The 72089-nt window shown below is 34.5% G+C and overlaps 2 protein-coding genes across 6 annotated transcripts in view; both read left to right on the top strand.

Moving 5' to 3' along the window:
• The window catches only part of LOC121370321 (intersectin-1-like), a 108537-nt gene extending 97842 nt beyond the window's left edge, over positions 1–10695 (top strand). For 4 of the 5 annotated variants that reach the window (XM_041495467.1, XM_041495469.1, XM_041495468.1 and 1 more), the window contains 2 exons: positions 6877–7050; positions 10334–10695. In XM_041495467.1, the coding sequence (XP_041351401.1) occupies positions 6877–7050; positions 10334–10488 (329 nt within the window). In that variant the 3' untranslated portion in view covers positions 10489–10695. Of the gene's footprint in view, positions 1–1601; positions 1680–6876; positions 7051–10333 lie in introns of all 5 variants that reach the window. The other variant, XM_041495466.1, reaches the window with a different exon arrangement.
• Positions 10696–25024: 14329 nt separating this feature from the next.
• Positions 25025–64591, top strand: LOC121370320 (ribosomal protein S6 kinase 2 alpha-like). Its single transcript, XM_041495464.1, has 21 exons — positions 25025–25171; positions 41548–41583; positions 42107–42220; positions 42814–42895; positions 43294–43374; positions 43734–43813; positions 44496–44602; positions 45160–45340; positions 46386–46456; positions 47225–47313; positions 48171–48338; positions 50529–50659; positions 53868–53918; positions 54203–54277; positions 55097–55186; positions 55722–55880; positions 57933–58094; positions 58855–58931; positions 59591–59708; positions 60747–60884; positions 62216–64591. Exons 1-21 carry the CDS (start codon positions 25112–25114, stop codon positions 62339–62341), a joined length of 2196 nt encoding a protein of 731 aa, XP_041351398.1. The 5' UTR covers positions 25025–25111; the 3' UTR covers positions 62342–64591.
• The last annotated feature ends 7498 nt before the right edge of the window (positions 64592–72089 follow it).

The following is a 72089-nucleotide window of genomic DNA, read 5'->3' as shown; positions in this document are numbered from 1 at the left end:
AAATTAAATATTTCTAAAATTCTAATAAAGAAAAGAAACGAAAGAAAAATAAATAAATAGGAAGAGAAATTAATGGGTCAAACATTCATGTAATCATGACTATCTTAAATGTGTTTTAAATGTAGTTAGCACCCAGCAAATTTTGTTTGGAAAATGTATAGCCATCTTCAGGTTGCTTTAGTCAAACAAAAAGATACACAATAATTATAAAGGCTCATTAAACAAGCTATTGCTCTATCTAGTACCAGGTAGTAGACTTGTTATATTGTTGTGAAATATATTTAACAAACTGAATTTCAATTTTCAATGACTGCTTAACTTTGCTGTCTCCTTTTTGTTGATCATTTCTCTTAATCTTTATAAAATTGGATCTTTGCAATGAATGACTGCTCACAACATGGACAAAATAGTTTTGGTTTTGTCTTCCATTTTGTGAATGTTAATTTTTGCTGTCACTTCCTTTTGTCAGATGAGGGCTGTGTAGCTGCATGCTATTCTGTTAACAGTTACTGTAGCGCAGGTTCTTAGTTTGCAGATTAACATGTTTATTAGGAATGCAATATGTCACTGACATTAAGGGGCGTTCTCATTATGGGATTAGTTATACCGACTTGTCACATGCCATGGAATCGTACTGTGAGAACACATAAATTGGAACGACTTTAGTCTTATATGACTAGTTGTGTGAGAAACATAACGATTAGAACAGGTCCTTTTTCTCATGACAGATCGTAAGCTTTTTTCCAATTAAATCACATTAAAGTTCAACCATTCAGTTTTGTTACCTTTGTGGTTTTTTGGTTACTTGTCAAAATGTCTGGATTTTGTGGGTCCATTAAACCTATTATTGTCGAGATGTGGTCAGTAATTGTTTTGGTACACGATACCATCAGTAAATTGTCTACATTCATGTGTTTTTTTTATTTCAGTGGAACTTTATATGCACTTACATTATCGGCAAAATATTTTTAAACTAGCAAGGTTTGTTTAACATCAGGAAATATTGTGACGTAATGTCTTCCCACACATGATTCGACTCACTACAAAAAATCGCATAATGAGAACGCCGCTTTAGGAATGTGTTTGCCTCAGTCTGCTTAATGTTAACTATCATGCACAAACAAACAATTTGGGGTGGGTTTTTCATTTTCTTTTAAGAAAGACAGAAAGATTGTCAAGATTTTTTTTAATAATAAAACCGCATTTTGTAACAGTTGTAAATTTTATTATTAAATTTAGTCCCTTCGCTTTTGTCTTTATGTTTTGGCAGGACTACACATTTTTTTCCTGTTTCGAGGTTGGCAAACTAAAATACCTAAACAAAATGAATATTAAACCCTCAAAACATAGATGCATTTTGTTCTGATTTGGTCTATCTGTAACATATATTTATGACTGAATTATATTTGAATTTATTACATTTATGATTAGTTTACAAGATTTTTTTTTTTTTTTAAATATTCTAGAGTATTTTGTTTTTTTGTGCATGATATTGTGAACTTCTTACCTCTGTTGTAATATGGGAGGTTCACAGCCTACATAAATGCATATACTTATATGTTCTTGCTTGTTGCATGCTGTGTTTCTTTTTCAAACCTCAGTGAGGCGCACCCCAGGAGTTGGTCGTCTTCTGGTTGTTATCCAGGAAGGTTATGACCTCAAAGCGAGTGATTCCAATGGTACTTTGACTTATTTATTTTCATTCTTAAAACTGACATTGTCGCTCATTTCTTTGGGACAAGAAAACAAGTGTTTTAACCAACTGGATTGATTGAAAGATATTTTATTGCTTTTCAAAGAACAAATGGATTAGGCACAAGTTATACATCTTATTAGGCCTTCTCTGGACGTATTGAGTGAATATTAAAAATACTGTTCTGAGTTTGCAGTTATTGTGACATGGTTCTGATAGAGGCCTTTAAAAAAACTAAAATTACATTATCATATTTCATAGCCCAAAACAGAAGTTTCTTCCCAATACTTTTGTATGCACAAAAAAATAAATATATTGAGAAATAAAATGAAGTTTGCGCTATTAGAAACATTAGGACGAATCGAAAAATAATTTGAATATACAGACATTGATATCAAGCATTCAGTTTGAGATTTATTATTATTTTTTTTTTTTTTGTAGAATTATGCCAGAATTGTGAGATGATATTTTGATAATCTAATCTTTTGCTTCTGACCCAAAATCTGAGATTTGCTGAAGTTAGGAATCCTGCTAAATTTACAGCCTGGATATTTCTATCAAGAAAATGTATTTAATGTTAAATTTTAGTTTTTGAAAAGCTGTGTTAATTGGAAGAATTTTTACTGTGACATTTTTGTTAATTTCTCGACAATTAGAAAACGAAGCTTTAACCAACTGGATATATGTTAAACGCGCTCTCTCACAGATGGTTGACCTAATTATTGACACAACAAGGTATTATATGACAATATATACATTTGATTTGCACCTAAAAGTACTTTATTGAATCATCTACATAACCACCATATCACACTTATTATTGATATTTTATAAAAATAATTGAATTATGGGTACGGTGCATAATTCTGAGAAAAATAACGGCTATTTGGAGAGCAGAGGTGTGACATATTATTTTGAGTCATGTGACGGGCATTCCCCGAATAACCGCAGTGCCAAAACGATTTGCAAAGCTCATGTAATGAGAACGCTTGACCGTCCTCTGTGACGTAGGGTAAATAGAAAGAAAAATAAAACCCAAATGAAAATAATTCATTAAAAAATAATTAAAAAATAATTAAAAACATGTACTGAATGATAATAAGCTTATACATTAATTTATTTTAGTAACAGAAGCATGTTACACGTCGACAATCCTGACTAGTTAGGCCTTTGCATCTATAGGTACATTTTTCGTTAGTCGTACGTGAAAAACTCTAAACATCTGGATCACAAACACTGTCATTTTCCACCTTGTCAATTTCATTATTATACAAAATATGCCATAACAGCTAACTTGGGATAGGAATTGTTACATTTTTAAAGAATACTCTGAACTAGACTGTGTTTATATACGATGTGATTATATATACGAAGGCCTTGCCTATAGCCTCCACTAACGAGGGCTGGCTATATTTACAGCAAAAATGTATATAGGCGATAAATAAGTACATGTATTTGATTGATCCATATTACCGAACCATCTGGAACAGGAGGAATACATACTAAGTACTGTACGAACAGTGCATTTTCTGAACAGGGGACGGGGTGGGGTAGTATATGAATTTAGCGGACCCTTTTGTGTACGTTTTCCATAGATATATGAATAGCGTCATATTGTCCCTACAGTACTAACAAAAAATTTATTATAATAAATAAATGATGATGATGATGATGAAATAAATAACAATTACAAATTATCAGCGGCTGAGTTAGATTAACTGAAAGAGAAACTAACTACGGACAGTACACAAACTAACAACAGGGCTTGAACTTAATAATTTTTCTCCAATTGCAATTTTGAGGCTGCTTACATAAATTTTGTAAAAAAATAATAATTTTACCTTAAATAAATATGACTAAAAGGTTATTTTGCTGTATTTAGTCACATTTCAAATGCTCAAAATTGCAAGGGGCAATAAAACTCAAAATACATTTTTTATAGGCTATTAGTACAGCTGAGACCACTCCTGGGTCCCCCTCTAAATTTATGAAATGTTTTTGTAACAACCGCCCCCACCCACCCAACTCCACCACGACGTGATTTTACCAACATTATAATACATGTAATAATAATAATAATAATAATACACAATTATTATTCCTATTACTATTATTACTACTACTACTACTACTGTTACTACTATTACTATTACTATTATTATTATTATTAGCCTACGACTACCTTTTTGGGGTGGAGGGGCGGTGTTTTATCTGGAGGAGTTTTGGTTATAAAAATGCAAGATTAACGTGATATATTCAATTAAAATATTTTGGTACATACATACAAGGTTTGGTATTCCAAATGAATGTAAGTTTCATTTATAATGCATATTTAGAGAAACAAGGCCCACTAAATCTGTGATTAAGCTTCTTTAAGTGAATATTAACAACCATTTAGAAAATTCTCTTTAAGCAGACCCATAAAAGAATATATTAAAAGATAGTCTTTTGAGAGTAATAAGACAGGTGGTTACTTAATAATAGAGATCACTTTTTGTGCCTTATATTTTAGAAGAATGGTGATGTGGCCACTAAGAGGTGACTTGTTAAACAAGTTTGACTATTCTTACTTATTGACAGTGTAACTAGTAAAGAGATATATAACTTTAGTTAGTAGAGTTGACAGTCTAGCTTCTGCTTTAGTGCACTAGTCAACGATAGAGTTGACCAGACAATATTGGCCAACTAAATGGTCTTCAGGTTGTGTTGTTCAATGTGTGTAGTGTAACTAGTGTCAAATGTAACAGTAGTTAGATGAACCAATAACTGACAACGGTAAATTGTAAACCTTCTTTCAAATTTTATGTCAAAGATATCTATTTTTTTTATCACATTAATTTATTAAATAGAGTGATCCTCTTTCTTTCTTTTTTTTTCTATTTATTTTTGGATTGTCCTTCCAAAATACTCTAGATTATATAAATTTTAGGCTGAGCTGTGAATTTGTTTTTATTTTGGCCTGTTAACATTTTATTCAGACCTCTTTTCCACCTCTATGTGTAATTCCAATTGTCCATAACCCACCAATAATGCTCCTCCCCCTGCCTTTCTCGTTTTGGGTACATACCCTGGGTGTGTCAAAGTTTGTAATCACAACGAGCATGTTTGATCCTTAATTGGATGTATGCATGTTAAACCAGTTCCTCCTACCTTCCTACCTAGGTTCTAAGAGTTGCTGGGTAAATATTACAGTTCTGGGCTTAATTCACTGATCTCTTGCAGCTCTGCAATCTCATAGTGCAATACAAAAATACATGTAAAGATGATGCAAGAGAGCTTTGTGAATTAAGGTTGACGATAGTCACTCTTTGCACCCTTGTTTTGGCTTCGTACACAATAAATATAACATATCCAACAGTAATTTTTTGATATGATATATTTGACAAAAGGTACTTTTTATTTCTATTATCTTTTAAATCTTAAACTTAATATTTTGTTCAGAATTATAAAAAAATAAAAACATACCAACCTGTAACCAGCGTTGTCAGGGGTCAAGGTTAGTAGATCAGTTTTTATTTTAATGTGTCAAAGCATTGTAATAATACAACTAATTTTGAATTTGAATGATGTCAGTATTCCAGTGACATCACTTTGCACCTTACAATAACAATAAATTGGATACATGACATTTCCATTTTAATGAATCCAGTGCAAAATTGCTATTGTGATTATTTTTTGGAACATTACTAATGCACTTGAATGTATTTTTAAAAAATCTTGTAAATATATATTTTTTTTTCCATTTCCAAAATATGGATTTCAAGTGAAATTACGGTGAGATATGCTATAGTTATTGTGTATGAAGCCAAAACAATGGTGTGAAAGGTGACTCATCAACCTTAAGCTGACAGAAACCAATAACTGGTTGCTGATTCACTTTATTGTTGCATCATGTACTGTATGATAATTTTTTCAATGCAAGAATATTCTCCATTGAAGTTACTTTTTAAAAGGTGTAGCCATCAAAGATAACCAGTGTAATAGTGTCTTTTTCCCATGATAATAATCAGAAAATAATTTGATTTAAAAAATTAAAGTTGTCTATAAAAGTGTCTTAGCAATTGTTTTCAATGCTTTTGCATGCCTGCTTTGACAGTTGAAAACATTATAGCTGTTATTTTTTCATCAACAAGAGTTCTACAGTATAAACTCTAAAATTGTTATCAGTGTTGGTCACTTTGTTTTGTTATGTGTTTTTGGGTTTTTTATTATAATATAAAGCATCAGTAAATAAATAATAAAAGCTGGAGATTTGATAGATAGCTTGGCCTGGTAACATATAGCACTCGTAACACTTAACGTCAGACGTACACCATACATAAAGTGTTGCATATGTCTTACATAAGTGTTACGAGTGCTTTGTGGTACCAGGCCGAGATTAATATTCACTTTCCATTAGAGTATCTTAAATATCACACATCACTTCACAGACATATATTTCATTAAATCATTCATTTACCATAGTTTGACACCCAATAGCCAATATATTTTTCGTGTTGGGGTGTCGTTGAATATTCATTCATTAATTCATTCACAGACACATAATAAAAACGTAGAGACTTAAAATACTATGGTATAATTGAGAGGCACCCTCACATCACTGAAGACCTTTTAAATTAGTATTTATATTTTATTTGAATTATTTCTTATTGTTTTCATTTGGGATACATTAAAAATATTCTGGCAATTAGTCATAAACAAAATGTACTTCTTCAACCATGTATATGTTGGGCATGAATAATAACAGTAATTTTGATACGTAATAATATTCTTTTTTCTGTTGTCAAATAGCAACCTATGTCCTGTTCAGTTATTTAAAGCCTAAGTTTAATTCCTATTCAGTGTTTTCCTTTTTATACTCATGAATTCAAACCCAAACCCAAACCCCAAAAATTTTCATATATAATCCTTCATCTAAAAGGCACAAAGTTTAATTCAATTTAAAACAAATCTTGTATTTTTTGAAAGTGTGACATTCTCAAATAAGCAGCTCCATTTTTTAAAGATACAGTTTACTTTAAATTTAATAATCTAAAGTATTATACTATTATTCTCTTTTTTCTTCTTGTTGTTACTAAGCAGATTTTAAGTTTAATAATCAGTTTAATAACTTTAAATGATTATTATGAGGTAATTTTGTATATTGTTGTCAGATAGATACTTGTTTTGTTCCCTGTTATCAGGTAAAAGTGACCCGTACTGTGAGGTGAGCATGGGCACCCAGGAACACAAGACAAAGGTGATCCCTGGCACACTGAACCCCAAATGGAATGTGTCGATGCAGTTCACCATCAAGGACATCGACCAAGATGTGCTGTGCATCACGGTGTACGATAGAGATCTCTTCTCCCCAAATGGTTTGTCCCTCACCATCATTATACACTCACTGTTTTTGTTGATATATTAGAGATCTCTTCTCCCCAAATGGTTTGTCCCTCACCATCATTATACACTCACTGTTTTTGTTGATATATTAGAGATATCTTCTCCCCCAATGGTTTGTCCTTCACCATCATTATACACTCACTGTTTTTGTTGATATATTAGAGATCTCTTCTCCCTCTACCCCAATGGTTTGTCCTTCACCATCATTATACACTCACTGTTTTTGTTGATGTATTAGAGATCTCATCTCCCCTAATGGTTTGTCCTTCACCATCATTATACACTCACTGTTTTTGTTGATATATTAGAGATCTCTTCTCCCCCAATGGTTTATCCTTCACTATCATTATACACTCACTGTTTTTGTTGATATTTACACTTTACCTTCACAGACCTTGTCTTTTAAGGTGCATGAATGCAATCATGCTCATACAGTGCACATAATTTCAATCTGGCGAGTGTGAAAAATAATGCATGTTACGTTTAACAAACAGCGCACATAAAATAATTGTGTATACCTACTGATTGCCACTATATACTTTATGAAAGACCCATTTGATAATACCAGAAAAAAATATGACATGAATGGTAGCGTCCATGCAAGCTTTTAATATATGACTGGTACTTATCTTTGCTATACAAATCGGAAAACAATGGTTTAATAGACATCTTTGAAGACGTACCAATCCGATCAAAACACCTTTGCCTATTTAATTTATTATTAATTCAAAACAATCTACTTTTGTAAAGTTATGGACCACAACGTCTGGTAAGGCTAACTCATTTATACTGTTGATATAGTTATGAGAAAAGGGAATTGAATTAAATAGTTGCTTCTGTAGCCTACATAAATGAACTTGTTGCCGAAATCAGCGAAGTCGTTAAAATTGTCTCGATTAGTTCATAACTGTTAGCCTATAAAGGTTACGTGAGGTCCCGAAAATGGCAAGTGTGTAACATTCTAGTTTCTTTAAAAAAGAAATGAAATATAGACGGAAAGTAGACGGAATAATAAAAAGAAGGAAAATAAATGATAATAGGTATGTAGGAATAGGCCTAGGTCTTGGGTTTTTTTTTATGTCTATTATTTTTCTTTTTTATCTTTAAAAAAAAATCAAATAAAACTTCATTTAAATATTTGTATTTCAACCAAAGTTTAATGAATGTAGATATGTTATTTATATATGTATATATGTACACACTATAGTAACTAATCAATGATCATAGCCGACTATTTAATTTTTGTTTGTTTCATAAAGTTTGTTAGAAAGTCACAGACCATGTGACTGGAACATGATTTGATGCGCAGTACTCTGTGGCATATTGACAATCAGAGCTATCGGGGTCAGGTTATTTTTACTCTTGGAACTTATTACGCATTTCTCATGGTGTCTAAAATTATGATTGTTTTTAGATTATCTTTATTATGGCATCCCATGTTTAGAATAAATCCTTTGTAATGACAGATTTTGTCGGAGTTGGTGTGTTTTTAATCAATAACATTGGGACCGTTCTAAATCAATAATGTAACGGTTACGACATATATATCGTAGCCGTTCATTACTGGTAGTGGTAGGTCAAATGACGTGTTACAAAATGATGAGGGAGAGAGACTGGTTGCATAATTGTTAAATTAACCAACACTACCAATTGAACTAATTGTAGGCCTATGTTTAACGAGTTATTTAAAAAAAAAAATTAATAGTATGAGGGATCTAATTCAGTCGGTAGTGCACACCTGAGATGCTTGGGTCGTATAGTTCTAATTGAACCACCTCCTCAGAGCCAGTTAGTTTTTTCCATCCTAGCTGTCCTAATCATGTTCGATGTATATAATAATGAAATTCAAAATAAGTCGATTCCTACACGTGTTTAGCTGCACATTCATTAAACCATCTGACACTCAAAAGGTATCTATAATTGTGTGTATCAAATTATATGTCTGCATCAGTGTATGTCATAATTATATTTCTATGGCACTGCTCGTGACATTTTTTAATAACTCCATTCCTGAAAGGGAAAAGAAGAAAAGACTACACTAATGAACCAAACCACATAAAATTAGTTGGTTAATTTTTGCTACATATGTCTCTACATTTACATGTACCAATTACTCCATAAATTAATAATGCTTGGTTTTCACTCACCTTAGCATTTTGACGAGTGTAATTTTTCACTTGCCTAAGCCTTTTGAGGTGTGCGATTTTTCACTCGCCATGGTTTTTCAAAAGCCAAGGACTGTTTAAGTTGATATTTAGCTGTGTTTTAAGCAGAACTATTGGTGTTAGCAATATATTAGGCTATTTCGTGGGTGTTTTTTTTTCAAATACGATTTTATGTCAATGAGTGATGTGTGAAAACCATATTTTCTTGAATTGTGAAGCAATGAGTGAAAATATGGCTTTCACACATTAAGAGTTGACATAGAAATTGTATTAGAAAAAACACCATGAAATGGTGTATTTATTATAATTTAAAATTTTAAGTTAAACTTTAATTTATACTCAACGACAGGACATTATGTCATCATTATTTAGCTGACCAGCGCCGTGGTTAGGCCATCGGTCTACAGGCTGGTAGGTACTGGGTTCGGATCCCAGTCGAGGCATGGGATTTTTTAATCCAGATACCGACTCCAAACCCTGAGTGAGTGCTCCGTAAGGCTCATTGGGTAGGTGTAAACCACTTGCACCGACCAGTGATCCATAACTGGTTCAACAAAGGCCATGATTTGTGCTATCCTGCCTGTGGGAAGTGCAAAAAGATTCCTTGCTGCTAATCAGAAAGAGTAGGTCATGTAGTGGTGACAGCAGGTTTGCTCTCAAAATCTGTGTGGTCCTTAACCATGTGTCTTAACCATAAATAAAATGTGTTGAGTCTGTTGTTAAATAAAACATTTCTTTCTTTCATTATTTAGCTTTGTACTCAATCAGTTTTAGACATTTTATCATAATTGCACGTCATATCCATTTTAAATAAGTACAATTGTTTAAATTACTTTTTTTAATTTTCAAATACAATCAGATGCATTGGTACTCATCAAACTTAAAAACATAATAATTTACAGGGGAGACAATTCAATCATGAATTTGTCCACGTGCTGATGTAGGAGTCATCTTACTGGTCCAAATATTTCCACTTTTACTTAACCTTAAGCTAAAAACAGAACCCAGACTAGTGAGTGCAAAAGATGTGGAAGAGCTTATGTTATGTGTAACCTTGATTAGTGCATTACATTTGTTTTGTGCTTTTCAGATTTCCTTGGAAGAACTGAGGTGCGAGTAAAAGACATTCTTAATGAGAGTTTAAAAAATAAGAAAGGTCCACTCATCAAGAAACTGACATTGCTTGAGGTCGACTCTGGAGAGGTTCAGGTCAAACTTGACCTTCAGATATACAATTCAACATGATACACAACATTTCCACGATCTGCTTTCAACAGAAAACATTGTACGAGCTCACGAACTGGAACAAGAATAGGAACCCGTTTCCACGGTTTCTCCAACTGTTGGATGAAAACTTATTCATAACAGCTGTTTGAAAATCATGTGCATCACTTTTTTTTTTAGATTAATCACACTGGAAGTAAATTTTCTATATTAAAACTGTAATTATTATGTATGCTTTTTAAAAATTGGTATGCAGTAGAACCTGCCTAACCCGAACATTGAATAAACTCGGAATCCTATAAAACATGGAGGAGGGGTGGGGTGGGGAGGGGAATGGGAATCTGACTTTTATCCTACATTGTAGGCCCTATCTACTGCAGGTTTAAAATTTTGAGTAAACCAGAACCTGTGAATTGTGATATCCAGAATGATTTCTGCTCAGAAAAGGACATATTTTATTACTCTGAATATTTTATTCTTCTGAAAATTGTTGTTATTTATTTTAATGTCAGTTTCATTAGCATCTGTAAAGCTAGGATTTTATTAACAAACCTAGCTTAGTGCAATACCGGTTCTTGTTTTGGGATATTTCTGAATGTTTGGTAAATTTACAGATGGCCTCAGACCACAGTTAATTTCGCTATATGTTTCTATATAGCCTTAGTGGCTATAACATTTTTATTAATATCAGCAGGCCCATGGATTTTTGTATGTACCTTTGCCTGCCTGGGGGACACATATCCTGAAAAGGACAACCCCTGTTGTCCAGTTCTTTCTACCAGGATATTGGTTTAAACAAGAGTACACCCATTTTACACAAAAAGCACTATTTTTGCATGAGCCAGAATTACCACAAACAAGTCTTCAATGTCAACAAGTTACTCATGTTTACAAACTATATGCTCTCCCCTGTCAACTTCAGTCAAATAGTTGCCACTTCATAGCTGTCTGCCATGAAATAATCACAGTCAAACAGCAGACTACTTGCTTGGACAAATTTCCGGATTTTGGACAACCAAATGGGAAGATAACTGTAATCTGAGGCCAGATTTCCATGTTTTTCAGACAAGGGAGATAACTATACATATATAATGGTGACCAAAATGCAAACCTTGTCACAAATGAGTCCTTTAAAATGTGGTATCTTTCTGACCCCAAAAAACTTTGACAGTTAAATATTCCAGGGCTATCTCTGGCACTCGCCAGATTCACCAATTGCAAACTTTAAGAACAGTTGGTGAATTTTATTTTTAATTTCAAGAAAACAGTGTAACAAATGATATTTTGTTGGAAAATAGCTATGGGTTTTGCATTTTTGAGAGAATTTGGCAAAATGTTCTGATCCCTTAGAACTAGTCCTGAATACAATTTTAGAGTAATTTTGTCTCAAATATTTCCTGGATACATGTGAACAGACCACACAAAACGTTTCTAAAAAAAATTCAAAATAATTGGCCAAGTATTGGGACAAAAATTAGGACATTAGAAATGACCATTAATTTGTTCTAAAATTATTTAAAATTATATGAACCAAATTTCCCTAAACGCTAATGTAAATAAAGAATAGATCTTAAAATCTGGGCCGGTTTTGCCTGAATCTGCAAGTCATGTCTGGGGCTAATTTTACAAAACGTAATTTTACGTCTGCGACTAGTCATCGTGCCAGGCATACGATTAAAAAAAAATTTGCATCTATTTCACAAAGAAAATTACATTAGATTATGCATTTCTGTAGAACCAAAGTGTGTCATCCTGGTGTTTCTAATACCACAAAATGTATTATTCATATTTTTCAAAATGCATGTGCGTTTCAGAAATAACAGTTATGGGAGTCGAGTTTTAGTCTATGTTTAACGATATTTCACTGTTTCAACGTCACAGACTTGTGTTTCACTTTCTTGTAAAATTATACAAATGTGTTACAGGTTTGTAACTTAACCATTTTTACAGGTTGAAACTAGGGTCTGCACCTTTAAGTACCATGGTGATGTAGATTAGGCAGGTCCCACTGTAATAATGAAGTAATAATTCTCATTATTATTACATCATTGTGAAACTTTTTAAAGACAATTCTCTGTGATATAATAGTTGTATTTTTATTGATGGATAAAACCAAGAAACAGATTATTTCTTTTCCGTATATGGAAAAGGACACAAGTTTTGCAATTAGATATTTTTATTATTATTACATTTACTAGCTCAACCCAATTTCACACGCACATGATGGAGGGATTTATCTCAGTCTGTAAAGTGCTTTGGGGTGCTTAGGTCATAGGATCGAACCATATCAACAGACCTATTGGGATTGTTTTTTTCTGTCTCCCATGGCTGGTATTTCAAAGGCCATGGTAGTATATGCCGTCCTGTCTGTGTGTATAACAGATCCCTTGCTGCTAATTGAAAATGTGTAGCTGGTTTCCTCGAGGACCTTCATATCATAATTACTAAATGTTTGACATATAATAGCCATTAATTAATGTGCCCTGGTGGTGTTTTAAAACAAAACAAATTCACTTTTTATACCCACATGAAGCATGGGAAAATCGTTAGTTGCTGCACACATCGGAAAGTTTCTCAGGGTTTAGGTCTCCGTCTCAGAGGCTATCAGTCTGACTGAAGTTGCATCAACTACCTGGAGTTTCCATTAGTACATCTGACATAAACCTGTGTCATCTTATGTCCAGGTGACATTGTGTAGATAATTGTAGTCATCATTAAAATATCAACCATCAATACATGTATTATGCCGGTACATATAAAAATGAGTGCTTGAACTTTCAGTGGATGTTAGCACGAATTAAATGATTGATTGATTGATTGATTGATATAAAAATTAAAGAAAAAACATACTGGGGAATTTCAGAAGTAAAATTTGCATATTGTATTATTAATTTCTTAATTTTTAGGTATATATCACTCATAATTAAGAGCTTTAGTATTTACTGCAGAGGATGAATTATGACTACGACTGCATGAACTGAGTGGACAAAATATCCAGCTTATACTGGATTATGTCAGATCTGTTGATAGCAATTCCAGACAGTGTTAATTGAGTTCAGTTAGACGGAAATCATGTATTATACAGGGTCATCATGAATAAAGCAATATAAATTAATAGTCACATGTGCATACGTATATGTCAATGTCACAGTCATGTGATGTATACATGAAAGGTAAGACATTGATCTTATGTCTGATGCATAACAGAATCTCTAGATTTGATACCCCAATATCTTGACCCACTTCAGTTTTATAAACAATCTGCTGGTTTTTATGTTTGTGGTGTTTATTTTAAAATGATTGCTACAATGAACTAGTAGCAACACAGCTCTTCCACACTGACTGCCAAAATTTGCCTGGTGCCATTTTAAAGGAATGTGCTGTAGAGTAAATTGTTGTTGTCACATCATTTGTCAGTACTGCCAAACATATATTACTCAGCATTTGAATGGGCATAATATTAACTCTAATGTCAAAGTTTATGTTGGCACACAAGGGTACTTTTTACATCTGTCGATCTAATGTAGTTGAGCTTTTACTCACGGTCAGTTTACTTCAGCATTATTATGTGAAGCAGATACTAAGAAAGAATTTGTTGGACACAATGATTAGAAGCGTCTTTAAATTATGCCGGCACTGTTCCTAGCATACCAACATAAAAACTCTAGCATCATTTCATGTTTATAAATTAAACGTTGGGACTTTTTTTTTACAAACCTGAACTTGGAACAATTTTATTAATTTGTTCTCACTGTTTTATAGAGAATAACTAGTTAATGACATAGAATATCGGCTTTATCCTGTAAAAGTAAGAATGGGAAATTCTGCAAGGTTTGCCGAGCGTAATTTTCCATTCAGCCTGAATAGTATAAAGCCGATATTCTATGTCATTAACTAGTTATTACTTTTATCCTACAATCTATCAAACATTAGGTGGAAAAAGGCAGATTTTCTAATGCATTGATTGAAGTGGTGCATTCTGTGGTATTATGAAATAAAGTAAGTTTCCCAAATCAGAGGGGTGGGGTGCATGTGCCTCACTCCCAAATCAGTGGCATTATCCAATATATTATCTTGATAGCTTGAGACCCAATAGCTGATGTTTATTTTTGTGCTGGAATGTCATTCATTCATTCATTCATTGCTTGAAGTATAAAATCACACCTTAAGCTTGGAAAATTATTTGTTATAAACACTGAATGTTCCTTGATGATGCAAATTACATCTATCTCTTAATGTACGTGACTTGGTTAGGTATGTTGATATCCAAGTGGATATCAAACAATACAATGAAACCGGTCTAAATTGGATCACACCAGGTACATAATATTTATCTCATTTAGACGGGATCCAGTGTTTAGAGGGTCACGTTATTGAATTTAGAAAATTCGAGACGAGTCCGGTTTCACTGCATTTGTTTTGGTATTATCATCATCATTATTTATTTACTTTTTCATTATTATACTGATGGAATGAAATAAGAAATCACACAAATAGTAGCAGCAAATAGTGAGTGCAACGAAAACCCTCAGTCTGCAGTGTCAGAAGTTGACAGTGTTAGCCTACAGGTAGTTTGTTTGACAGTACTGACATTCAGTTCCATAGAACAGCTTTGTATGAAATACAGACATTACTCTCATGGGCATACAGGCTCCCATTTTTGTAGGGGGGCAGGCTGAATCTGGATAACAACATTTATTCGTATTAGCATTGCTACCAAACAGTTATAGAAGGCTGCAAACAAATCACTACACATTTTTACCTAGATTACAACTAATTTTGAGGATAGAATGATTGAAATACATGGTAAAAAGGTCTCGGGTTAGCACATTTTGCCAGAATATCTGCATCATTTTTGCCAGAATTTCAAGGTTTTGCTCAAGGACTAGGAGGGCAGTTGCCCCCCAAGTCTCAGTGGTGTTGTGGTTAAGCCACTGAACATAAGGCTGGTAGGTACAGGGTTCGCAGCCCGGTACCAGCTCTCACCCACAGCAAGTTTTAATGACTCGATGGGTAGGTGTAAGGCCACTAGTCTACACCCTTCTCTCTCACTAACCACTAACAATCAACAACTAACCCACTGTCCTGGACAGACAACCCAGATGGCTGAGGTGCATGTCCAGGACTGCATGCTTGAACCTTAATTGGATATAAGCACGAAAATAAGTTGAAATGAAATATTGTACTAGTAGTAAACTAAATTTGGTCTACAGTTCCATGTTTCCTCATTTCATTCGATCAGTATATTATGTTATTAGAATTTTTTGTGTTTTTAATTGAAGCAGGCGGTGATGAGAAATATTTTTTGTTACTGGTGTAAGGTTTCTAATGACCGACTTTCTCAGAAAAGTTAAATTGTTGCTTACTGGTGGTACTCGGTTCTTTTTTGGTGCATGGGTTGAGACAAAAGAATGTTTATATTCAATTCTTTGTTATATTTTATTCACCAATCCCTCTGTTAATATTCATCCATTGGTCATAATATTCTACAGGCTTTGAGGAATTGATGTGAACACATTCTGATTATCATTTGAAAGCGCATTTAGTAGGCCTACTTATATTTTGGTGACCTTTACATACTTTTTGACAGAACATTTTAGATTTTTTATTAACAGTTTACTATTTCATTTTACAGTTGTCTGAATAACTTTACTTGTTGAACACTGATATGTAGTTAATATTTTAAGCTAGACTAAGTGTACTTGGTATAGTCACAAAGTAATAAAAAATAATAGTGTTGCATTCCGTCATAAAATGATTTGATTATAATATTAATGTTGAGTAATCTTGATATGTTAAAATTAATATTGCACCAGATTTAAACTAATATAGTCTAATATAGTATTTACTTAATTTTATTAGTTTTGTATATCCGTTTAAATTACTAAACATGTTTAAATTAACTAAGATTATAGAGTATCATGTACCCCTGCAAATTTGAAAAGCAAATTGCCCAAGTTTAAATTGCATTTATTATTATTATTAATATTATCCTGATGGCAAACAAAGATATCAATACATTATATATTCAACTAACAAAGAAAAGCAGTCTGTCATTTATTTGCCAATGGATGGTTATAATGGTTCATCAGTTCACTGATACGATGTCATTATAAATTGCTTTCATTCTGAATAGGCCTAATATTTCAGTGCTAAAAAAGTGGTAATAAAATGCCATTTTTACTCATTTATATGTACTTATTAATATACTTTTGTATTTGGGTTTTTTGTTTCATGATATTTTTTTTTTACTAATTGACATGTACTTAATTCCCCTTTGTTTCATTGAAAAAAACTTTTGTCTGCCAGTTATCAAGCTTACATGTATGTACCTCTTGAAATAATTTTCAATTACATTTAGTAAACTTGCTTAACGTATTTGTAAAATGTTCTTTTAACTTTCTTCATAAATCTTCTGGAGTTTTTGGCAGAATTTATCCCAAGTTACCACACTATCACTGTCACTTTATTATCCTCTTGTACATATCTTTTTGAAAGGTTTTTATAATATATTTTCTACACCATTCAATCATCACTTATAATTTCATTTCTGAATAACATGCACACGTATACAGCAAATGAATGAGACAAAAGAAATGTTTTGTTTTATGGCTCCTCAGCATGTTTTTATCAATAGCATCAGTTGAAAAATTAATATAAGATTATGGTAAGATTAGCCGGTCTGTTGGCAGCAGGTATCCTTCCTCCCTCCCTCCCCCTCTCTCTCTCTCTCTCTCTCTCTCTCTCTCTCTCTCTCTCTTTTTGGCTGGTGTGATGTAGCCCAGTGGTAAAGTGCTTACTATTTCTCGTTTCAACCACTGCACCACAACTGGTATACCAATGGCCATGGTATGTGCTATCCTGTCTGTGGGAGTTGCATATAAAAGATCCTTGCTACTAATGGAAAAAGGTAGTGGATTTCCTCTCTAAGACTATATATCAAAATTACCAAATGTTTGACATCCAATAGAGCTGATTAATACATCAATGTTCTCTGGTGGGGTCATTAAATAAAACTTAAATATCTCTGTCTCTGTCTCTCTGGGGGATTTTTCTGTCTGTCTGTCTGTCTGTATTTCTTTCCCTCTGAACCAAATGTTAAAATAATAATTTAAAAATAGCTATAGTTTAAAATGTGCTGAGGTGTCATTAAATATTCCTTTGAGAAGTAATTGTGACAAATATTCACTGTCACTACATTTGTTAAACGCTTATCACACAAAGCAAATATTATATGCATATTATTATTTTTCAGATCCACAGCAATTGTCACCATTGTTCTTTCATATCAGCACTTGTTAAACTGTGTGTTCTTTGTTTTTATCAATCGTTTTTCACTTGAACATCTTCACCAGCCCAGTACCGATTCACATCCAGAGCGAGTTTTAACAACTCAATGGGTAGGTGTAAGACCACTACACCGACTTCTCTGTCACTAACCATTAACAACTAACCACTAACCCACTGTCGGGAACAGATAGCCAAGGTATGCCCATGACAGCGTGCTTGAACCTGAATTTGATATAAGCACGAAAATAAGTTGAAATTAATGAATGTAGATCTCCATTTTAATTTTATGTACCCCATGACTGTTGTGAGAAATCTCTAATTTTCATAATTATTATACTAACAATATGTGATCTAGTCAAGTCAGAAATGTGCTTGTATATATTATGTTTTTGGAGATTATTTATTATTGCAACATGTCACCACTAGCAAATTTGTTTATTCTTTGATAGTGTGGTCAGGTTAAGTATACCGGGTACTAAAAAAATAAAAGACATGTGAATGTTTCAATGTTCAGTGTTCGGTAAATAGCCTGTCAGAATGGGCCTGAAATGTCCACATGACACTGATAATTTCAACAGACACAAAATTTAGCGGGATTCAAACCAAAAAATAATTTAAAGAAAATTAAATTAATATTTTCCATTTCTATTGTTGTTCAATATTTTTCTGTCACATGATTTTCTTTTGGGTTTTTGTTCACTCAAGACTTGATGTATGTGTATCATTCATTTGAGTTTCCATGTGTGGCAGTTGTCTTTCTTAAATTGTTTTGTGATCTTAAAGTAACATTCTCAAAGTTGTGTTGTATACTACTCAAAAGAATTTAAGGGTCAAAAATTTATAACCAAATAAGTTTCAGAGTGTATTAGATTGATGATGTAAACTACACCAAAAAATTTATTTATTGTTCCATATTTACAAAAAACACACAAATAAACGTCACTGTATACAAGAAAGTCACATGACATGCTGTCAAAGTTGAGGGTTGTCAAACATGGATTTTACACATTAGAACATTCGTTTAATAGTGTGTGAATCCACCCCTGGCACGAATACACTCGACACATCGTTGCCTCATGCTGTTGATCAGACGTCTGAAGAACTCTTGGGGAATGGCCTGCCACTCTGCCATAAGAAGTTGACCCAGATCATGAAGGTTGGCCGGAGGGGCATGGTTATCCCGAACTCTCCTGCCTAATTCGTCCCAGGCGTGCTCTATTGGGGCCAAGTCAGGCGAATATGCTGGCCAATCCATCCTGGCGATACCTTGTTGTCTGAGAAAGTCCGTTACCACCCTGGCGCGGTGGGGTCTGGCATTGTCATCCTGCAGAACTGCCCCGCCGCCAATCTGCTGAAGGTCTGGGAGAACCAACGGCTGGATAATCTCATTCAGATAGCGGATTCCATTCAGATTGTCATCCACCACATAGAGGGGGGTCCTGTGGTGGATAGAGATGCTGCCCCACACCATGACGCTGCCACCACCGAACCGGTGACGTTGTCTAACGTTAACGTCAGCGAAGCGCTCCCCAGGACGTCTGTAGACACGAACCCGACCGTCGTTGAACTGGAGACTAAACCTGGACTCATCAGTGAACATCACTCGACCCCACTGAACACGTTGCCACCGCAGATGAAGTGTGCACCAGTGACGTCTGGCCGTTCTGTGACGTGGTAGGAGTGGTGGTCGAACAGCCTGGCGACGGCAGCGTAGATTATTGGCTCTCAGACGATTGCGTATGGTTTGATCAGACACTCGAGTTCCAGTCGCAGTCCGCAGATTGTCACGTAATCGGCGTGCAGTGGTTGTGCGTTGACGTAGAGCCATATTGGTGATGTAGCGGTCCTCTCTATTTGTAGTGCTTCGGGGTCTTCCCGAACGTGGACGATTTTGAACAGAATTCGTTGCTTGGTACCGTTGCCACAGTCGGCCAACAACACTCTGACTGACACCAAGTCTCAGAGCAACATTTCTTTGCGTATTGCCATCCTGAAGCCAAGCAATAGCCCTTCCTCGATCTTCGATAGTCAGTTGACGTCGTACCATTGTCGAATTGGGAACATGGAATACACGTGCAAAGCGTGCAAATGAAGCGCTTTGTGAAAAAGCAAGTTATAGGCACTCTGCAGACCTTTCGCTTTCGCCCTAATTTACGTGCAAATGTAAGCATGTTTTCGCCATTAGAACTAGTCGACAGTGTCAATGACAGTGGATTTTAATTCATTTATGGGTTGCTTAGACCCACTTTCGTCAAAATGGAACAATACCATGCGTGACATTATGGTCTAGCTAATATAATTGACATTCAGAAAATAATATCGAAAATATCGTCTGACCCTTAAATTCTTTTGAGTAGTATATTATTATATATATAGTTCTGCAACTTTTTTCCTTAATATTTGTTAGTGTTTTTTTAAAAATCACCTATTATCCAAACAATAAACAAAAAGTAAAAAATAATCTTTTGATAAATGATTGATTAAACCATTTTTATCCAGAAAAACACAAGCCACTGGCAGATTATAATTCTAATAAAATGTTTGATTATAAATTATGAAATTGAAATATATATATTAATTTATCTCAACCTTGAGACTGTTACCTTGTTTTATATTTATGTAAATATTACCACAACAGTACCATTCAAAGTCGGTTCATCATAGTTGATGTAAAAAAAACCCACACAAGTTAATTGTTTTAACTGGTACTTTTTTCTCTTTTTTGGTTAGTGGTAGATGCTATATAGTGCATAGAACACTTTACAAGCTGTTGTAATGCTAAATGCTAGGATACAAGTATTCATTATTATTAAAATGGTCGCAGCTGGGATTTTAAAAAAAGTAAAACTCTCTTTTTCTTTTACATTATATATGTTTCTGAAATAGTGTTCAGTAAAAAAAAAAAAATTCTGTAAATTGTAGATGCTTCATATACAGTTTTTAGAATTTGATGTACTATGCAAGGTTGTACAATTACAGGGACTACTAACTTTCAGTATTATGGCATTAAAATGCCTAGAGTTTGAATGTTTACAAAACAAAAATCCTTTGTTTGTTTTTCTTCTATTTTTATCGGTGGTAGATGTTAAGAATGTAGTGCATAAATTTTAACAGGCTGTTTATAAGTTATCAGATATGCCAGTGTTCAGTATTAATAAAATAACCACAGCTGGTATGTTTGTTAAAAAGACAATTACATGATTCGGATTCACTAAATATAAAAATTGATCTTAGAGTATATTACTCATTCCTGTCGTGTAAACTCAAAAATAGTTTCTGCTATAACTGCTATAAGGTAAAGATTGATTAAATCGGTTTCATTAGTAAAAACATAAACATCTTCAAGAGAAGACAAAACTCACTTGTATGCATGTAAGTTAGTAAGATAAAGCTACACATATCGTTGTAGGTGAAAATTATATTTAGGACAAGCAGGAATAGAAATAAGGTGAAAACCATTTGTAATGTTTCTGAATGTTGTATGACAAAAGCCTTTAACATTCTTGGCGTGAACTTTTATTTTTTATTATTTTAATATAACTGAAAAAAGGTAGACCATCATTTTCATAAACACTGGATAAATTGACATTATTATTATTACTGTTTCGATTGTGTAATTATCCTCACATACCTGAGTAACTGTGTAGAACCTCTTACCAATATCAAGCCACTGTGCCAGTTAAATGTCTGGATTATGTAAAAGGAAATTTAAAAGTATAATCTGTATGGATTTTTGGCATTTTCCGGCCCAAGTGACCTTCAACCTCTGATACGTTTACATTGTCTAATAATATAATAACCGGCCTCAGTGGTGTCGTGGTTAAGTCATCGGATATAAGGTTGGTAGGTAATGGGTTTGCAACCCAGTACCGGCTTCAGCCCAGAATGAGTTTTCAGGACTCAGTGGGTAGGTGTAAGACCACAAGACTGACTTCTCTGTCACTAACAATTACTAACCCACTGTCCTGGACAGACAGTCCAGATAGCTAAGATCTGTGCCCAGGACAGCTTAATTGGATATAAGCACGAAAATAAGTTGAATGAATGAAAAAGTATAACTTAAAAACTCTTGCCATAAAAACACCTAATAGCTGATGTATTTTTTGTGCTGGGGTGTCATTAAACATCTATTCTATTCTATTCTTTTCTCGCCAAAAAATTTATATCATTTTGAAAACATCATTTTTATATATTTCAACATAATTGGTATGTTTGATGTTGTAAAATATATTTCCAATTCAACAGCCAACATGACAATGTAATAATCAACTAATTATTTTGGTATTTGTGTCTCACTTTGACACGGTCAAAAGGTGAGATAAAGGTACCCCGGTATTACTTTTCCAATGGCAACAACGTTTACGTTTATCTCCAAAACTAAGTTTCGATATTTAGCTCCATTTCCCACTGACTATGTCTTAAATCAGTAAAACTTGGTTTATAGTTGCATCTCTGTATGTTCATTTCAGTACATGTTAATGTTTGTTTTCCTTTTCAGACAACTAGATTAATCATTAATGGTAAATCACAATTTATTTTTACATTAACTGTATCAGTTTATGATGGTCGATACATAATTATACAGAATTCTTGTTTAATATTATTATTAATAACTGAACATATTAAGTGTGGTTAAAACTTCATTAAAAAAAAGAGAATCTTTTTCCCCTTTCAATACAAAATCTACTGTAAAGTGACAGATATTTCACTAAAGATTAAAAACAATTGTTTTTAAAATTCTAACATACATTTTTTAATTACAGTGGGTTTTGGTGTCATAGTTGAAAAGCAGTTATTTATTGTTTTAAGACACATCATACCTCAACTTCCCAACATGACATTGTTGATTCAAGTAATTGTGATAAAATAAACAACCTTTCATTATGGGGCCTAGTTGTATTGTTGATTCAAGTAATTGTGATAAAATAAACAACCTTTCATTATGGGGCCTAGTTGTATTGTTGTCATACTTGTTTGTATATTCATGTACATTTGTATTATATGCATACATAAAGATATATATATATATATATATCAATATTTCCTAAACTGTGGAAATAAAAACTTTTAACAACTCTGTTTTGTATTGTATTACACTTTATTTTTATAGGTGAGTGGTGGAAAATGCCAGCAAGTGAAAGGGGTTAACGGTTACTAATTAGTTTTGTAAATGGAGGGTGGGGTGGGGTGGGGTGATATATTCTGGTCAGTTAACTACTGTTTGTCAGGTAACTTGTTATCCAAGATCATATATAACCTAAAAGAAGTTGGCATGCAATAAATATTGAGTCATTTTAGATGGACAAAAAGTAACGTACTTCTAAATGAAAATGGTACTTGGTTGGGTTGGGAGTCTGTAGGCCCCTGTACACCACCTCGCTAGAGGTTCTATCTCAGCCAGTGCTCCTCTCAACTGGTATATTGAAAGACATGGTATTGACTGTTCTGCCTCAGAATAATCCTCATGCCTAAATCGTGGCAGAAGGTTTCCTTTCTTACTCCGTCTGTATTGACCAAGTGTTAAAATAACCATATTTTAGACCCCAAATAGCCATAGTTTAAAATGTACTGAGGTGCTATATATTCCTTTCCTTTTTAAATTGTTTAAAATAAAAAAAAATACTATTTATGCCAAATGGTGGGGGGGGGGGGGGTGTGTGTGTTATTTTATTAGTTTTTCTTGGGGATTTTTTTTTTTGGGTGGGGGTGGTCCACCAGATTGTTCCGTTTGATTTTTAGGGCCATTTGTGTTTGTTCAGAACTGATTACATTTGAGACTGCACACTTTGGTTCTTGGGAACAGAATTAAGTTGGTGTGGATGAATCTATTCACCCCAGTAACACTGCAAAGACCCTAGGTGTGAAAATACAGTGTTCTAAATAAGCCCATGTCCGTTTGTCCTGACAAGTGAAAATCTGCTTGGACAAGCAAAATGTACCTCACTGGTTGTCCAGGGGACAAGTGAAAATGTTCAATGCTGTTTCATTTTGAGCAATCAAAACTAATGTCATTGCACTTGAATAAAATTAAAAATTTATTTGGACAGTGAAAGTATTAGCGGACAAGTAGATTTGTCTGGTGGTTCAGTGAAAATTTCTGCTTATACACTGAAGTGTATTGCAGAAAATTCGGCCTCATTTTCTGTCTTTCACCAAACTGATAAAATAGGTGAGCCTTTCTAGCTTGTTTATAAAATTCTAAAATATATGCTGAGGGGGTGGGGTCAAAACACCCCTAGAACATTTAAATTTTTCAATGTATTTTCCTGTGGAGCATGACCTGACCCATCTAAAGAGAGAGGGGGGGGGGGGGAGAGAGAGACAGACAGACAGACAGTGGAGAGAGGAATTTTAACATCTTTATCGACTAAAAGATATTCACAACCCTTTGCACCTGTAGCTGGCTTACGTTTCACAGACGCATGATTGCCAGGTTAACTATACATCACAGTGTAATAGATTTCCACCGTGCTGTTGTTTTTTATTGGACGTATGGCATTGGTGACCTAGTCATCACCTAGGAGTAGCCAGTCGTATGTTTTGAAATTATTAATACACGTACACGTAAAATTACGCATGGTGTTCTCACCAATGGGTGTGTAAGAAATATTGCTCACACCCTGCGCACTTATTGTCTGCACGCGCTAAGTCCGTCCCACAGGAACACCTTTTTTTCATGCTATGGAATTTACTACAAATTATTTATTTCTGAGCCGATTGTTTTGTAACTTACACACAAAAATAGTGGGTTATTTTATTTATTTATTTATTTATTATTAATTTTTTATTTTATTTATTTATTTTTATTTTTTATTATTATTATTCTTTTTTTTTTTTTTTTTTTTTTTTGGGGGGGAGGGTGTGTGTGTATGTGTGTCAAAAACACTTACTTTTACTTTTCTTCTTACATCAAACCAAACTGAAATTATTAACAAAAAACGCTTAAAGGATAGGATGGACTAGTCTATTCTCTGTCAATCATTTCAATGACAGCTAGTAATTTGGTACTATATAATATAATTATTTTGGTAGGCCTATAATAAAATTATATAACATTTTGTTTAATTTAAAAAAAAAAACTAAGAATAAAAAATGTATTACATGGATCTTTGCACACTACGCCCACGGCTACGGTAAAGGTTTAGAAATAACGTAACCTGCCGATGTCTTCCGACAATGTCGCGGTGGTTCCCGGAAAAATATTTGTGTGGGCTTTTCTTACATCACAGGAAGTGGATTCCCCAGCCTCTTCCTGAAACAGCCGCCATCTTGGTCGGCTTTAGGGTCGAAACATTACTTAGAACATTGACAATTTCTGTTAAATTCGTTCAAGATTCCTCTCTTCAATCCGACAATGCCGCTGGCTCAGTTAGCGGATCCCTGGAGGCGGATGGAAGTTGCCCAAGATGCGGAGGTATGGAATTAAATATTGCACGTCAATTGTTGATTACAAATTGAAATTGCTACTTGATACTCCACATTCTTGGAATATTTCCCTTATACCAAAAAAGCCAATGTCTGGTATTAATATGCATGGTTTGATTTGCCATAATACCCCCACTACAGTGCTATTTAATATTAAAATAGTATCAACTTTCCAGGTAGTTTAAATAAATATTTAGCCTGAAGTTGTTTTTCATGGTTTTGTCTTTAGGCCAAACAAAATAAATGATTTGGGCAAGAGTACCGTATTTTCCCCAGTTCAATTTACAACAATCAAACTGTTGATGTTTCTTTTTTAAACTGTCGGAACACAAACTATACTTTACCTCAATATAGCAATAAAAAAGGAATACTATCATGTACTGATGTATATAATAAATTTGAGGAATGTACAATAACCGGCGAATACCGTTAGTCCTTACCAGCGGCCATTTTGGAATACTACACTATTATCTAAAACACTAACCTTAACAAGGGTACAGACGACCTATGTCGGCGAGAAAGGTCTCAAACAGGTTTTCTTCTTTCCTCCTCAAACACCGATACATGTACTCAGTCAGGTGTAAGTCGAACGAAGTCCATCTTGTGTGGGTTTTGGGTAGTTGCCATTTGATACACCACCAGGTGTTCTCTATTAAGTTGGTGCACGCCCCGGTCTGAGGATCTACAAACAATGATAAATAATTTCATTATTGTTTTTTATTTTTTTATAAATTTTAGGGTTAGGGTCAGGGTTAGGGATATGATTACGGGCCGGGGGTACTGGTATTTCCATAATACATACCTACAAAATTCTGTAAAGTGTAAGTATTAAATTATTTGCCATGTGCGTTCAGAGTCCTAGCAGCGAAAACAAATGAAATTTGTTGACATCATTGTGCAGTCGGAACATTTCACTATTTACGAAGTTGTCCGATTGATCACTGTGAATTTCGTATTAATTGTCGGTACAATTCGGAACTCATCGTTGATTTTAGTAATTTGGCGAAAACAATCCAGATACTTATAACACATTCATAAATGATACAAAATGAGCAGTGTCGCACTGTGGCGAGTAACATTTTAAGCTTGGCTAGTAAATTGTGTTTGTCCACTAGCCAAAGAAGAGTAAGTTATAAAACCGTGTGTAGAACACTGTTAATAACACGTGCTCTTATTAGGTACCACAGTAATTGGTGACACACGAGATCGTATGACAATACGGTAACGTGTGTGGCGATTAAACGGCTTTTAATAGTTTTATTACAAACTGCTAAATACTGTAGGCCTATAGAGGAAAATATATCGTATTATCGTAACTCCAGTCATCTCATACAATGTAGGTTTATTTTCCAAAAACAACGTGCGATCTCAACAAAACAACAAAGGATTTCTCGATACCACATGCACAGACTACAAGTCATCACGTTTTTTCCACATGCAAAAGTGAAGGTCATTTGAAGAAGACTTGGTACAATTTTCGTTGTTGGCTACTGCTTAGGCCTAGTACCCAGAATTTGTTAATATACACGGGTGTAGCTTGTAGGAAGATATCAGAAAGTGGGGTGGGTGGGTACACACACGTATAAAATTAATATATAAACCATCGATGGCGCTTCCTACGCCAGTGATGTAGATAGGCCGGCCTATCAACTGCTGAGCATGGGTAATAATTAAATAAACGGAATATTCAAGAATAACCGCTAACATTAAAACAGTTCACATTTATTTCAGTGTTTCAGTTAATTGGGAATAAATTAATTTTAGTGATTTTAGCATGGGTCCGTTCAATAGGCTAATAAACATTAAAGTACTCGGGTTAGGAACGCCTTTTTTATTACTATGAAATTTACTACACAAGTTATTCATTTCTAAGCCGATTGATTTGTAAATTGCACACAAACTTAGTATTGTTTTGTTATTTCCAATACAACTTGGACAAATCTGTGAATTTTTTGTGCAGTCATCTACTGACTTATTAAATCAGAACTTTTTGTGCAAACATCTATTGACCAACTTGGACAAATTTGTGCAGTCATCCTCTGACAAAACTGGACAAAGCTGTGAAGTTTTTGTGCAGTCATCTACTGACTTTTATTGGTGAAAGGAATAGTTTGAACTTTTTTTGTTTTCCTGTCTTTTGAAAATGGCATGTGAAACTTAAAACTGACATTGACAGTGAGATTGTTTTTATTTCTCTCTGGCTGCAAAGAGTAAACTAAGATTTTTCAGACAGCTTGCCTTCATGTCTTTCATCTTGAGACTGAGTTTTTCTCTGGCAAACACATTTAAGGTAGGGTAACCTTTCTTTGAACTAAAAAAAAGAAGAAAGAAATCCTACCTACCTACCCTACTTTTTTTGGCCATGTTACCTGAAACAAACTTCTTCTTTTTTTTTGGCCTTAACATAGAGAGATAGACTGTTATTATCATATTATGTAAAGCATTTATTCATTTTTTTTATAAAAAAATTTTTAATGTCATGTTTTGATGTAAAGTAAGACATGTGGACATAAATAAAATAATGCAAACTGGTAATATGAAATAGCTTGGTTAAAGCCGCACACCCTAGTTCCATCCAGCGAAAATAAATTATAATTTGGTTAATCTACAAACTTGTAGCACACTTAGATCACGTTTTTATCAAATGGAGTGAAAAAACCATGTTTTATATTGATAAATACCATGGGAATCTCCATGTCCCAATTGCTTGAAATAATTTTGAAAGTTAGTATTCTGATGTCACCGGTAGATGTCGCTTGAAGCACAACAATGCCTACGTCACGACAAATTTCACAGACTTGGGGTGCGTTCCTTTCACCTCTCCTGGACATGTTCCAACTGTTCTGTCCTGGTTGTATCCCCTCTCTAGATATCGTAAGACTTAGCAAAATTATTGGTTTTAAGGGTTTGCAACATTTTGTATTGAGACACTTACTTGTCTGAACTTTATTGTTACTGAAAATGTTCACGAACTGTGAAGAAAAATCTCACAAATGAACAACAACAAATCGGATGTTGATTGCGCGAACCGTGCACGAGAAAACAAACCGAACCAAAATGATAACGGTCACGTGGTATACCAACGTCTGTGACATTGAAATGGAAATATCCCCTCTAAAAATAGATTATAACAAAACGTAATTTCATCCAACTTAATTTTGACCTGTATCATTCTTTATTTTTAAAGCATAGGTGGGACACTTATGATGCCAGGGGCTGGCATGCATAAATCTCAGCTGCAGATTCACAAACAACTGTGGTCATCGGCCATGCCAGCTGTTAGCGGAATGCGCCGGAACTGGAACGCGGTTAGGGGATGTAACTCTGCCTAATTTTTCTTGCAAATTTCTAATAAACTCTATTTGCAAGTGAAAATAAAAAGGTTGAGTGGAATTTGTAATGTAAAAAAATATATATAAAAAGAGGAAAGAATGTAGATAAAGTTTGGGCCAGTTCCACTTATCCTAAAGGAACTGTACTTTATCTACTCTAGTATACATAGCTTAACAAAAAGTCATATTTACCTTTAAGAAATTGATACCCCAGTCTTCAGTGTTTGGTGAAAAGATGAAGTGTTGAAGTGTAATTGATTAATTTATATAAAGTGCTTGCATGAACTGTTGCATCGATTTACAGCGAGCACTCAATCGAACGCATCCTAGGAATTTACCCAACCGAATAAAACCGAACTGAGCTGAGCGAAAAAAACAAAATGGCGGACAACAATGTTCGGAAACGTGTGTTTACATTTTGTCGTAGAGTAATATACTTTGTTGTGTCTTAATGGTTCAAATGATCAAGTAAGCAAAAAAACAATGTATGTATATTAATAAATAAATAAATGCATGGCTGTTAACTGTCCGTCATGAGACGGATTTCCGTCGTCAGAGAAATTGTGGAAATTATTTTTTCAGTCTTTTTTTTTTTTTTTTTTTTTGGGTTTTTTTTTTTTTTTTAAATGAGAATCACTTCGGCCGTTTTCGGTTTCCGTAATGTCAACCCGATCACTTCGGCCGTTTTCTTTGCCCCACTGACCCCCCCTTTAGGTACCTATCGGATGGGTATAATCTACCATACATTTTGGGGCCGTTCATCGGCCCCATTCCCCTAACGTAAATTCCAAATCCAATATCAAACCTTTTCCCAATTACGACCCAACAGTTTCCCAATAAAGATTCCCAAAGTTGCCCTTATCGCGGATACTTGAACTCATAATTTTTTTTCTAAATTTAGCTAATTGTATATTTTTCTATTACGAACACGTGATGAACAAGTCTGACCTGGATATGCAAATTAGTTTTATCCTGTTTTAATACAGTCTGTTGTGTCGTAGTTTTTAGTAATAATGCCTACATTGTCTGATATAATACAGTTTTGGTGGAAGAATACAACTTTTTGTTTTAATTTATCCATTTGCGTTAACACATATTTGGGATCTATCGCAACACGTCCAATCCGCTATTTACATAGTCCGAACGGACGTAGAAAGTAAAGTATTGACTTATTGTGCACCCTGCACTATCATTTGCTGTGCTATTTTAAGCAGACGATCTTATTTTGTAAAAAGGTGTGTACATGTTTCGTACTTTTTTTCTCCAAATATTTTATTATTATTATTATTTAAAATAATTTTTGGTATGGTTTTTGTAATTAAAAAACAAACAAAAAACGTTACTACAGTAGTTGTAAATTAAATGAAAAAAAAAACACCTTTAATTTAAATGTGCTACTCACTCACTTTGAAGTAATGGCCGTACCCGATGTCACACCATGTGACGAACAGCACGTGCGAGTTTGAACACTGTTACAATGTAATAGTTCTGCTGGGAGATATTAGATTGCGTATTATAGATATTGAAACTTAATTAAAGTTGATCCGGTCAAATATAACATTTACCGACCAGCGGTATGTTACTTCTTTATTATTTACGATTGAATAATGTGGTCATTCGAGAACTACGCAACGTGCACCAAGGAGAGTGGGAATTATGGGATGTGACAAAACATAATTTGGGGGTGGGGTTGTGGTGGTGGTTATTGTGCAATGTAATGTTAATTCATAAAGTAAAATGCAACCAGTCGTTGCCATTTTGTTTTAACATATATGTATTACTAAAGACCCCAAAGTAAAATATGACACGGTCACAAAACGTTACAAGGGGAGAGGGGTATTGAAACTGCAAGATTTTGCGTTACGTATTGTTATTTGACACAAAGATCAACAAAGGACTATTCAACATTAGCGTAATGCAGTATCAGACATTGGCTTTTACCTCAATTTTTAACGACTCCCTCCCTCTCCCCCTCCCATAATGAATTTGCAATAACACAAGGGCCACCTGATGTAAATGTATTTGAATATTTGATTTGCCGTCCATCAGCTAGCGGTCAAGCCTAAATAAATAATATCAGGTAATAATGCAAACTTTAAAAAAATGCCCGTAGCTTATGAAAGAACACCCTAGCAAATGTCAGCCTAATAGGACTATTTCCCAGTGGCATAGCCCGGGGGGTGTGGGGGGCAGGGGGCCATGCCCCCCCCAAATCACGGGAAATTTTTACCTTTTCGCTTATTAATAACTTAAAAAAGGTTTCTGTGTCATATCCCACTACACAAGTGCCCCCCACCCCAAATACGCCACTGCAATTTCCATTACCGGGTAATATAGGTTCACTGCAGGACCCATCAAATTAATGTTTTTGTCCAATAAAAAAAATAACAGGGTGTGGAATGGGAGAAATACATATTTAAAGTGGACTACAATTGTCATATAAAACATTACCATTTTGAATGCCCTGTACCTTGAAATTTCAGTCACAACATTTTTCTTTTGTTAACAGCCATGTAAATGTATTATCTGACCACAAAAGTTGGCATTTTATTTGACAACTCGGAAAATTGTAAATGCCGTTTAAGATTTGCGATTCCGTGATCGCGGAAAATCTGTACCCCTAATAGAGGCTATATGTAAGCATTTGATAAATTAAGAATTGTAATAAGTGTTGGGTGCCGAATTAGCGTAGGGGGTTACATTTTTTTTAGATGTAATTAAACGTAGGGTGCTGAATAAGCGTAGACACCAACATTTTTTCACAAATTTAATAAACGTAAGTGTACGTTTATTTGGCACTCGAGAGTAGCAAATTCGGAAATAAAAACAAAGTATCAAGCCCAATTATTGATGGTAATCACATTCATCTTCATCCAAGAGATAAAGCAAATGCGCCAAATGATTATTTTGCCTCCATATCAAGAATCGAAAACGAACCAAATCTACCCAATATCAATCTAGTGTCCTCATATAAATTATCTAATATTGTAATCTCAGAACAAGATGTTCTCGATCAGATTAAAACCCTTAATGTCGACAAACCGCAGGGACCAGACAATATGTCACCTAAGTTAATAAAATCCATTTGTCGGTCCCTTGTAACACCACTAACCAATTTTTTTTAACAAATCTCTCTCACTAGGTTGTATGCCACGGGACTGGAAGTGTGCCAATGTTACAGCCATATATAAAGGTAAAGGTGATATTAAGAGTCCCTCAAATTATAGACCAATTTCTGTAACAAATGGCTTTGGCAAAATCTTAGAAAAAATATATATTTAAAAACCTTATTAATTATATCATTGATCATAATATTCTTACTAATAATTAATCAGGCTTCAGATAAAAAGATTCTACAACTAATCGGCTACTAATTATTTATGATACTATAATGAAAAACCTAGATAATGGCAAGGACATAAGATTTGTATTCTGTGATATTACTAAAGCCATTGATAGGGTATGGCATAAAGGTTTGATTTTTAAACTAATGAAATATGGTATCTTTGATAATCTTCTTAATTGGTTCAGCAGTTATTTGTCCGAAGGAAACAAAGAGTAAAACTTGATGGTTACTTCTCAAATTGGAGGAATATCAATGCTGGAGTACCACAGGGATCTATATTTGGGCCATATCTTTTCTTAATATTCATAAATGATCTAGTAGACAATGTATCTAATAAAATAAAATTATTTGCTGATGACACCTCTCTGTATTGCATTGTCAGTGACCACACTTCTACAGAGGAAACGCTAAATGAAGACTTAGAATCTATACATGAGTGGTTTCAACTAGCTGGGGAGTTGAATTTAGTATAACTAAAACCAAATCAATGTTATTCACAAGAAAACTACATATTGATATTCCTAAGCTATTTCTTAATGGAATTCCTCTTGATAATGTAACCTCCCACAAACATCTAGGGCTTACTTTAAACTTCAATGGTAGATGGACAGATCATATTAATGACATATATACTAAAGCTTGTAAATGACTTAACATTCTACGTATGTTAAAATATAAATTAAATAGATATTCCCTAACTAAATTGTATGTTGCATTTATAAGACCAATCTTGGAATATGGTAATATAATTTGGGATAATTGTACAGCTGAAGAATCCAATACAATTGAGTCAGTGCAACTTGAAGGTGCCCGTATCATTACAGGACTTAGGAAAGGAACATCTCCAGACAAACTATATTATGAACTTGGTTGGGAACCGTTATATAAACGTTGCAAAAATAGTAAATTAATTCTAATGCATAAAATACTTTAAAGGCGAAACACCTCAATATCTACTGGATGAAATCTTGCCATATGTTAATCCCACTAATCGTTTTACACTCAGAAATCAACGTCCATTCACTCTACCAACATGCCATACTAATTCATATAAAAACAGCTTTATTCCTAATACTGCAACAATAGGATCATTACTATCATATTTTTCTCGACTATCCCATTTCTATTCTATCTACTCTGTACCTTTTATTACTCTATATTAAAAAATATTAATTATGTTAAATATTTTATGCCATTAGAGTCTAGACATTGTTATTATGCTTTAGATATACAGGGGTTCTAGAATATTTTTAAAATTCACTTGCTATAGGGCCAGTGGATTTGAAAATTCACTGGCCATGGTGAAAAATTCACTTGCCCATTTTTCATACTGAGATCATGTTTAGTCAATTTGTAAATTTATACAACAGATAGGCATGCTTTATGGTTTGTTTAGAAAAATATGCAAATAATTTTCATCAGTTTAGAAACTGATTGTTTCCACTAAAACCACCTAAGTTATAAAAAATAATCCATGTTACCGAGATATTACAACAGTTAACAGCATTATTTATTTACTTATGAATAGGAACTCATCCCCCACCCACCCACCCCCTCAAAAAACAAAAAGAGAAAAGAAACAATTAAGAACCTTTATTAAAATAAAGTGTACATGTATTGCAGTTTAAGGCTCTCTTTCTCCCCCCCCCCCCCCCCCCCATCAAATTTTTCAATTTGGGTACTTTGTTAAATTTATCTATTTCATGATACTGTGTTCCTAAGCTTTTAAAAAAACCTTTTTTGCAATTTATGTCATATTTTATAAATTAAATTAATAATTTACACATTTAAAGTATTTGTAAATAGTGACATGCAACTTTTAAAACTAATAAAAGACTGGTTACCGTTTTGCATATTATTAGTATTAGAGTAACAAATCTTTGGATTCCGGTGTCAAAAACAAAATGGCGGCAAAACAATGAACTTTAGTTTTTCCAGTGTTTATACTTTATAACTTTAATAAAGTTACATCAGTAGGTGTATTGATGTCATGGATGGGTCAGAGATTACTGGTGGCCAACTATTTGTTAGTGAAATATTGCATGTGATAGCAAATCGAAAGAAGTGACTTGTAGATGTTTCTTTTGTTTTCTGTATGATCGTAGGACATAACGTTGGTAGATTTTTTAAATTCTTTTTTTATCACTTGCCATCGGGATTGCACAAAGTAACTTTCACTGGCCCGAATCCAAAAAACACTGGCTTCGGGCATCGGGCCACCGTATTCTAGAAGGCCTGGATATATATGATTGTGAATATTGTCTGATGTCCATCTTGTTTAGGAGAGCACTTATATAGGCTCTGCCTGTTGTGCAATCCTTTTGATTCTTTTTTGATCAATAAAATATCTCAAAACAAAACAAACATATGGTAATTTTGACACTTATTTTTTGGAGGAAACCCGCTGTCGCCACATAGGCTACTCTTTTATGACAGGCAGCAAGGGTTCTTTTATGTGCACTTCCTACAGGCAGGAGAGCACAAACCATGGCCTTTGTTGAACCAGTTATGGATCACTGGTCGGTGCAAGTGGTTTTACACCTACCCATTGAGCCATGCAGAGCACTCGCTCAGGGTTTGGAGTCAGTATCTAGATTAAAAATCCCATGCCTCGACTGGGATCTGAACCCAGTACCTACCAGCCTGTAGACCGATGGCCTAACCACGACGCCACTGAGGCCGGTACATTAAACCGAATGACCATTTCGGGAACCAGTCAAAATATGTTTGCAAACGTTTAGCAAAAAATGGCTGGCTGAGCGTTGCAATGTTACTTTATTTCCGCTGTGTCATGTGCATACTACAATTTGCAGACAACGTTAGACTGTCAAAGAGATGATAAAATAAATGTTTACATTTTGTGAACCCTAAGCCCCGTTGAATAAAGCAGTGCACTTAATTGTTGAACAATCATGCTTTATGTAGTTATTATAATTGTAGCCTTTGCTCCTGGTGTGATTTTTCGCTACTAATATGTAGGCGTACTTTGATTTAATGACAAATAGCGACGCATTGTCAACGCCAGTCAATTTTCGGACCCTTTAATTTGTCACAACTTGTGTTAATTCAGTTGTTAATTACATATTGTAGTCTGAAACGGAATTTACAAAAGCATGAAACGGAAAATAGTTGGGGGGTTTTAAACAGAAAACCATTGGGTCTAAATTAGCCATTGGCTAATTAAAAAAAAAACGCTTAATCAAATTTGCAAGTGGCTAAAATATTTGTCACGTAATTTTCTATCGTCAGATGTGAACAAATGGTTACATAATCTTATCGAGACATATAATATAATAATAACAAATATTCAATTATGAATTAGCGTAATAGCTAGTGCAGGGTGCACACTAAGTCATTACTTTTCTTAATGGGAGCAGGTCAACTCGCCCCAAAATCAACTTGCCCCACACTGTTTAGTCAACTCAGATCATTACCATTTTATTAATTAATATACTAATATTTTAAGCAATAATGTGCATTAAATGTCATTGAATATTCACACCAGTCGGAGTCCAAAAGCCTTGCCTGAATAGGCTTGACAGTTCAATGTAATAGATTATTATTTATATCCGATATTAGGATCTCCTCAATATAAAAACATTTAATAAGTGGTCATAATAGCAGAGTTTTACTGTAATATTAATAAATAAAATAACACCAAAGTTGTAGACGTCCATTTTTAATTTTGTTACAATTATTTATAGACAGTAAAGTTTGAGGCGAGTTGGCCAGCATTCTTCTTAATGTGCAAGGTGGGTTGCTTCCCTCTATTTAGCAAATTTAAAATAGCGGCCAAATTTTTTATGTTGTTTGAAGATTTATTTTGTTTATATGCTAGTACTTCAATCAGGATTTAGTGAGTACGGTAGATGTAAAATTATTTGGACATAGAAAGAACAATACTTTCTACGTCCCTTCCGACTACATAATAGCAATCTCACGACCAGTAACGAGAAATGTGTCATCCAGAATACAGCATAATGTTTGCTTTTTTTAATAATCACGGTTATTAGCCTTTAGACTACTAGATTGATTTTTGAACAACAATCAGGTTGAGTGGGTACAAGTTTATAATTTTTACTCGCATGTATATTCACTCGAATGTTTTATAAATACATAAAATAAAGTTCATATTTGAATTGGTAAGTATTGTTTTCGTGGGTTTTTATAATTTTAATGATATTTTAGATCAATTAATGTTGATTAAAATTAGGCAAAAAAATTAAAACGTTGTGTTAAAGGTTAAAGGTTGTGTTACACCCTAGTTACGTTTATTTGTTAACCATTACGGCGTTGTTTTTCGCTATTAAACCCCATTTTTCACAAATAAAATTGCACTTTACTTACATTTTATTATTTAGAATACACATTTCCATTCACCTGAAGTGCTTTTTGGTAATCCTGATGTTTGTAAAACCATGAAATGCATTTTTAGCATTTTTTCACAAAACGTGTTGTCGAGAGAAAAAACCGTTAAGCAAGCGAGGTCCAATCTATTTTTAATGTCACAGACGTTGGTATATCACGTGACTGTTATCATTTTGGTTCGGTTTGTTTTCTCGTGCACGGTTCGCGCAATCAACATCCGATTTGTTGTTCATTTGTGAGATTTCTCTTCACAGTTCGTGAACATTTTCAGTAACAATAAAGTTCAGACAAGTAAGTGTCTCAATACAAAACGTTACAAACCCTTAAAACCAATAATTTTGCTAAGTCTTACGATATCTGGAGAGGGGATACAACCAGGACAGAACAGTTGGAACATGTCCAGGAGAGGTGAAAGAAACGCACCCCAAGTCTGTGAAATTTGTCGTGACGTAGGCATTGTTGTGCTTCTACCGGTGACATCAGAATACTAACTTTCAAAATTATTTCAAGCAATTGGGACATGGGGATTCCCATGGTATTTATCGATATAAAACCTGATTTTTCACTCCATTTGATTTGATAAGTGTGTTACAGGTTTGTAGAACGTGAAAATTAAGTGTGTGTGTACGGCTTTAACTGGTTTTCTACGATTCATATCCCAACATTCGTTGTTGGTAAAGCGATCAAATGTATTATCAAATTAGCTGTCACAATCAGCTATCGATCCTTGAAAATGACTGACGTGTTGCCATTGTTTCAAGGTATTTTCCATTGAAAAACAACAAACAAACCTGTCAAATAATCTACTTCCTGTTTAAAAAACACATTTCTGGTGAGTGTCATGTACAAAATGGCGGGAAATATAAACTGGGGAATGAACTGTATACTGTATACAATATGTCGACTGGCATGACATTGGGCCTGCAGTAGTCAGAAGGTTAATTTTAATGGCATGTAATATGATGTATTCAACAAATTATGAAAGCAAAGTCTGAAAGATCTGTAGCTTGTTATTTTAACTTTGTAAAGTCTTTGAACCAAAGTAATAAAAATGACTGACAATGCGTGTCAGTTTCAATACACATTGAAATTTGAGTATATAAAAAAAGACGTCTGGTAAACTGGGTTTTTTCTCTTCATATTAACCTCAATGTCCACACTGGGAACCAGTGTAATAGTTCGCGAAAGTTAGGAAAACGTTCATTGGCTGAACTTAGGACTGCTTTCAGTGTGAATATAGGTCATGCTTGACAGTCGCCCAAGACCACATTTGTCAATAGACATCGTTGCGGACATTAAACAATAAAAAAACCCATCCATACCTTCAATTTCTTTGATGCTATGATGTACAGCTCCATACCCTCAACACGTAGAGTCAAAATGTTTTTAAACATGCTACATTGTAGCTTAAAACATTCATGCAGGATATTTTGTCCATAGTTGCAGATATAATTGGTTGTAACTGATGATTTTTACTTTCTGTCATTCTGTTTATTCAGCAGTTCTTTATAAAATATTGGAAACTTTTCATCTTGGCAGGATATGAACGCTTATAAAAACAACGGAAGTGGTAGTGTTTATCCATTAAAAGCATTTATCTTGAGTGCCAAATAATATACTCTTCAAAAAAAGAAACGCAAAAGGGTACAAATGGGTTATAACTCCGATTTTATGTTTCCTACCGGTTCATGCTTTGTGAATATAAGGTCATTGCATGTCCCAAACACATTCCCACGGTTACATTCGATAAAACGCAGCTACTGTACAATAAAGTTCCAAAATGTGAATATTCGCAAAAACACAGCCACGTGCAAACCATGTCACCACTGCACGTGCGTTGTCTGCACGTGCAACATGAACATCGACAGTATAAAAGTGCAGGGTGTTCGCTTGCCTGGCCTCTGTATCTGGCCGACAGTTGACAATCCAGGACATGCCACTTCTCAGTGAACCGCAGAGAAACAATGCCATCGGCCGACTAGACGCAGGCGAATCCAGAACGGCCGTTGCCAGGGCATTCCATGTGTGCCCAAGCACCATCTCCAGACTGTGGGACCGTTACCAGCAACATGGATCAACACGTGACCTCCCTAGATCCGGTCGACCACGGGTCACTACCCCCGGGCAGGACCGCTACATCCGGGTACGCCACCTTCGGGAACGATTGACTACTGCCACCTCCACAGCCGCAGCAATACCAGGTTTGCGCAGGATATCCGACCAGACCGTACGGAACCGCCTACGTGAGGTAGGAATTCGTGCCAGACGTCCAGTTCGAGGTGTCATCTTAACACCACAACACAGTCGACTCCGACTGCAGTGGTGCCAGATTCATCGACAATGGCCTCAACTGCGATGGAGACAGGTGTGGTTCAGTGACGAGTCCCGATTTCTGCTCCGACGTCATGATGGAAGATGTCGCGTGTATAGGCGTCGTGGTGAACGTTATGCGGCAAACTGCGTGCAGGAAGTGGACAGATTCGGCGGGGGTAGTGTCATGGTGTGGGCAGCCATCTCACACACTGGCAGAACTGACCTGGTCCACGTGCAGGGCAACCTGAATGCACAGGGCTACATTGACCAGATCCTCCAGCCACACATCGTTCCAGTTATGGCCAACGCCAACGCAGTGTTCCAACATGACAACGCCAGTCCTCATACAGCACGTCTCACAACGGCTTTCCTACAGAACAACAACATTAATGTCCTTCCTTGGCCATCGATATCACCGGATTTGAACCCAATTGAGCATCTATGGGACGAGTTGGACCGACAGCGACAACCACAGCCCCAGACCCTGCCCGAGCTGGCAGCAGCCTTGCAGGCCGAGTGGGCCACCATCCCCCGGGACGTCATCCGTACTCTGGTTGCTTCAATGGGCAGGCGGTGCCAGGCAGTTGTCAACACACGCGGAGGCCACACCCGGTATTGACTCCAGATGACCTTGACCTTGGTGGTGTGTCCTATCACTTACTCACAATGGACTAGAGTGAATTGTGAACAATCCTGCAACATTTGGTAATTATCGGACTCACCATTCAATAATTAAATCAATTCTCCAAATGTTACGACAATGTGGTTTTGCGTTTCTTCTTTTGAAGAGTATATATACACCGCCTTTACAAAAACGAAACTACTTTTTATCAGCTGGTGATAATATTGTATCACAGCAGTCGATTCATTCGATGAAAATGTAAATAACAAAAATGTATCCGACATTAGGAGATCACTTTACAAAAATCTTTATTGTTTTTCGTATATCTTGAAATCTTTATTAAAAATAATATTAAAACTTTGATTGGTCCAGCAAAACCGGAACTGCCCGTGAATGTCAGACCAATAACATCTTCAGTTCAGTTAAAAGACGAGTCTGCTTGTATTTCGTATTTATAAACTTTTTTGTAGGCAAACTAAGGAGTATGTCTTTTCACAAAGTCTACCAACACACAACAATATGGTAAACAAACTACTCCCTCCCTCCCTCTCCCCCTCCCCCTTTTTTTTTTTTTTTGCTTTTCGTTTATTTGGGTTGTTTTGGAGGGTATTTTTTGAAGGGTGTGGTGCAAGCGCCCGCCCTCCTTTAATTTTCACCCAGCGAGAACACTGTATAGTTTAGGTATTTTGTGGATTTGTTTAATTATTTATTTAAACCATTAATACGACTATCGAAATTAAAGTCTACAAAATGACGTTATTATGACGTAGATTGGCCACACTGATATTGGGCAATCGGAAATCCTCATAACTTCTGTCGAAACAGAACCGAGTGTAGCTATACAGTTTACTAACTTGTTTGAATATTCCTACAAGTGGATAGATTTTCCCTTACAAACAAAACAATCTAAATTAGATATGCATCACTAATTGTTTATTGTGATAACAAATAACTAAACTATAGCAACATAATATCAATACGATAACCAAGAGAATAACAAGCATCGCACACCCTATTTGGCCATACGTTTCGCTATATGTTTCTATATAGCCTTAGTGGCTATAACATTTTTATTAATATCAGCAGGCCCATGGATTGTTGTATGTACCTTTGCCTGCCTGGGGGACACACATCCTGAAAAGGACAACCCCTGTTGTCCAGTTCTTTCTCCCAGGATATTGGTTTAAACAAACACACCCTCTAAACCTGGTCGGAATACACCCATTTTACACAAAAAGGACTACTTTTGCATGGGCTGGAATTACCACAAACAAGTCTTCAATGTCAACAAGTTAAACATATTTACAAACTACATGCTCTCCCCTGTCAACTTCAGTCAAATAGTTGCCATAGCTGTCTGCCATGAAATAATCACAGTCAACAGCAGACTACTTGCATGGACAAATATCTGCATTTTGGACAGCCAAATGGGAAGATAACTGTAATCTGAGGCCATTTGGAAATTGAACTTGCCCGACATCAGACCTAGAAACAATCATGGCCGTCAAAGTTGTTCACTTCAAACAATTCAAAAAGCAATTTTAAACATCATTAAAAAAAAAAAAAATTAGCGAACTCGTACAAGACGTGGATGTTGTCCGTCTTGACTGAAGCTATGGAAACATGTTCTTAAGCTGTTATTTGCAAGAAAAAAAATATATGGGCTGATGGATTTTCAGAATGGACTCATGGAAATGAGTCAGTTCAGGAGCAAATGAGTCCACTGGGAAAAAATCCTTAATGCTACCCCTGATATCTCACTGTACACAAAGCAGATAACAAAACTTTTTTTGCCCAAATTAGTGTAAAGTGCTGTATATTCTTGAAAATGATATTTTGTTTTCTTGGCATGATATATTTATGTACAATTATTTTACATGTGACCGTTAAAAATAAAGTTTGTTGTTTTTGTTTTGTTTTAAAGTTGTTGTTTTTTTATACCAATTTTGAAGGTTATGAAAAAGTGCATACCTTTATAGTCCTTCCCAGCCTCCATGAGCATTGTTTTTAGTAAATAATTTCAGTTTCATTTGACAAAAAAAGAAAAGTAGAAGTGTTTTGGAAATATCAATTTTTGTGTGCAATTTAAAAAAAACATTTGGTTCAGAAAACGACATTTACTGCTGGGAAAAACTACAAGTTTACAGTATTACAGTGTAAACAATAAATGTCTTCATACCTTCAGGTTCAAAATTATTAATATTAAGACTTCATTTTTTTCTAATTTTGTATCTTATTAATTTTTAATTATTATTGAGGGTATGGGAGATTCGTGAAAATAAATTGACTAATTTTCATTAAATTGCAAAAATTTAATCCTGTGAAAATAAAGTATTTTACAGTTATTGTTAGCCTGTATGTTTATTTTGTTATAACTGTTTCAGGCTGGAAGTACAGAAGATATGCTGGTTGATGATCAGGTAAAAACTAATTTTTAAAATGTAATTTTTATTTGAGTTATTATTTTAAATCATTATTTTATTTCAAGTCATTTTTAAAATAATTAGAATTGCTTTGACAAACTGGTATACAATTCCATGAATTGTGCTTATATATATATATATATATATATATATATATATATATATATATATATAAAAAATCTTTTTAAATGTGTTGTCTTGATACCTGTACATTAAATATATATCAGGAAAGGCAAGTAATCACTTGTGCTCCCTTCCACACATGCCTGGGAAACTTTGAGAACAGCGAAGTGATTGCCTTGTGATAACTTTTAAAATAATTTTTTATCTGAAACTTTATGTGATTGTTGGCCTAAGACGATTTCATGAGATAAGTTCACCTCACCTTGATTTTATTGCAAACAGAAAAAAAATAGTTAGACTTCAATAGAGTTAAATGTAAAGTTGGGTAATTTAATACTGAAGAGTTTGTCTGTTTTGGTTTGGTGTCAGAAATAAACCTGTAACTATTATTTGCTAGAATGACGATTGGGAGACTGAGCTAGAACTGACTACAGTCACCAAAGAAGGTGTGACAGCTGACCCATCCAATTTTGAACTGCTGAAAGTCCTTGGGCAAGGCTCGTTTGGAAAGGTAAGATCAGAAATTATGTTTAAGATAGTATTAACGTAATGTAATTTTTAAAAATAATATTTAAGATGAAACCTTGTTAATTTGGAATTTTGTCTTAAAGACAGTCAAAACACAGGACGATAATTGCCACTTTGTGTATGTATTAAAAGCAGTTACACTGTCACCACAGTCATAAATGTCTGGGATGGTTTTCACACCATTGTGATGTCGTCGTTTCTTGGGTAGACAGCACTACATGGGTTACAACTGTTTAATTGGTATGTATCAAATAATCATTCTCATTTTGAAAAATAAATAAAATAAGAGTGTTATGTTTATATTTGGGTTGAGGTTTCCTTGTAATTCAAGGGAGACAACCAAATAGTTTCTGCAGGGGTGGGAATTCTCCTCTCATGGAACTTAGCGTTTCCACGCATTTTAATCGTCCTTTCCTCCAAAATGTGTCAGAAGGCACAGATTTTAACCTAGGAATCAAGAATTTCCGGGACCCCTCTAGATTTTCTCTTTTTTACAGTTCACCAATTCCCACCCATTTCTATAACTGGTAGAAACATTTAATATTCTAGACCCTTGATTTTTCTTCTCTTTTTTAGGTCTTCCTTGTTAGAAAGATAAATGGAAAAGACAAAGGCACACTCTATGCTATGAAGGTTCTCAAAAAAGCTACTTTAAAAGGTTTGACTAGAATGGATTTGTTATAAATAAATTTGGACTGAGATCATTGTCTTTAAGTTAGCTGTAACTTAAATTACTTGGCCAGTGTAAATTTGTAACACTTGAAACACAGCAGACTGATTTAAAATTTATATCGCACGGTTAAAGATTAATGTACCAATAAGAAAAACAAATTTTAGTTCTGTGTATTTATATTCATATCCCTGTAGTTAATAGGATTTCGTCTTGATACATGAGATTAATAGTTATTTTTTAAAATTAATAGCTTCTATGTTTATTTCAATATATGAAATTGGATGATTTAAAAAAATATTTTTAACCAAAATTATAATTAATGTGATACAATGATTTTCGTTTTGTTATACTATTCATTACTTGTAGTTATATTTTGTTTTTAGTTCGTGACCGACAGAGAACAAAAATGGAACGAGATATACTTGCTGATGTCAACCATCCATTTATTGTAAAGTTACACTATGGTAAGTTAATTCAGTGAAAGAGGACAACAGAGGCTGCAAGAAAAAGAGAAGAGATATATAGAGAGAACTTGGTTTGGAATATCTAACAATGCTATTTACATGTATAAGCATAAAATTAATGTAAACTTTGCTGTGGTAAACTAACATCACTTGTCAAGTACAGCATCTTTGTAATAAATTCTCACTATCTGTTAACATTAAGTCTCCATGCATCTAAGTTATTGAATACTTCTTCATTAATAAATAGAAAGTTAGATGTTCTTGTCATGTTTATTAAATGTTACCTTAAGTGCAGCCCGATACCAAATAATGTTTAATTGCTGTGTTTGAGATATTAAAATAAATGTTTTGAAATTTAGCATTTCAGACAGAGGGCAAGCTGTACTTAATCTTAGAATTTCTCCGAGGGGGTGATTTGTTTACAAGGCTGTCAAAAGAGGTATAGTAGTAACTACATACATGTTTCATATGTCATTGTTGTGTACTAGGCAAAGAAATGTTTTGCCTGAACATAGTTGTCAATATGCTAAAAAAACCCTATTCTTTAAGACATTATTTTACTTTTTAAATGACACTATGTGCATAATGCTAATGCTTCCTAAAAATAAGAATTGAATATTCTGAATGAGGCAAAAATATTTTAGTTTACAGCATCAATTAAAACCTCATTTCATTATCTTCTTGTTGAAAAGGGGGCGGGACGTAGCCCGATGGTAAAGCATTCGCTTGATGCGCAGTTGGTCTAGGATCGATCCCCGTTGGTGGTCCCATTAGGCTATTTCTCGTTCCAGCCAGTTCTCCACAACTGGTGTAACAAAGGCCGTGGTATGTCCTATCCTGTCTGTGGGATGGTGCATATAAAAGATCCTTTGCTGCTAATCGAAAAGAGTAGCCCATGAAATGGCGACAGCAGGATTCCTCCTCTCAATATCTGTGTGGTCCTTAACCATATGTCTGATGCCATATAACCGTAAGTAAAATGTGTTGAGTGCATCGTTAAATAAAACATTTCTTTCCTACCTTCTTGTTGAAAATGTTCACTTACATATATACTCCTGACGTCTGTGTTTGTGGTTGGATTTATTCACAGTGTTGGTTAAAGATATATTTGAAACGTTTAGGTGATGTTTACAGAAGAAGATGTAAAGTTTTATCTTGCTGAGTTGGCTCTGGCTCTGGATCATCTCCACAGTCTAGGAATTATCTACCGGGACCTCAAACCAGAGAAGTGAGTAGATTTTTCACTTAGAAAATATGATTAAAAATGTTTTCCAATTCTTAACATATTTAGCTTCTGTTGAACATAATCTGAAAAAGTCTTCAGAAGAAAATTTGTTGTTTTAAGTGAGGTATTAATACATTGCTACCACATCTAAAAGAAATGTGTGCTTTCATAAAAATAATTATATTTTGGCTCAATTTTTTAATGAATTCTGCCTGAAACCCGATTTGTAATTTCTGTCTTTTGTTAGTGTAGATGAAATTAAAAATACACGTAGTTTTCATTTCAGTATTATGTTACTAGAAGTAATAGATATAATAATGTACATTTCTTGTCATTTCCGTATTTTGTTATTGTTAAATGGTATAGTATTTTGTTACTATACTATGGTATAAGTAATAAATGAAATATGGTACATGTCTTGTCATTATAGTATTTTGTTACTGTTACTATGGTATAAGTAATAGATGAAATATGGTACATGTCTTGTCATTATAGTATTTTGTTATTATTACTATGGTATAAGTAATAGATAAAATATGGTACATGTCTTGTCATTTCAGTATTTTGTTGGATACAGAAGGGCACATAAAGTTGACAGATTTCGGTCTCAGCAAAGAATCAATATTTGAGGAGAAGAAGACGTATTCGTTCTGTGGTACAGTCGAGTACATGGCTCCTGAGGTTGTTAATCGGAAAGGTCATGGAACAGCAGCTGATTGGTGGTCCTATGGAGTTCTTATGGTTTGTATAGTCAGTTGTCTTGGCTAGCTCTGAATGTGCAGTACATTTCATCCAATTATTTTTTACACTTTAAAAATTTCAAAATGTCACCATTAATTTCCAACAATGTATTGATCATTATAAGCTAAAATTATTTTTCGACAAATTAAGTAAAAAAAAATTGCGTTTAAAATTGGCAATTTTGGTGAACTGTTATTTGTTAGTTTTTGTCTCGCAATTATGAAGTACAAAAAGTAAAGTTTGTTTTATTTAACAGCGCCACTAGAGCACATTGATATTTTATCTTATCATCGGCTATTGGACGTCAAACGTATGGTCATTCTGACACTGTTTTTAGAGGAAACCCGCTGTTGCCACATATGCTACTCTTTTACGACAGGCAGCAAGGGATCTTTTATTTGTGCTTCCCACAGGCAGGATAGCACAAACCATTGCCTTTGTTGAACCAGTTATGGATCACTGGTCGGTGCAAGTGGTTTACACCTACCCATTGAGCCTTGCGGAGCACTCACTCAGGGTTTGGAGTCGGTATCTCGATTAAAAATCCCATGCCTCGACTGGGATCCAAACCCAGTACCTACCAGCCTGTAGACCGATGGCCTGCCACGACGCCACCGAGGCCGGTTTATGAAGTACAATGCAAGATATAGGTATTATTTTCCCGATGACGGTGGTGATGGAATCAACTTTTGTAGTAAAGTTTTGCATTTATATCTTTTCCTCACTGGTCAGTGAAACTATATATCAGAATAACCAAATGTTTGACATCCAATAGCCGATGATTAATAATCAATGTGCTTCAGTGGTGTTGTTAAACAAAACAAACTATGGATGTTCATCATAACTGTGCACATAATTTTGTTTTTATTGTATGTTAGAGATTCAATTCTGAAGAATTCTTGTTAGATTTTATAACTCGGCTACTTGTCAACTTAAGTTTTGCAGCATAGTTACATAATATTTTTGTGGTACAGGTTCACTTATTTTGTCATTTATTTGAATCTATTGTAATTAATTAAAAAAAATATATTTGTTTGTATTGCAGTTTGAAATGCTGACAGGTGCCCTACCTTTCCAAGGATCTAATAGGAAAGAAACCATGACACAAATTCTGAAGTAAGTTGTTTTGTATCTTCCTCATAGAACCTGCAACGAATACAAAGATGCTAACCATTCCGGATTTGATGGAATTATCCCAATTTTTTTGCTTAAATTATGCATTATGAATCGAAATTTTAAAAACCGAAACTAAAGACAAAATGAGTCTTAAAAGTTTTAGTGGGAACATTTTAAACAAACACCGGTAGAAAATGGCATCTTGTTCAAAAAGACACCATGTTTTACAAAAGTACAAAAACAAATACACAAAACTGTGGCCTGTCATCTTAGGATTTAGTTTGCATGTAGTGACACATCATTTTAAAGATTCCTGAAAATACTTTCATATTCCTGAAATTGACTTTTAAGACTCCTGAAAACTGTTTTGTAGGTGTTGGCATAACAGCAAGAAATATCTGTCATAACTGATACAGCTATGAAATGGCTAGATGTTAATAAATAGATGTAAATACTGTTCTATAAATACTTTTATGTTATTACTATATTTATGATTTACAATCCTTAATTGTTTGTAAAATATGTAGTTAAAGAAGTTGATGTATTGATGAAAAGTTTTCTATGGTGTTAATTCTGTTTCATATTACAGTCATTAAAAGTTAGCTAAAAAATGTATTGTAATGTGTTGGGTTTTTTAATGATTTTTGGCAGATACCTAACTATTAAAAAAAACAATTCTTAAAAATATATATGGTTTCTTTATGAAAGTGACCTTTCTTCTTTTTTGATGACAAAAATATTAGATGATTATTTTGTTATATTTTACAGAGCAAAGTTGGGAATGCCACAGTTTTTAAGTCCGGAGGCACAGAGTTTGTTAAGAGCTTTATTTAAAAGAAATCCAGTCAACAGGTTTGGTAAGTAATTGTCTGATCTTGTTAAATACCAAGGTAGTGAATTGGTTTCCACAGAAGACTTTAGTTCCCTTCATGTGTATGGTACTAAGTTAAATCATTTTTATTTGTGATAATGTTGTTAAGTGATTAATTTAAATACTTTTGTAACACATACACTTTGTATGAAATTATGGCAAGTTCATTTTGAACTTGTGTGATTTAAAAAAAGCATACAACTGACAACAAATTGCATAATGATTTTAATGAAGAATACAACTATATTACTTGTCCACGAAATAAAGCAATTTGACAAATTTTATTTGAAATTGTAGCCAGATTAATATTTTTTATTATTTTCTTTTTTTGTCGGCCAACCAAAAAGCAAAAAACTTTTAGAATTTAATACAACAGCTTGATTCTTGAGTTAGCTGTTAAGCATACTAAGATGGAACGACATTTTGAAAATGGTGAATGAGTTAAACCCATCCAAATAAATAGACTGAACTGAATAGGCTTTAGAATTGTGAAATTCTTTCTTTTCAGGGTCGGGGCGGGACGTAGCCCAGTGGTAAAGCATCCACTTGTTGGGCGGTCGGTCTGGGATCAATCCCCATCAGTGGGCCCATTGGGCTATTTCTCGTTCCAGCCAGTGCACCGCAACTGGTATATCAAAAGACGTGGTATGTGCTATCCTGTCTGTGGGATGGTGCATATAAAAGAACGCTTACTACTAATGGAAAAATGTAGTGGGTTTCCTTTCTAAGACTATAATTATATCAGAATGACCAAATGTTTGACATGCAATAGCCGATGATTAATAAATCAATGTGTTCCACTGGTGGTGTTAAACAAAACAAAGTGTAACTTCTGTTTTTCAGGGTCATTACCTGATGGAGTCGAGGACATGAAGAAACACCCTTTCTTTTCCACCATAGACTGGGAGACCCTGTACAAACGACAGATTACACCACCATTCAAACCAGCTGTGGTACAGACAGACGAAGTCTTCTACTTCGATCAGGAGTTCACAAACCGTACACCAAAAGGTTTGTATGAGATAACATCAATGATTTGTGATGAGCATGTCTGAGGTATGTCTCTAGTTCACTAACAACATAGATATTTTGGGATCATGAAAATTTTCTTTTTCTTTTTGATTATATAAACAAATATTTTAAAGTTAAAAAAGTAATGTTTTATTGTACCTGATCAATTAAAAATAGATCTGTTAATGTTTGTAAATTTTGTTTTATATTTTAAATGTGTAGTTTCCTCTTTTTTATTTTATTTTATTTGGAGGCAAGTCTAGTTTAAAAAAAGTTTTTTAAATTTATTTTTTTATATTATGCTTTACATCTGCATTTTATGTATGTGAAGGCATTTATTGTACAAAATTCTTTTGTCTCGTACTGTGCATGATGTAAAAGTAATTTTTTGCATCTTTACAATAGGGACATTTTATGGTATATGGGCTTTTTGCCATCCCAACTTTGTCATGGTATGTGCTGTCTTGCCTGTGGGAAAGTGCTTTTAAAAGATACATTGCTACTAACGGAAAACTAGTGGGTTTTCTCTGAAGACTTAAAATTACCAAATGTTTGCCATCCAGTAGCTAATGATTAATTAATCATTGTGATCTAGTGGTCATTAAACAAAACAATCTTATATCTTTGTAGACTAATAAATATATTACTTAAACTGAGTGTGTGCATTTCTCTTAATATATATTAAGGATATACAGGATATATTGCAAATTTGCCATTTCATAAAATATGAAAAATGAACATAATCAAGATGGGTTGTGTACAGACCAGTATTTCACAAGAACCGTTCTGTTCGCTTGTCAGTTACTTTAAAATCACAAGAACTGCCTATCGGTTAAGTGGGGAACAATTACATTCTAAAATTAAGTGTCCCCTGTAAAGTTAACCTATGGGTGGTGTAGTCATTGTGATTTGTTTATTAGAGTGAAATTATCATTTGTGCTATTAATTTAATTACACGGAAACATCACTATTAATAATGAATTAATTGTTTTTCATTGTTAAACTAAGTCCTTGTTCTTAACCATTTATTATCAGGTGGTACATTAACATACAATTTAAAATTTCAAGGCACGTCAACATTTATATAAATTAATTTTAAAAAGTTACTTGGCCCCCAAAAAAAGATTGTTTTAAAAAAAAAAAATTCAAGGCAAACTTTGAACAGTTGTTGATGTGCAACAACACACAACTAGGCCATAGTTTATTACTAGATGTCATTTTCACAAATTTGTAAAATAATTATTTTCATTGGTGGTTTGCTGTGATATTTTAATAATTATTGTGTAAACCAATGGCTTTTTTCTTTTTCTTTTTTTCCCTACATTGTTTGACATTAGTTCCCATTTGTTTGTTTTTGTACTAGTGTATTGTTAGTGAATGTAAACCTGTTTGGTTTAATGCATTCCTGGGTTGTTGTTTTTTTGTTGTTGTCATCTGTTGCATGATTGCACAACCAACTTACATTGATGGAAGTTTAAAGAAAACTTTTTATATTTATTTGTTAGTTTAGTTTGTTAAATATAGATGGTTAACAGTAAGCAATATAAACTAATTATCCACATGAAATTATCAGTAATAAATTTTAAGGGATAGCCAAAAGTTTTTTTATTTTTTATTTTTATTAAACGTTCAGTCACCTGAGGAGTGGTCCATTATGCATATGTGAGGTCATCGGGGCCCAGTTTCACAAAATATTGTAAGCCTAGTTTTGCACATAGACGTAAATCTACAACTAAACCACAATTCTTATTAACAGTTTAACAAATATAGTTTGAAGTATACCTTTCATTTTTTTTTTTGTCCTTAAAATGCTCCATCTTCCGTAATGATGTAAGTTTCTTCATGAAATAGATGCCAAAATCATGTAAACATATGACCAGTATAACTGCTGATCGGAGATGTAAACGTACAATGTTTTGTGAAATTGGCTCAAGCTTTCCACCTTGGTCAGGAATATTTTAACAGTATACATTTATAAAGCTTAACTGTATCTGAGAATGTTACTTTATATATAAGTATCTGAAGTACATGTTAAACTAATGAAGACAAGTGATTGGACGAACTTCCATTGATTGTTGGTTGGTTGGAACTGAGCAGTGTTGGTTTTGCTGGCGTGCTCTACTAATAATCAGTGCACAGGTGGTCAACTCAGTTTTAAAGTGTCTGTTCTGAACTCAGATTTTGTTATAGATTCCCCTGGGGTTCCACCCAGCGCGACAGCTCACGAACTCTTCAGGGGATTCAGTTTTGTTGCACCGGCCTTGTTAGGCGCCGATCAAAGAGCAAAAAATCCACTCGATAACAAAATCAGCCTCGCAAAGGTAAGTGATTTTTATATAGAATTGTCATGCTTTTCCAGTTCTGTGTAAACATTGCAGGACTTGTTATATATGTTAGTATGTATATATAATGAGTATCATCTCTTGATTAGTCCCCTACCAGTCCAACCGAAAGTGACTAGTAAGTTTCATCTCCAACCTTGTCTGTCTGTCCCACGTGTTTTCCGGATGTTTTTTGCAGAAGGCTTTGAGAAATTGAGCAGACATTTTGTGTATAGCTTTATCATGTATTGTTACAGATCAAGTTGGACTTTTATGGCAATTTACCCATTTTTGATGGAGTTATGGCCTTGAACTTAGGAGATGTGAAAATTTGTTTTCTGGACTTTTTTTCCCAGAAGGCCTTGAGATACTAACCTGAAATTTTGTTTATAGCTTTATCATGTACTGTTACAGATCAAGTTTGACTTTTATTGCAATTTACCCATTGTTGACAGAGTTATGGCCCTTGAACTTAGGCAATCTGAAAATTTGTTTTCCAGATGTAGCCCAGTGGTAAAGCGCTCGCTCGATGCACGGTCGGTCTGGGATCGATCCCCGTCGGTGGGCCCATTGGGCTATTTCTCGTTCCAGCCAGTACACCACGACTGGTATATCAAAGGCTGTGGTATGTACTATCCTGTCTGTGGGATGGTGCATATAAAAGAACCCTTGCTGCTAATCGAAAAGAGTAACCCATAATATTTGTGTGGTCCATAACCATATGTCTGACGCCATACAACCGTAAATAAAATGTATTGAGTGTGTCGTTAAATAAAACATTTCTTTCTTTTTCATTTTTAGAAGGCCATGAGATATTGAACTGAATTTTTTTTTATAGCTTTATCATGTACTGTTACAGATGAAGTTTGGCATTTTACCCATTTTTGACAGTTATTGCCCTTGAACTTTACCCACTTTACACATATGTTTGGCCCTTGAATTTAGGAGATCCGAAAATTGTTGGGTCGGGTAGGGGACGTATATTGCTTTAGCAGTACTCTCAAAATGCTTGTTAATCATACAACCCAAATATCTTGATTCCTATCAAAGTGATATGGCCCACCACAGCTGTTCATACATTAAACACTATCATTGATTTAAAGAATGATTATTGGGTAATAAATAGAATATTAAACTGAATATGAAGTTTATGTTATTTAGAAGTTATTTTCATAGGCAAAGAACATTTAAACACAGCATAACATATCCATTATGGCTGGACTATAGTAGTTATGAAATTTATATATGGAAATTTTGTCTCACCACCAGTTACTTTTCTAAGTAATTCAACATACAAGATGATCTCTAATTGGCTTAAATAGATGCTGCTGTGTCCTCTTGTTTAAAAAAAAAAGACTTTTCAACCTCATAAGGCCTACTTGTATTACTTTTTTTTCCATTTTCAGTTATTATTTATTTTTGTGTTTATCAGGCATGTGATTCTTCTGCTAATTGGCAGAATTCCACTTTAAAAAAAACAAAATCATGCACCCAGACCCCCCTAGTCATCTCGTGCATTCTGCACTCGATTACGTTACTTCGACACACATGTATAATTTTCAGCCTTTTTAGAAATGTTTCAATCACATGCCTGGTTTATATCCACTTAAGGTGTCATGAACAATCCTAAGATGTTTGTGTAGGACCAGGAATTTATCCAGGTGTTCTGTTGTCCAAACATAGGCCCCCTTCCCAAAAAAAAGTGGCACCAAAAATTCCCAATTTCTATACTGCATTCAGACCTTGATTTTTAAGGTGTGCAATCGCGCTCGTACAGCGCACATAATTTCTATCTGACGAGTGTGAAAAACAGTGCTATTTACTTTCGACAAACAGTGCACTTAAATAAATTTGTATATTTATTTCCACTATTTACAAAAACCAACACTTTTTATAGCGCATTTAACTAATAGGAAGGTCCTTTTATTAAAATATTAAACATTAAAAACATGGGAGTGACTTCCATGCAGTCATTAAACTGGTATTTCTCTTTGTTGAACAAATTGGGAAATACTGGTTTAATAGTCAATTTTGTAGAAGTACTAGTCAAAATCCAATCTGAGCAACACTGCCTATTTTAAATTTATTTTGGAGAGTTCAATTTTTCACTCGCCTTAGCATATTGAGGTGTGCAATTTTCCACTCGCCTGAATTTTTCAAAAACCAATGACTACCTTTCCCAGTATATATATTTAATTATGTCTTTTGGTAAAAAAGTTATTTAAACATGTTGTACTGCATCATTCAGTGGCCTGAACAAATATCCCAAGTATGATTTACTCGTGCTAATTTTCCCTGAGGACAGGGATTAATGTTAAGAGAGATGTTAGTGTATATACCATCTCCCCATCTTCCTTTTATATTTTAACGGTAAGGAGTTGTAGTATTCATGGCTATGATTAATGGAGTTTGGTGGTATAAGACCAATGACTTATTACTAAATTAATTTGAAGTTTAGATATGCTGAATAGACTGTGACTAAATTGTTTATAAATACATACATGTGCTTTGTTTATTAAAAAATAATTGTTATATTTCAGGCCATTTTTTAATGCTGTGTGTTTTTGATTGACAAATGTTTTAAATTAAGACTAAATTTTGACAGAAACATAACACGGTAAATTTCTGCTGACAATTTGTTTTATCAGCCTGATAACAGGATGTAATTCAGATGGCCAATAGTTTTATTGAAGTTTTAATCCCCCATCTTCGCTATATTGGGTGGATGTTGAATTTTTGTAGGGAGTTTCAAAGTTAGAAAAGGACATCTAAAAAGGTTACACCCATTATATATGGCAGTCTTTAGAAACTCATTCTACTGCATGATCACACATTCCCAACTATAAACAGTTCATTGCATTCATTTGCTAATCACTGGTTCTTTTGGAACACTTCGAAGTTTGAGGGTGATGTGTGCACATGCAGTACCCTGACTTTATTCTGATCATCGCATACATTAAAGACATTGACAATAGTTCCTGAGGTATGTAGCTTTTTCGATTCGTATAAAATGTATTTGGAATTACAAGAAATACATTGGATTTACAAAATTTTATAATTTAAATAAGAATTTGTGAGTAATATGTAATGCACTGTTAAAAGGTGTAACCTGTTAAAAGGTGTAACATGAAAATATTTTACTATTAACTAGTGTGAAAGGTTTTTGTTTACTGGTGTGTCAGTTTTATTTGACCTGATGTGTTTTTAGCTTCCAGGTGTGAAAACGACATCATTTTCTGATGAATATGAACTCAAAGAGGTAAGTCTCAAAAAGAAAGTGAAATAACTATTTTATTTAAGATAACCATTTCTAGTCTGATCAGTTTTAGTAAGTAGATACTGGAGAATGGTAATAATTCTAAGAATGCTATAATTTTCGGTTAAAAAGTAACTTTATTTTATAAATATTTACAGTATTTTATAAATTAGTCAGCCTTTGTTCTTTCTCTAATTTTTTGTTGTGGTAAATGCATCTGATAGTAATTTTTTATAGAACAAATATTTGAAAAGTAAATAATGACTGCTGCGTGGTTTGAATTTCAGGATATTGGAGTTGGATCCTATTCCATATGTAAGAGATGTGTACATAAGAATTCTGGTTTAAGTTATGCAGTGAAGGTATGTGTTGTTTACATCATGTTTTTTAACAGTAAGGGTGTCACAATACACTAATGCATCGATGTATCACGATACTACTGCTGACGATACGATACATGCTTGTGTATGAATTCATATTTTGACTATGTATCCGATTCATATTTTAATTTCGTATTCTTCAAGGAAGAACAGTGAAGTGGACAGAATATGTGCCTGCTTATGTCAATATGTCTGTGATGTGGTGTTTTCATAATGACATTAAAACTGTTTAATCAGTGTTTCACTTTTATTATATTTATTTATTATTTTCAAATTATTTCACCCAAGATTCAATTACTTGTTTTATTGAGAAACATCGTGAATCAAGTATTGTGATACCTATTATATCACAGGTTATGTATGGTGATACATATTGTATCGTGAGATGCGTATCATGACACCCCTATTGAACAGTATAACATTGGTGGGGGTTTTCAGCTCAGGGGAGGGGTGTGTCAAATGATCAAAGTTCTGATGCAGTACAAAGGGCAGACAGTTTTCATATGATTAATATATGACATGGTTATCTATTTGATCCGTGTATAAAGAATAGCTCTGCAGAATTACACACATTTGCACATTCCGTTATATTGATTACCCAATTTATTAACTGATCAAAAGATAGTATATTTACTTCCCAATTATTATTGGTTGTATTTTGGAATTATATATATATATTACGTAATAAACTAGTATAACAGTGCTTTGCACTGTCGGTAGACTTGAGGTAGACTTCTATGTTTGGACAGTAAATTCTTTCTAAATGGAAAGAGTAAAATAATGTTTCCTGTTTTATTACAGATTATGGACAAAATGAAAAGGGATCCATCAGAAGAAGTGGAGATCTTACTTCGGTTTGGTCATCATCCAAATATTATCACTCTCCGAGATGTTAGTATTTTATAACTAAATGTTCAGAATTGCTTTCATACTAGTACATTTTAAACCTCAAACTTCAACAATGTCATTCAACATTCATTTATCCATTGCACATAATAACTGTTTATAGTAATTAGATGCATATTTACCAACTTTAAATAATTTTAAAAAACTGCATGGTATATAATTTCGAAGAATATTTTTAATGAGTGTTAAAGAAAATAGATTATATGGTTAATGTGTAAGTAAAGTCTTGATTAGGATTCATGTATTATTTATTTCACAGCTGTTTGACAATTTATGTATTATTTTTCAAAAAACTACTGTATCATTTATTTTACAGGTGTTTGATAATTCATGTATTATTTATTTCACAGGTGTTTGACAATTTGTGTATTGTTTACTAAACAGGTGTTTGACAATTCATGTGTTATGTATTTCACAGATATTTGACAGTTCATGTGTCATTTATTTCACAGGTGTTTGACAATTCATGTGTTGTTTATTTCACAGGTGTTTGACAATTCATGAGTCATTTATTTCACAGGTGTTTGACATTGGGAACAAAGTGTATATGGTAACAGAGCTGATGAAAGGTGGAGAGCTTTTGGATAAAATTCTACGGCAAAAGTTTTTTTCTGAAAGAGAAGCCAGTGCTGTTTTGCAGATTGTCACAAAAACTGTTGAATACCTACATTCTAATGGGGTAGGTATAAAAAATGTTTCTTTCTTTAGATGTAATACAGTAGTATGTTACAGTGGAAACTAATACAGTTTATAAAAATTTAGAAACTAATTGTGAAATATGACGGATTAGTATGTTAAAATTGTAATAAAAACATTGTGGGTCCTGTATTGCCAGTAGTTTACTATGTTGTTTATAGTGCCTGGGGTGTTCTCTTACTGTTTAATTATTACAACATTCATGGTGTGCTAACTTAACGGCCACAGTTAATGGCTTAATTAACTTCAGTGCCTTTTATAGAATAGCCTGTGGAAACCAACAGGATATGCTAAATTATATCTTACAAAAGATAATGTCTTTTAATACTATTGTTAATGAACTATACATATGGAAATAAATTAAGCAACACCCAATTCATAGACCTATAATTCTGTGAATTAAGAAAACAGAGCATTTTCCTGAATGATATATTGACATGTGGCATCTTGCTGAATAGCATGACTTTTGTGGAGATATTCAATGCATGTGCAACGACGAACAATGCACGTGAAATGTCATACCCTTAACAGTGTTGAAATCAAGTTTGTAATGATTACATGTCACACTCTCTCCTGTCAGTTTGCATTGAATATTCAGTAACATAATTGTCATGGCACGTCGTAAATTGTTAGAGGCTACAAGGTGGCAAATTATTGGCATGAGAAATGCAGGAATGTCCCTCAGACAAATTGGACCTTAACTTGGGGACAATATTTCCATCATTTCAAGACTGTTGAACAAACACAGGGCTACCAATGATGTTAAAGAGTGTCCAAGACCTGGCAGACCCCGTAAGACAACAATAAGAGAGGATAGAGCATTCATGGGACTCAAGCACATCTTTAAAAAAAAACAGTGGTTACCAGGGAGAGCCATTTCCTACAGGACCGTCAGGAATCAGCTGATACAGGGCCAGAAGACCCATCAAGCGTATAAAACTGTCTCCAGCTCACAAAGCAGCACGACTTGCTTGGTGTAATCAACATGTTCGCTGGAACATTGCATCATGGCGGAGGGGTTCACTTTTCCAATGAGAGTCGTTTCTTATTACATATAGTGGATGGTCGTACACGTGTTGGGAGACAAAGGAACACAGCCATGGTTCCCCACAATATCCAGGAGACGGTTCCCTTTGGGGGAGGGTCAGTCATGGTATGCAGGCGCATTTCCTTGGGTTGCAAGATGGACCTCATCACCATTCGTGGTAACCTTAATGGGCCTCAGTGTCAACAGGAGATCCTTGTCCCCCCATTTTGATAATCATCCTCTAGCCACAAGACCCATCTTCATGCATGACAATGCCAGGCCTCACAGAGCACATGCTGTCACCCAGTTCTTGCAACAGAATGCTGTTGAGACCATTCCATCGCCAGCCATGAGTCCAGATCTCAATCCCATTGAGCATCTGTGGGGCATTTTAGGCCGTCATGTTTGACAGAGAGACCCACCTGTCCAGACTCTCAATGAATTGACTGCTGCTTTGCATGATAATTGGAACAGGATTCCTCCAAATCAAATCCAGAGATTGATCCAAGGAATGAGGAGGTGTCTTGAAGCAGTTGTTCGTGTGCAGGCAGGTTACACGAGATACTGATGGAAAGTCAATATTTGCACTTGACAGACATTATTCTTCAATTTCATGAACTAGATGTGTGCATGGTACTGACAGTTAAGTCTGTGCAACCACAGTGAAATTCGTAATGTCATGGTATTATTGGCTATGTTTCTCCTCATCCCTTTCTGTTCACTAAAAATTTCATAAGGTATGGAAATCTCTGACACATTTCATGCACCAGTTCATTAAAGTTGCTCAGTCTGAGCAAATATGGGTGTTGCTTAATTAATTTCCATATGTATATTTATCTTGCAGGTGGTTCACACTTTTTAACATTTTAACACTTTTGTTAATGAACTATTTATCTTGCAGGTGGTTCACTGCTTTAAGCCTGTGGAAACCAACAGGATGTGCTAAATTATATTTTACAAAAGTTAAGGTATTTTAATACTTTTGTTAATGAACTATTTATCTTGCAGGTAGTTCACCGTGACTTAAAGCCTTCCAATATTTTATACACTGAGGACAGTGGCTCCCCAGAAAGCTTAAGAATATGTGACTTTGGCTTTGCAAAGCAGCTGCGAGCAGATAATGGTCTTCTGATGACACCGTGCTATACAGCAAACTTTGTCGCACCTGAGGTAAATTTACACTGTTTCCCAGGTGAATAAAGTTTTCTGCGTTGTTTTCTTGTAAAACCCAAGATATCCATAATGTGTTTCAAGTAGAATGTAGATCAGTAGAGTAATCATAAGACAGATCCCTTTCTGTGGACAGAGTTGTGACTCGTATTCATTTTGTTCAGGCAAGGTGTCATTTGATGGGCAACTAAAAAACTATATTTATCTTTGTGTAGTGCATGTGCATCACTGTAGTCAGGGGCGGGACATAGCTCAGTGCTACAGCGCTCGCCAGATGCGTGCTCGATCTAGGATCGATTCCAGTCGGTGGGTCCATAGGGCTATTTCTCGTTCCAGCCAGTCCTGTCTGTGGGATGGTGCATATAAAAGATCCCTTGCTGCTAATTGAAAAGAGTAGCCTATGAAGTGGTGACAGCAGGTTTCCTCTCTCAATATCTGTGTGGACCTTAACCATATGTCTGACGCCATATAACCAGAAATCTGTTGAGTATGTCATTAAATAAAACATTTCCTTCCTTCACTGTAGTCATTTTAAATGGGAAATCATCAGTCACATTCAATTGTAGCTCCTCACCAGAAGTTGTCTATTTTATATTGAATGCATTTTAATGTGATTGCAAATACAATCTAAAAGGAAATTGAAGAATGGGGCATCAGAGGAAGAAAATTGAACTTTATGATCTGTTGTAAATGTTTAAATGTAGGAAGTGTACTGGAGATTGTAGAGTTTTGAAAGTGAGATATGCTGCTTTATTTTCAGGTATTGAAGCGACAGGGATACGACGCGGCTTGTGATATCTGGAGTCTCGGAGTGCTGTTGTACACCATGTTGGCTGGGTTAGTAGTAACAGTTAATGGACTACTTCATTACCATTGCACTGTTACGTTGAGGGGAGGAATATAGTTCAGGAGTAGAGTGCTCTCCTAAGGTGCATGATGCCCTCGATACACTTGCATTTTCCCCATCACAACCTGTGCCCATCGGTGGGCCCATTGGAGTATTTTTCGTTCCAACCAATGCACCACGACTGGTAGGTATATCAAAGGATATCCTGTTTGTGGGATGGTGTATATAAAAGATCTCTTGCTACTGATGGAAAAAAATGTAGCGTGTTTCCTCTCTAAGACTATGTCAAAACTATTGAATGTTTGTCAACCAGTAGCTGATGATTAATGAATGTGCACTAATGGTGTCATTAAACAAAACAAACTTGCCATAAAATACTCGGTCAATTTTTTTACAAAATTTATACTGTGCAAAAGCTCATTGTATTAGAATATACATTACAGGTAAAACAAATTCTTTTTTATGAACTAATAAGCATATCTTATGTTTGTAAACAATGAACCATACCCGTTATTCATGGACATTGTAACCATTGGTTTTTCTGTTTCATGATAACTTGCAAACTGGTATCTTTACCATCTGAATTTCTTCTGATGTTGTAGACATAAACCCTTTTCTACAACTAACCAGTTAACTGAATTCATTGTAGCCACACCCCATTTGCAAATGGACCTAACGACACTCCCAGTGACATTCTGGCAAGAATTGGAGAAGGAAAGTTCACTCTGGCGGGAGGGAACTGGGATTCTGTATCATCTGCTGCTAAGGCAAGTATATATCAAGAGATGAGAATCATCATTTGGATCTTCCTGAAATCCCATGTCTTGGCAATACTCGAAACTGTTCTTGACTCTGTTCTTAGATGAAAAGCTCACATAAAACCCTTCCTTTTCATGACACAAGTTTGTTTATTTTTTGTCGAGTAATGTTTGTCTCTGATTGATATCTAACTTTTCAATCAACTTTATGTAAATGTAATATTCATTTCATTTCAAATTATTTTCGTGCTTTTATCCAATTACGGTTCAAACACGCTGTCCGGGGCACACATTTCATCTACCTGGGCTGTCTGTCTAGGACAGTGGGTTAGTTGTTAGTTGGTTAGTGGTTAATGAGAGAGAAGAGGGTGTAGTGGCCTTACCCATTGAACCCTTAAGAACTAGCTCAGGGTTGGAGCCGGTACTGGGCTGCGAACCCTGTACCTACCAGCCTGTAGTCCGATGGCTTAACCACGATGCCACCGAGGCCGGTTTGTTTCTTCACTGCCACGCATTCAGATTTATTTTCTTAGCAAATTAACCCCACCCTCCAACAAACAACAAATCCTATATGCAATATGTCCTGTTAGAACCACAAAATAAAATGTCAACATATGTGATTAATGTACACAAATAAATTGCTGTGATTGATACACTAACTAGACCAAGACATACCTTTTCCTAATGGTTTGCCAAGTGCATTTGTTATAGAAATGTAGCCCAGTGGTAACACGTTCGCTTGATACGCTGTTGGTCTAGAATTGCTACCCGTCGGTGGACCCATTGAGCTATTTCTTATTTCAGCCGATGCTCCACAACTGGTGTAACAAAGGTTGTGGTATATACTATCTTGTCTGTGGGATGGTGCATATAAAAGATCCCTTACCACTAATCAAAAAGAGTAGCCCATGAAGAGGCGACAGCAGGTTTCCTCTCTCCTTATCTGTGTGGTTCTTAACCATATGTCTGACGACATATAACATTAAAAATACGATGTGTTGAGTGTGTCGTTAAATAAAACATTTCCTTCCTTCCTTATTTGATCAGGATTTGGTGACACGGATGCTTCACGTTGATCCTCATAATCGTCTGACTGCGGCACAAGTTCTAAACAACCCCTGGATCGCGCAGCGTGATAACTTACCACATTTGCGACTGCACCTCCAAGATGCACAGACCGTTAAGGTAAGCACTTGCTGCATCAATAACAACTTAATTATCAGGGCTAGCTCTGGATCGGCAGAAAATTCTGCCAAATTATATATTAAACTTCAAAATTTTATACATACCCAGCTATTTTGTAACAAAATATCAATTTATACTTGAAATTCTTTCGCCAAATTAAAACAAAATTTGCCAATTGTTTTCAAATTCGCAATTGGCGAGTGCTAGAGCTAGTCCTGATTATTCAGCCATAGCAATACGGTCAGATCTAGTAGCATACTAGGTATGGCATCCATGTAATATTAGATTGCAGGGGGGGGGGGGGGGGGGGGGGGGGGAGGGTAACACAGAGATCAAAAGACACCTATGGATGAGGATGATGAGATGGATGATAAATCTGTAATATTTCTCTATCAGTATGCGAGTACTTAACATGGACGTTCTCGTCACTAGTTATCACCCATGCCTGTATACCCAGCACCAGTACATAATGTATGTGGCTTTATACCTTCCGGGGGTGGGACGTAGCCCAGTGATATAGTGCTCACTAGATGCGTGGTCAGTCTAGGGTCGATCCCTGTTGGTGGGCCCATTGGGCTATTTCTCATTCCAGCCAGTGCACCACGACCATCAAAGGCTGTGGTATGTGCTATCCTGTCTGTGGGATGGTGCATATAAAAGATCCCTTGCTGCTAATCGGAAAGAGTAGCTCATGAAGTGGCGACAGCGGGTTTCATATCTCAATATCTGTGTGGTCCTTAACAATATGTCATATAACCTTAAATAAAATGTGTTGAGTGTGTCGTTAAATAAATAAAATAAAATAAAAATTATACCTTCCAGTTGAGCCTAGTGGTACATTTACTCTTGAGTATTGGCATAAAAAATGCCCCATTGCCTCAACTGAGACATGAACCTTAACAGCCTTGACATGTCCACTATACCAAGGCATATTGTAAAATTAGAACTATGAAGATCAGTTGAATATTTTATTTGGATTTGTGGTATTCGCATACAGAGGTAACACCTATCTCACTATGACACTGCTCGAGTCATTAAGCTTCCATTCAAAAAATGTACTACTAAATAATATTAAACACAATGTAGCCTGACCTCTCAGCCTATTTCATAATTTGCATTTCCTCTCAAGGATGGGTTGGATTAAAGCAAAAAGCAGGGCTTCTAGATTGTGGTAGCCCCACTCCCATGGCTAGTGATATTCAGTGTTGGGCTAGTAAATAACTACAATTGCCATGCCCAACGGCTGAGTATTCGTAAAAAAAACTAAACAAATCACTTTGGTTTTCTCTTAGGATAATTAAATTAGGCTATATGGTTTGTTTTCTTTTCAGGGTGCAATGGCAGCTACCTTCAAAGCACTCAACAATGCACCAAAACCAGTGTTGGAACCAGTGGGGGCATCACGTCTCGCTCAACGGCGAGGCAAGAATCGGCCAAAAAGTTCAACCGCTGTATAACTGTTATCTACTTTTGTAAAAAAAAACCAAAAAAAACACAACAAATATATATATATATATATATATATAAATATGGATGTTTAGTACATATTCGAGTCTATAATCAAGTTAGCCGAATCTCAGCTGAGTTACAAAGCAGACCAGTAAGACTTGTCTATCACACTGACTGTACAGCTGAGAGTAGAGAACAGTCTGGTACAGGTTTCTTGTTTATCATTACACTGTATGTTATGTTAACAAAGCATGTGACTCTGAGCTGCTAATCTGACAACTGACCTTTGACACGTCGAAGCATATAATGAAATTACATAATACAATACAGTTCTAAATATATTTTCAGAACCTTCGTTTGCTCTAAATCTGTATATCCACATATTGTAATTTTAGGAACATACTGTCAACTGGCATGACAAAGTTGGCCAACTCTACAGTTGCATTGAAATTTTCCCAACTGCCATCTTACGATGGGTGCGCTAAGATTTACAACTAATCGGTTGTAGATGTATTATACGATGAAAGTCTAGTTGTGAGAGCGCCGAGACTAGCAAACTGGACAAGTCGTGAGAGCAGAAAGTTGGCCAACTTTGTCATGGTAGTTGGTAGTATGTACTTAGCATACGTCTGTAGTAGCATTGATGAAATATGAAACCAACTCGTAGCTGGAATTGCTAACCATCTTAGGAAAGTAAAATTGGTATCCCATGCAGATTCTACGAGATGTTCAGCTTCTCCGAGTTAGGGTCTATGCTTTAAATCAAATTAGTTACTGTGATTTCTGCTAATCAAATGACATAGCATATGAACATTCATAGAAATTGTCCTGTGGTGCATAATGTGTGTGTTATGTGGTCTCGGAGTATGAAACATGATGGCTGCTTCATTCTATTTTATATCCATATTGAGTTGAATTCTATTTGAAATATTTTTCTAATATATAGTACACATGATAAGAAATGATCTTTCAGAGATGTATGTTTAAAAAGCGTTGTTACGTTTTGGTTGTTGTAGCTGATTTTGTACATAGGCTGTACATAATTTGAGCATATATTTGTACTTGTACTACATATGAAAGACAAAACGCTCATTTATTGGTCAGATTGATATTTTGTGTTTAGCTCAATGTCAAGTTTTTGAGTTGAGCTTGTGTAATGGTCATGCATCTAATGTCTTTACATTTCTCGTTGCAAGCTGCATTTCTGTGAAATCTGCCAGGAAATAACATCCAGGGTACAGATTTTTGAAGATATCTTAGCGCTATGATATCATAAGACTGTTCTAGCTATGATAGCTTACAATGATTTTACAATATCGTAGCGTTAAGATAGCTTCCAAAATCTGTAGCCAGATTAATGTTGATGGATGTGTTTTGGGGTGGGGGTGAGGGGGTTACCAATCTTCTATTAAGATCCTGACCAAATGTTAGCAAAGTTTGAACCGTCATTGCCAAATTCCCAGAATTAGACTGAAGTTTAATTTGGCAAATGTACCCACTAAATTGAACAACACGGTTTTACTAATCTTCTACTCTTTAAAATTTTGGCTAGATGTTAGCAAAGTTTGAACTGCCGTTGCCAAATTCCCAGATTTAAACTTCAGTTTAATTTGGCAAAGGTACATAATAACTTTACCAATAAAAGGTTAATTGAGAATGAGTATGTTAAAAAAAAAATTATGTTGCATTCTGTTGGAATTTGTACACCAAGACAAAAATTTTAAAATTGTGAACAATATTTTGTGTCCAGTTTAAACCCATGAACCCTGTGTTGAGACTGCCATGACTGTTTTTCAGTATGTCTAAACCAGTGTACCAGAGTTGTGTTTGTACCGAAACCTACTAACTACGACTAAAGGAAATTGTCCCTTCAGCTCAGTTGGTAAAGCGGTTGACCTTCAGACAGGTTCCCTGGTTCAAATCTCCTCAGTGGAGCTTCAGTGACTTGTTACAGGTTGTGTGAATAGAAATAGTTAGATCTGTGTGTAACGTTTTACATGGTACCCTGCCACACTAATAACCTATCCAACCAGAATTTTGCTTTCGGTTTAATACCTGTTTACTATAACCATTTTATTAATGACCATTTATGCCGAGTCATTGTTGACGAACTCATTTGTATTTAATTTTGGGAAATTTATTTATATAGGCCTGGCAGTTTTTAATCATGATATACATGTTTTTGGAAACTGTGTCAATGCTCATTAATTAAATTTGTTAGTATTTGGCATCATTGATTATAATATTAATATACTGTATTGTGATGTTTTTGAGCTGATTTTATTTTTTCTCCTTGTTTCTCTAGCGTTAATGTAAAACTAGAGGAAATATGTATGTCGTTCTTATAATTATATATATCTACTTACAGAATATAAAAAAACTAAATCTTGAAAGGCTTAAAAATAAGGTGCTATCAAATTTAGCTAGGTGTGGAGACCATAGTGACATGTGTACTTAAAGTGCTGTGCCAGACCATACACTAAAATTTCAAATTCCACAATTAAATGCTTTCTTAATTCACTGCAATAATATTTTACACCGATATGTAAGTCAATAATTACGAAAATGCCTCATAAAAGTATTAAAACATCACTCCCGTAGAACACTGCCGGAAACGACCGAGTAAAATTCTCGGTAAAAACATTTGCCTGTAAATAGCCGTGACGTCACGAAGGGAACACGCTTCACAGAAACCTACTACGAGATGACCACGATGGGACCGACAGCGACTGCCAAGCTTGATCATGCGATTCTTCTTTCGATGATGAATAGTGTAGTAATGACGACTGGACAAATATTTGTGCAACACAACAAATAATGCCTTATCAGTTTGAACCTGGAACATCTTCCGACGAATCACCGGCCTGACAGATGACGATGAAAATGGTCGTGGAGACAGCTGCTTACCACTAATTTACAACTTTTATTCTTGTTTTGTTCTTTAGCTTTTCGTGCGAATTATTTTGCTACACTGTATGTTCTAATACTTGTGATGTAGTAGAAAAGACGATAAATAACTCTTGAATTCTACGAGTCAAGTGGACCCGATATCGGTAATTTTAAGAAATAAACAAAAACGACTTTTAGTCCGTCCCATCCATGAAGATGTTTTTTTTGTGTGAATAATTTCAGTTTAGTTTGACGTAAAAAAAAAAAGTAAAAGTGTTTTGGAAATAACAAAACAATACTATTTTTTGTTTGCAGTTGTGAAAACAGTCTGCTCAGAAATAAATAACATTTTAATTTTAAAAAATAAACAAAAACGACTTTTAGTCCGTCCCATCCATCTAGGAAGATGTTTTTTTTGTGTGAATAATTTCAGTTTAGTTTGACGTAAAAAAAAAAAGTAAAAGTGTTTTGGAAATAACAAAACAATACTATTTTTTTGTGTGCAGATGTGAAAACAGTCTGCTCAAAAATAAATAACTTATAGCACATTCCATAGTATGAAAAAAGGTTTTCTCTGTCGGAGGTATAGTAAAATTAATTTAATGTATTTATAGTCTGTTTACAGGGAACGCCTTTTTTCATACTATGGAATTTACAAGTCATTTATTTCTGAGCCGATTGTTTTCTAAGATGCATACAAAATTAGCTTCTTTTTTTTTACAAACAAAACCCTACATTTTTGTAGGATGGGACGGACTAGGCTATAGATACTTACTTGTCTGTACTTTATTGTTTTAATGAAAAGAAAAATCTCACAAATGAACGAGATGCAAACGACAACAAATCGGATCTCGATGATTGCACGAACCGTGCATGAGAAAACAAACTGACCGGAGTTGGAAAGCATAACGCAATTTGGGACATTGACGATATGCATCCCAAGGTAGTTTCAGTGTGGATGGCGTCTGCTTGTTGTCATTTGTTTTGTGTCGCAGAAAAATTGTTGGGACAGCATCTTTTTTAAAATCCATAACACATGGTATTCCCATATCTCGCTAAAGCCGACAAGCCAGTTTGGACGAATCGAAACTAAAGTGTCTGCTGTCGCAACGGTCTCCGGCATTTTCTTCCTGTCCAGTATTTCCACGTTATTTTAATCAAATTCACACACAGCTTTCTCACAGCAACATTACTAGGAAATGCGTGAAGACTAAATTTATCGGTTTTTGTATTGCTACAGCCGCCAACAACACGCCGTTTAACCATAATAAACACAAAAGAAGCAATGAACAATGGCGCTGACTATCGAAAGGAGTTCCCTTCGTGACGTCACGGATCAAATCTTACAGAAATTCCCGAAACGAATTCAGCTGGTTCTGTTTTTTAGGGGAATATTTTTAAATGGAAAATATACCGGTATATAATTTTTTTACATTTTTTTTTTACATTTTATAATCATATTAAATAATATCTTGATTGATATAGCTCAATACATCATACATCTGGCACAGCACTTTAACAGAAGTGAATCCTTTATACAGAATTATTTATCTACCATGTTACAACATGTAATTAGCTTTTATTGTAGATGATACCCATGAAATTTGGGTGTTTTTGTTTTGGAATTTCTAAACTTGATTCTCTAAAAAAAAAAAAAAATGTATAGTATTTGAACATAAGTAATATGTACTTAATACAGATTTTAAATTTTTTATTAAAAAAAATTTCAACTTGACATTTAGTTATATTTATGTCTAAATCTGTAGTTGAACCTTTTTGTTAATAATACACACATGGAGTGTTTGTGGCCTTATGTTATTAACAGCTATGCAGTAGGTTTTGAAGGAGATCCTTAATCATATTAGTGCTGCTAACATATACTTGTCATAGATGGTTCTCCAGTCCAAACTCATCTAGAATTATGTCAAGACCCATTTTCAAATTGAAAATGAATCATTTTTGTTAATTGGATTAAATCGCTGTTCAAATTTAGATAGAAATAACAAAATATTTTAAATATTATTTTATTTCAGTTCGATAATATTTCCAAATTTAAAGGCAATGAATGGATACTGATAAAGAGCAATAACTCTTTAAAATATTAACTTCAAAAGCTTTTAAATCACAACATTTACACAAGATCCATTTTCTTTGTATGATAAGTGTTACGTTTTCATGAATATATTAAACTTGCTTCCCTCAATAGAAATTGAAAATGTATCTTTGTGATTGAATCGTGGAGGCCATTTTATAAAACTATAATAACAGAAATATTTGTTACTGACATCCCAATATAATATTTGTATCATTTGGTATGGAGAGTGGAATAATAATTCTGCTACTACTGCATACATTATCAATAGCAAGGGATATGTTCTATATCACAGACCTGTGATATATCCGTTGTGGAGCAGGTGTGGGGTATGTGATTAGCAAGCACTTTACTGGGACTCGTTCTGCTTGTTACAAAGCAACAAAGAACATATTAGCACCTAAACTATAAGTTAAAAGGTAGTTTTGTTTAATGACACCACTAGAGCACATCAATTGATTAATTAATTGGCAGCTATTGGATGTCAAACATTTGTTAATTCTGACACATCTTCAGAAGAAACATTTTCTCAGAAACTAGGGATCTTTTACTGGTATGTGTACTTTTAGCATGGCAGGACAGCACATAACATGACCTTTGATATACAAGTCATGGTTCACTGCTTGGGATGAGGAAAACGACAATATGTTCACCATGGAGGTTCAGTCGTACAACTCGGGCAAACACACTACCAACTGAGCTAAATCTTGCTCCTGTATGTGGTCTTTGTTGACCCCCCACCAGTTATGTAAAATGATAATTTTTGGGAATGTGGACCAGTTGACTTTGATACATTTTCTGTATGGTAAATGCGAAAATGTGACAATTAGGAGGCAATATATGACTTGGAGGCTATATATGACTTGAGTTTCAGTAGAAACTGTCAGTTGTTTGTGTATCATATCTGGAAACCACTGCTAGGAGTGTGACGTCGTACTGACAATGCCAGTGACTGTGTCTGTAAATATATTGTGTGCATTTTTCAAATACGACAAAACTGCATTTGTTTAACAGTAAACATATTATCATTATCGGGTATATGTTCAGGAATAGATGTGGGTGTTTTGTGTTTATAGTGTTAATTTTTCTGAATATTCATAGAATTCCTTTATTTCATGATTCCCCCCCATTCAGGACCTCAGATTTGTGCCTCTAGTCCTAGTAATCGGATAAAACCAACATTGCGGTACTTTCAATATCCCATGGCCAAGACATCCCCTTATTTATTTCAAACATTGTTTTGTTGGGGGGTGGGGGGGGGGGGTGAAAAGCTAGATGGTAGCCTTTGTCTTAAAACGAAAAAGGTAAATTAAATTTTTTACACCCTATATGCAGTGATTGATTTTTGTTACTGGATAGATAAACGATAGTTACCTTATTTTATGCAAGTTATTTTCATTTATATATGTATGCATTTAAATCTTGAAACTGAATATTCAAATAAAATTAAAAGAAAAACTAAAAAAAAAACCTACATTTTATTAACCAAATTAAGTTATTTTAAAAGTGAAAATCACCTGGTTTTGATTCTGGATGTCACATTTATTTTTAAAAGTTAAGATTTTGTCCCTGTTCATTTAATTGTCAAGCTACTTAAATGGTTATTCGATCATTTTATATGTATATAATGTTTTGAAGGTGCATGTATGGTATTTAAATGGTGTGAAGTGTAAAAAAAAAAATCAGTTGTGTTAAATATTACATACATGTAACTGTAGTGTGGGTTGAGCCATCTTGGATGATAATGTAATCATGTATTAACATTTCATGTTGTTAAAATAACATAATTAACACTTTTTAATCATTCACCTGATAGATGTGTGTACCAATTTCAAAAACCTTTAATCTGTACTTTTTTTCATTGTAAATGGTTTTAGTCACAAATCCTATTGCCAACATCATCTCTTATCCTATCTTTCTGCCAAAAGGGTGTTCATTATCTTTGAAAGCAGGCATCGAAATAACTTGAGAACCATTGTTGAGGTTACCAGGAGGTTACCATGTTACGAAAATCGAGAATGGTAATTCGTTCGCCATAATTTACTTTTCTAACAAAAAAACCTAGTTTGATCAGTTGGGTACTGTTTAAATGTAAATTCATTCATTTATACTATTTTCGTGCTTATATCCCAATTAAGGTTCAAGCACACTGTCCTGGTCCTACATCTGGACTATCTGGGCTGTTTGTCCAGGACAGTGGGTTAGTGGTTAGTCAGAGAAAAGTTGGTGTGGTGGTAAATGTAAATTGCAACGAGTACAACGAGAATCGGCATATTTATAAAGGGATTATAATGGTAAGTGTGTGCTTCATAAATGTGTTGTAACCTATGTGTTACTAGGCCTGTTATGTATGGTAACCTGGACATGGATTAAGCTAGCACTATACTTAATTTAATGCCTGTGGTTGAAAGTTGGGAGTCTGTTTGAGAAAAGTGGGCAGCAATATCTACTGAGCACTGAGGCATATACTCTTACATTTTTGTGACTCCCAGTAGTCGATGTGTATTTTTGTGCTGTGGCATCATTACACATTCATTCATTCATTCTGAGGTATATACTAATAACTGAAAGCATGATCGATGGGTGGCAGTCCCAGTACCCTTCTATAATGAACATTCTGTCATAATAATCTTAAAATGTATTTATATGCAATTATTCTTAAAGTCGCGGACCCTAGTTTCAGCCAGTAAAAGTAGACATTAAGTTTGGTTATCTAAAACCTGTAACACATTCTGGATAAAGTTACAATGGAGTAAAACTAAAGTCTATGATGTTAATATGGGGAAATGCTGTCTAAAATTAGATTAGTAAAGCTTGGCTCGATAACCATTACTTCTGTGAGGCACATGCATTTTTGAGAATTATAACAATTATTTCGGGGTATTACAAAAACCGTGAAAACCAAAAACACTTTGTATGTATGAAAATGTAAGCAACTTCAAGTTTAAATTGTGTTAAAAACAAGGGTCTGTCGCTTTAAAAGCTTTGTTGCTACATTTTCATTTGGATTCTCATTACCATTACAAGGCTCTAACACTTGTTTCAGATCATACTGTGTTGTACCTGCTGAAATGACAGGCATTATTTATTTATAGAACAAATTGAAGTATCTTTTCTTTTTCTTTTTTTATGATTATGAGCTTTGACTTGATATACTCTGGACAGTTATTTACAACAAATCCATGTAACACTTAGATGTGCTCATGTACACAGAGGACTCGATTGATAAGTTTTTCTACCAGTGAACCAATCGTCTTTATAGTGAACATGTTCACAGAATTTACAGGTTTTTAGGACGACTTGCATGCATGTTGCTATTTTTGGCTCGCATGCAATGCATAATGCAAATAACTAGAACTATTTTAGCTCTTAGAGGGTATAATTTGGTTTAATGTACCGGAAGGAACTGTTGATGCATTGTTTTTGTTTACTGTGTGCCTTCTGTGTATGGAAGTATTTTTTTTTAAAACATTATTTTGGGCTTAGTACGATTCAGTACACAGATGTTTTTTTGACTTAAACTAATTTTAATGGGACTGTTTTATTATTTTGTGCCTTCTTGCTCAGTAATTGGGGGTGGGTTCTTGGGGGGAAATTTCAGCTAAAAAAAACCTTCAATTTTTTTTAACCATTTCAAAAATATATCAACTTTGTGTATGCCTTTGTGTCTTTCAAATGACCCTTGCTCACGGTCAGTTTTCTAAATACGGTCAAATCATTAATGTCAATTGTTTAATATTTAGTACTTTGTTGTTAGATCAGTTGCTTGTAACATTTGATTGTGTCGGTGTTTGATTCATCTTGAATAAGAAATTGTTTTTGATTTCTTTGATTAGAGTTTATTGCTGAGCATGCGAGCCATGGCAGCATTTTCATATTGGTTTTGTTGAAGATAGAAGCATTTATGTAGATTAGGTATCCACTTTTCAGATGATGTTTTAGATAACATTTTATCAAGTTCTTGTAATTTTAACAATTTTCTTAGCTAGCTTTTGATATTCATGTTTTTTGGTACTTTACCTAGGTGTTCTTTCAAATCCACATCCACATGCTTTATTAATAACTTGTGATGTTAAACGTAGTGTAGTAATTTTTTTAAAAATTAATAAAAAATAATCCCCCCAAAAACCATCATATGTAGATTAGTGCATTTGTTATTGACCGTAAAACTAATACCATAAGACCTGCTGATTGAAGTGTAATTAGATATGTGGATTTTTGTTTTGTTTTGTTTTTTGTTTGTTTTTTGTTTTTTTACTCTAATTATCAGTAAGATGACAGTTTGCTGTTACTACGTGATAAATAAACTATTATGTGCTATTTAATTTTTTAATTTTTTTTATTGTTTAGTAATATGTTTGTTGTATAATATTTCATATACACAAAGTAAAAAAAAAAGAAGAAAAATACTGCATGTTGTAAGGAACACATTTTATTGTCAATTTATTTTAATGCAGTGCTAGTTTATTATTATTATTATTTACTGTTTTAAGTATTTAGTAGAACTATAGTTTATGAATATTTTGAATAATAAACAGTTTAAAGAATATAGATCCTATATCTTTCAGTGCATTCGTCTCTTTATTATGATACATGTAACTGAACATAATATGTTAAACTCATATTCTGAAAAAAAAGATAATAAAATTACAATATTGCTGGTTTTGATTTATATATTTACACACATACTGAACACCACAAGAAATACAAATATAATTTTAGCTGTAACATTAAGGCACATAACCTAGTTTTAACCTGTAAAAAATGGACACTAA

Source organism: Gigantopelta aegis, chromosome 4 (assembly GCF_016097555.1).
Source record: "Gigantopelta aegis isolate Gae_Host chromosome 4, Gae_host_genome, whole genome shotgun sequence".
Taxonomy (NCBI): domain Eukaryota; kingdom Metazoa; phylum Mollusca; class Gastropoda; order Neomphalida; family Peltospiridae; genus Gigantopelta; species Gigantopelta aegis.
The sequence above is the reverse complement of the archived record's forward strand: the minus strand, read 5'-3'. Positions and strand labels throughout refer to the sequence as shown.

Coding starts and splice junctions, on each gene's coding strand:
- LOC121370320 (XM_041495464.1), top strand. CDS start 25,112: ATGCCGCTGGCTCAGTTAGCGGATCCCTGGAGGCGGATGGAAGTTGCC. Junction 48,339..50,528: donor CACAAACCGTACACCAAAAG/GTTTGTATGAGA, acceptor ATTTTGTTATAG/ATTCCCCTGGGGTTCCACCC. Junction 53,919..54,202: donor ATGAATATGAACTCAAAGAG/GTAAGTCTCAAA, acceptor TTTGAATTTCAG/GATATTGGAGTTGGATCCTA.